General features: G+C 41.1%; 1 protein-coding gene across 2 annotated transcripts; it reads left to right on the plus strand.

The window, feature by feature from the left end:
- The first annotated feature begins 5,523 nt into the window (after positions 1-5,523).
- Positions 5,524-28,961, plus strand: PRRC1 (proline rich coiled-coil 1). 2 transcript variants are annotated; one of them, XM_063180059.1, is made up of 9 exons: positions 5,524-5,647; positions 11,651-11,774; positions 14,745-15,140; positions 16,550-16,707; positions 18,878-18,980; positions 22,007-22,170; positions 23,588-23,691; positions 25,844-25,946; positions 27,440-28,961. In XM_063180059.1, exons 2-9 carry the CDS (start codon positions 11,672-11,674, stop codon positions 27,647-27,649), a joined length of 1,341 nt encoding a protein of 446 aa, XP_063036129.1. In that variant the 5' UTR covers positions 5,524-5,647; positions 11,651-11,671; the 3' UTR covers positions 27,650-28,961. The 2 variants fall into 2 exon arrangements, with proteins under 2 accessions (XP_063036129.1, XP_063036131.1); XM_063180061.1 differs by lacking the exon at positions 5,524-5,647 and adding an exon at positions 5,744-5,867.
- Positions 28,962-71,867: the final 42,906 nt, after the last annotated feature.

Raw genomic sequence — 71,867 nt, forward strand, 5'->3', positions numbered from 1 at the left:
TGGCGCTGAACGTGATGCGGCTTTGAAAGCATCACAGCTCAGGAGGGAGCCACCTAATGGCGCTGGACCTGTCCTGTGGGCATGGGCCCTTGTGGAATTATTGGTTCCTAGCAGCACCAACAATCCTACGTGAGCACGCCTATTTATGTCCAGTGGTGCTCCCAGGGGAGCGAGGGTGCACCCCTTTCTTGCAGCAGGCAGATAAGAAGATGCCTTCCTGGACTGGGGACTGCTCCTGCTGGTTTTTTTCCCGAAGTCAGAGATTTGGTGAGTTTTCCCCTGGTGGCGCTGGGATGTACCCAGCCAGGGGGGCTCCCTTTAGGCGACTGTTGATCCCAGCGGATGGGACATGCAGCTCATTTAGGTTCTCCGTTTCCACCAGCAAGTGGGTGGAAATGTTCTGAGTTGGCAGCATGGGTAACAGGCTGTCTTCTCAGCAGAAAGAGGTGTATTTCCAAGTTGTGGGATTCCTGCAGGAGGGGGTTGGACAGTTCTGCAAGGGTTTAGTTAAAAGCTTTGACCGATCGATATTTTCTTAGTTTCCGCAATTGACCGCTAAAGAGGTCAAAGAAGAAGAGTTTCTGGAAGGCAGTGAGTTGTGAATTACCTGACAGTACCAAGAAAAGTGATCCTACTGTCAGGGAAGGGTATATGCAGCTGTTTCTTTTAATTATCGAAGTTGTAAAAAATGATGCTGTGATTCGTGAACAGGAAAGTGGAAAATGTCCTGCGGCAAGCTCCCCAGTTCTTCCCTCAACCCCTGTCCCTGCCTTCTTTCCCTGTTCCCACTTCCCCTACACCGGGTGGAGGGGGGGAAGCAACGCGTCCAGAGCAGACGCAGGGCTGCTACCATCTCCCTGACTTACCCCAGTCCCCGCATCGGGGAACCTGCTCCTAACCCTCCTTCCAATCCCTTTTTCCCAGTTGCTGAGTCCAAAAAAGTTCAAGGTCGCTTCAGTACCCAAAACCTCTTCCTGAGGAACAGGAGCGTACCACGCTGCCTGGAGTGCCAGAGCAAGCTGGGGTGACCGATCACACACTCGGAGAGACACTGGCGAACAGTGCAGGAGGGCCAGGAATATGTCCATGTAGTCGTTTTGGTTAGGATTTCCCAGCTAATGCACCCATGGTCAGCATGGGCATCACCTGGTGTGTGAGCAGCACAGGGTCCACTTGGTGTGAAGAGCTCAGAGTGTGCCTCACTTGGGCTGGCGCAGCACAGGAAAGCGCTCAGGTTGAAATGAAAGGACTAACAAGAATCCCAGCAACGCAACACTGCAAAGCATCTGAGTACTCTGTCTCAGCAGAACCAAAGACAAGCTGTGTTCAACCACACCAGGAGCGTGGCTGCAACTCTGCTGGCTTGCCCTGCCTGTGTGAACTGCACAGAGCATGGTTCCCAGGGCTGGGGGCAAAGAACAGGGCTCGGTCCTCTCAGCATGGCAGAAACCCAGAGTGGCTCTGGGGACATTTCCAGGTGCTCCAGGTTCCTGCTGCCTCCCAGCCAGATGTGCTCAGAACGTGCCTCACTTGGCTTTGGCACAGTGCAGAAAAGGCTCAGGTTGAAATGAAGGGACTAAGAAGAATCCCAGCAACGCAACACTGCAAAGCATCTGAGTACTCTGTCTGAGCAGGACCCAAGACAAGCTGTGTTCAACCACACCAGGAGCGTGCCTGCAACTCTGCTGGCTTGCCCTGCGTGAACTGCACAGAGCATGGTTCCCAGGGCTGGGGGCAAAGAACAAGGCTCGGTCCTCCCAGTGTGGCACGTAAGCAGAGAGCCCTGGGGACATTTCCAGGTGCCCCAATTCCTTGCTCCTTCCCAGCCAGATGTACTGAGCCCCTCTTCAGTTCTCACATACTCTGCTGCTTTCTAAGCAACTCAGAAAGTGCCATCAATGCTGAGGACGTTTTTTGTCACCGGAATAACATGGGGCTACTTCTGTCAGCTCTTCTACCGCTGGCACTGTGTAGGACGCCACTTCCAAAGGACATTGCTGCATGGCAGGAAGCCCTCTGGATTTGAACTGTTCCTGTGGGCATCAGCCCTTTGGATTTGGTTCTTGGCAGCACCAGCGCCCTTGTGTAAGCACGCTGTTGTCCAGTGGTCCTCTCAGCGACGGAAGGGCAACCCTTTCCTGCAGCGGGAGAGAATGACCCCTTTCTTGCAGCAAGACAGGATGCCTTCAGGACTTAGGACCCTCACTGCTGCTTTTTCTCCTGAGATCGACGGTTGGGTGAGTTTCCCTGGTGGCGTTGGGACGGACCTGACTAGGGGGGCTCTCCACAGGCAACCACGCCCCTGGGGGTGAGGGAATGCACCGCGCGCAGTGCATGGGGCTTGCCGCCATTGGCTTTCGGGACCCTTTTCCAGTTTATTTTCCTTAGTTTCCAGCAGTGAGCGGGTGGGAGTAAGTTTGGTCAGCAGCATGGATACTTGGCTGTCCACCCATCAGAGAGAGGTTTATCTCCAAGTTGTGGGGTTCCTGAGGAAGGGGGGTGAAAAATTTCCCAAAAGTTTGGCTAAGGGGTTTGTTCGTTGGATGTGTAAGTTCCCGCAAATAATGGCCAAAGAGGTTAGTGATGAGAATTTCTGGAGGACTGTAGGGTGTTTGTTAACGGAAAGCACAAAAAGGAGGAACCCTACTGTAAAGGAAGGATATATGAGGTTGTTTCTTTTGATTATTAAGATTGTGAAGACTAGTGGCACAAATTGTGAGTGGGAAAGCAAAAAATGTCTGACACCGTGGTCCCCAGTTCTCCCTCAACCCCCATCCCTGCCTTCTTTTTCTACCCGTTTCCCCTACTTCGGGTGGACAAGGAAGAGCAACCCATCCACAGCAAACGCAGGGTTGCTACCATCTCCCTGGCTCCCCCCAGTCCCCTCGGTACCTTCACCCTGACAGTGGTGGCCACACTGTCAGGGAATCTGTCCCTAAACGTTTTCCCAATCCCTTTTCCCCCATAGCTAATCCTGAGAATGTTCAAGGTTGATTTATTCCCCAAAACCCACTCTCGCACATTCCAGAGAAGTGCCACAAGATGGCCGCCACCTCGTGGCAGCCGCTGTGGCACCACAAAATGGCTGCCACCTCATGGCAGAGGCTTCTCCTCCCCAGAATCCTTTCCTTCCAGCACTACCCCCTGATCCTGCCTTTTCCCTGTCCTCTTCTCCCGCATCAAGGCTGAAGATGTTTTTTGTCACTGGAGTAACAGAGTTTTGGGAAAGTGAGAGATCACAGAAAAGCTTCAGCTTTTGTTCATCACTTACACTTCCTCTTAATTCTTTGTGAAAAATGCATGTATTTTATGATTAGCTTTTTGCAAATACTAAAATGAGTATTATACGTGTTGTGTTAGAAAATAATGCTATATTAATTTTCTGAAGTACTGTGTTAAATATAGTTTTAGGTTATAAACATTGTTAAAATATGAACTATGCTATGTAAGATGCTTTGTTTAAAAGAAAGGATTTGCAGTGAGATAGCAGCCACAGGACACCTAAATCTTCCAGAGAAAAAGAATTTATTGCCTTCTTATTGGAAGAAACTAACTTCTTCCCACCTCGAAGGCACTGTTATGATTAGAGGGAAGAAGTTGATGAAGACCAGACAGAATCCTGTGTTTGAATGAAATTTATGCATCATGTATGAAGTGTATGAATATGCAGCGGTCTATTTTTCTTCTTAAGGATTAATCCTTTGTTAACATGTGTCCTTTTTGGGGGCTCGTGATGCCCAGAAAAAGGCACCCGGACGTCCGTAACTCTTTGCTTTTATTGTCTTGTATTGTCTTAATTCAATGTGTCCAAATTGTTATTACTCTAATTGTGTTACTATTTTTTTAACCATTTTACTACTATTAAACTTTTAAAAATTTTAGAAACAAGTGATTGGCGTTTTTCATCTTCTTGTTTCTCTAATATTTTTAAATTATTGCTGCTTGTTTTCTTTTTATGTACTCCTTAACAAAGCATACCATTAAATCATTGGTCACAATTAAATAGCTCATCCTTCCTATTGACACAAAGCAACGTGCATCAACATATTTGGCAAACAGTTACAAAAAACCTGAAGGCATATATTTCTTCTGCTTCTCTAGCTGCAAATATCCCCTGCTTATCTCTATTCTCTTGGTTAACACCCTTGGTCTTGTTCTTTCCAATGGGTGCTTCCAACTAGCTTGTTTTACCACAGTCTATAGGAACAAAAGACTGCTGTTGGTTCCAGCAGACATTTCCAGGCACACACAGCATGAGAGTACACTGATTCTAGAGGCGCTTCACTCACAGCATCCCTCTAACAATGAATGCTAAATTAATAACTACATCTGGGTGCATATTGAAGAGCTGCACACTTCAACTGATAAACCATTTGGATTCGAACATAAGAATTCTGACAGTATTTTGCTGTGTATTTCTCTCTGAGAGAGTGTACAAATTTATTCTCCATCAGGATACAGCTTCAAGGGTGTATTGCAGGCTCACATACTCTGCTGTTTTACCAGCAAAATGTAAAATACCATAGCTGAGGACATTTTTTATCACTGGAACAGCACAGTTTTGGGAAAGTCAAGAGGGCACAAAAAATCTTCAGCTTTTGTTGCTCACTTAAATTTCCTCTTATTTCTCAATCCTTAAATTCTACTGGGAAATGCAGATACCACAAGAAGAAAAAACCATCTCTTGAAAAAAATATTGAAATCTGTCTAATCTGAAAGTACTTGGCTTTGCTAAATTTCTCTTAATAGCATATGCAGATTCAACGGGAAGTGTATCTGTTGAGTCTTATTTTTCAGGCCTTAACTGAGATACACTCCAAATTCCTGCATTAGCTGCAATAGGAGCCTAATGGAGCGTCAAGCCTGCAAGGCTTAATTAATCATGTAATTTTTTCTTCTTTTGTAAGCAGGGATGAAACATCAGAGGGGCTATTCAGGTCCATAGTGCTGCTAGTGCCCCGGGGGCCCAGAGGCCGATGGCCCCGGGGCTGTGCCGGCCGTGGGGCGGCAGCAGGAGCGGGGCAGGGCCCGTCCCTGCTGAGGCCGCACCTCGAGGGCTGCGGCACCTGCGGGCCCTCACACGGGCAATGGAGGGGCTGCGGCGTGGCCAGGGAAGGGAACGGAGCTGGGAAGGGAACGGAGCCCCAGGAGAGGCTGAGAGAGCTGGTCACAGGCTCCACTCCATAACCTCAGAAGCCTTTCCCATCCTAATTCGCTCTGTGAACCCAAATCACTTCAATGGAGACGTACTTCAAATCTCTACAATTAGTGATCTACCCAGGATGCCCGATTACGTCTTAAGGCTGTCCTTGTAAGGCTAAGATCTAAGGGCACTACGTAATTCAGACGCGCATTACGCCCACACCGCTCCCTCAGTCGCCAACGTGGCGCTGCCGAGATCCCGCCCGCCCCGCCGCTTTTATATGCGTGCGGAGCGAACCAAGCTGAGGGCGCAAGACGGGGGTGCGACCCCCCCGCGAGGGGCCGTTGGACCCGGCCGTGAGAGACGTGGCATGGCGCGGGGCCGGCGGCGCGCAGGATGCTGGGAGTTGAAGTCTAAGGCGGCGCCGGCTGCGGCCTCCTTCCGTGTATCTCTGGGACGGGAAAGGCCGGGAAGAGACAACACGGGACGGGGGGATCTGTCTCGGTGAGGGCGCTTTTGGCGGCGGGAGGAGGCGCCGCGTTGTGGACCCGTGGTTCCCGGCGGCGGGGAGGAGCGGCCGGAGGGCTGGGCCGGGCGGTGCCGGGGCCCGGAGCGGCTGCGGGAGGTGCGGGGTTCGCTCCTCGTGTTTTGACCCGGCGCGTCCTTGCAGGGCTGCGGCGGCTCCTGCGCTCCGAGAGCTGCCAGCGCTGAGGCTCGCTGTGAGGTGAGGGTCGGGGAGCAGCACTGCGCAGAATTCCCGGTGCCATTTATCCCGGGGATTCCTTGGGTCGCCGGTGCCATCCTGCTCCTGCGTCAGGCCGGGTTTCCTCCTGCGTGGAGAGTGTGGGTGCCGGGTTGTTCGGAGCCTCGGGGCACCGAATTCCAGCCCCGCGGAATCCCATTCCAGCGGGGAATGGGAATGCTGGTCCTGGTAAAACGCCTGCGGGTTCATCCTCACTTTTGTTAATGCCGGAGGGAAGTGGTGCTTCAGGAGCCTTACTGCTTCATTGTGGTGTGTCTGGAGGCATAATTTGCTCTTTGTATGATTTATTTCGTTTTATTATCGGAAAAAACCCCCCGCATTATTTCTTTGTGGAGAATAGCTCTGAAAGTGCTGGAGCTGTTGCATCATGCCCTGTGATATGCATACTCTGGAAAAATGATGGGAGCAAGCTGTTGGAATGGGCTGGGTCTGTCTGTTTCTTTGGTGCTGTTATTTCACGGTGCTGTGCAGTTCAAGACCTAGCTGTGCTGCAGCCATCACTGGTGTGTGAGGTTTTGAGAGGGTTTTGTGACACTGAAATATTTGACAGCAAAGGGAGGAGGCAGGGGGGTGTAGTTTGCTGCAAATCCTGAGGATTGGCAGTGGCGTGAAAATGTGAAATAATTGACATTCTAATGAGTCTGATGAGGTCAGGCAGCCTTTGGAAAAACGGAGCTTGCTGGGTTTATGTGTCTGTGGACTATGCCAGCACTAGTGACAAGGGAAGGCCAACAGCCCTTGCTGTCATGCCTGATGTTTCCAGCTGTCCTGGCGTGTGTTAGGTCTCAAGCACAGTGGTGAAAAGGCTTCTTTGGGGTTTCTTTTAAGGTGAAAAAGTTATGCGGGTGCTGCGGTTAACATAATTTATGTGGTGAATATGGAATCACAGAATGGTTTGGGTTGGAAGGGACCTTGAAGATAATTTTGTTCCATCCCCTGCCACGGGCAGGGACACTTTCCACTATCCCAGGTTACTCCGAGCCCTGTCCAGCCTGGCCTTGGACACTGCCAGGGATCCAGTGGAAGCCTCAGCTTCTCTGGGCACCCTGTGCTGGGGCCTCACCACCCTCACAGTCAAGGATTTCTTCCTAATACCTGACCTAAACCTACTCTCTTTTAGTGTGAATGTTTTTCACTCTTTACTGATAGTTCAATACATCAGATTCTGCATTAAGCTATACCACGAAACATGTAAACTGGCACATTGCAGTTATTTCATTTGTGGATTTTCTAGTTTGTGTCACATCTTTGAAGCGCCCATGTTAACTTGGAAGAAGCACAACTTGAACAGAGCCCCGAAATAATAAGTGCACAGTACTGTTTACCTGGTGCAATCAGCTTCACTGTGAATTGGGAGGAAAGTTGACTTAGCTTCAGTTTCCTCCTCTAAGGCCTTAATCGTGAAAAGATACTTGCCACCTCAGTTTCCAGTCAAGGGATCGCCTCACACCCAGGTACGTTGTTCGAGGTGTGACATCAGTAAAGAGCCCGAACTCTCACAAATCAGGTACAGGAGAGTTTTGGGGGGGTTGGTCTCTTGGGGGTTTTCCTTGCGTTGTTTATCCCCTCTCCTGATTACCTCTCTTTAAGACTTTGGACTTTGGAACTAGTCGTTCACACGAGGTGATTAAACTGATGGCCTCTTTGTGCACTGTCTTTGCACAGAGAAAAGTGATCTCCGTAGTGCTCTCCCTTTCTAAAGTGAGAAAAAAAAAAAACAAACACCCAAAAAAAAAAAAAAAAAAAAACCAACCCAAAAACCGACCACGAGGAACTTTTCAGATGAAAGTTTTAAATGAACTCAGAGTCCAGTTCTGGTTTGGTTTCATTTTTTGAAGAGTGTTGCCATTTGTTTGGTGTTTAGCTGCACCTCATTCTGCACAGTTGTCAGCGTGTGCTTAGCGACAAGCAGTGCCTGCAGCATGTGAAAACTTAATTAAAAGTTATGCCTAGTATGATTAAAGTCAAAACGTTTAGTGGCATTTCAATTTAGTGTTCCAGCTTAGTGGTTATGTTTCATTTTAGGCTCTATTTAGAGAGCAGTTTCCTCTCTTAGTGTGCCTAAATATATTGTGGTTTATTTTTGTGGGTTTTGAGGGGGTTTGTATTTTGTTTTGGTTTGGTTTTTTGTTTGGGATTTTTGCTTTTTTTTACTAGCAGGAGCACTTACCGAAACAGAAGAAGGGATCAATTAAAGATGACTGAAAATACACCTCATTATAAACTCTGAAGTATAGCTGATTCTAGATGATGTGTTTTTATCCACATGAAATTTGCTAATCTCCCATTTGTAGGTAATCTTACCATTAGCTGTGAATGTCTGTATTTTAGAGTAATAACGTGAAGAATGCTTTTGAAGCGTGGTTAAGTCGTTAAGATGATTGCAAAATATTAGCACAAATGCAATTACTTTCTATTAAAATAAAGTGAAAAGATTAATAACTTGCCATTCTAGTCTCTAAATCAAATTATTTACTTCCTGCTTTTAGCACAAGCCCTGTTAAAAATTTCAGTCAGAGTTGTAGTCTGGTTTTGTGTTCAGTATACACAGCCTAATTACCTAGTTTGAGAACTAGGTTAATGGCTGAGATTTTGTTTTAGATTAATGGATGAGGTTCAGCTGGTGAGAATCAGTAGAAATAGTTCTAGAGACGGATTTTGTGGGTGTACTGTAATTCCTTTGTGTAATATGAGGATTTAGCATCATCCTTATAGTGTCTTCATTGTACTGAAAAAGGTTTTTTTTTTTTAAAAAATAATTGGTCAAACAGAATTCATGCTTCTACTTCCTAAAGGGTTTGTTTTAAGGATGACTGATCACTGTAAATACATTTTTCCTGTATTTCTCATCACCTTATCCCCACTTTTTCATTTCCTTATAAAAACAAACCAGGATTTCCTTCTAGGAAGACGTGGCGTTATCGAATTTGCAGTTTCTGGTCACGGATCACTAGATGGCAGTACTGAAATTGTTTTCACCTAAATTCCATGTGCTTCACTTTCCCCGCCTCTGGGTTTCTCCTTTGCCTCTTCAGTTTGGTAAACCAAAATGTTCCAGTTTGCAAGAAGGCACAAAAATCAGTTCCTTGAGAAGTTGGGCTGAGTTTCCAGGTGCTCCCTGTTGCAAATTGTGTGTTTGTGGCTTGGATTATGTGGAGTTATTATTATAGATTTGGGGTTTTTTCTCAAGTCACTGAAAAGACAGTCCTTAAGGAATTGCAGGCTCGTCCTGCTGGGAAACTTTTTCCATGCATCTCCCATGAGGGAAGTTGGGAACCCCCTCTGGGATTTTCGTTGAGGACTGAACACTGCTAATGGATTTCTTGGGTCCTTTTCCCCATGGTTTTCCCCTTCCACCCATTCCTCTCACACTGCTGGGTTTGGGTATGCCAGTTATGTTCATGAATATCCTGTAGGATCATTTCAATAGTCTGTGGTGCTGGGTTATTTCAACATTGTGAGCTATTAGCTTTAAGTTACCCTTTGTGCTTTCTGCTTTCCTTTTGCCTATTCCTGTGTCTGGTCTTTGCCCTTATTTTTTTTTTTTTCTTTAAATTATTTACTTTTTTCATAATGCAGTACCTGCAGATCACAGGTGGATCCTGTTGAAAAATCACTGTACAGAAAAAAATATCACTGCCTGTTTGTGCAGGCTCCATATTAGTCAAGACATGGTTGAAGTCAGATTCATATGGGATTTTTATCGTATTTCAGCAGCTGACGTGATTTTTTGCACATTTGGAATTATTATTTCTGTCCTTAATCTTTCCTATTGTGAAGTTAATAGCAAAAAACAGCTACAGAGTTATTTATATTTCTACTAATTCCTGATTTTTCCGGACATCAGGTGGCTTTTTGGGGTGTTGCTCGCTCTCCCATCCCCCAGCACCACCACTGTAATAGATTGATGAAAATTTGAAAAACCCTTGCACAGAGTTTTTGGAAAGTTGCTCTGTGGAACTTTACCAGTAATTCTGCATGGCCACAGAATTTATTTTAAGTAGTAAGCACCTCTCACCAGCTTTTAATCATGGAATTGGGTGAAATCAAGCAGCAGATTGGAAGAGCCTCAAAAAAATGTTTCTAGGTTTTGGTCAGTGATTAATTTAATTGCACAGTGGAAAATTCTTTCATCCTTTGCAGTGTATAACTGGAAGAATAACTTAAGAAATACCTCTGTGCAGAGGAATGTAAACTGATTAAAAGACAAAAATCATAAATTGCAAGTTCCTGCCCTTAGTAAAGTTAAATGGAAGCGTGTGCATTTCTTTTTTATGGGATGATGGGATGTACTTTGCAAGGACAGTCTGTTCCCCACCAGGCAGCTACTGACCCTTTCATCCCATCTGAAGAGAAGCCTGTAAGTGAATTAGAGATGCTCAGAACCCAAAATCCATCTGTCATAAGAATTTGTTGAAGAGTGCTGCACATAAGCCACGTTGACTTGCTTTCCATGGCTGGGCTGAAGCATTTAATCCTGAATCACTTAATGCAGATCATACTAATTTGGCAGAGGGTCTGTGGCTTCTGCTGTGTGATTTTGATGCTCTCATTTCTTTTGGGAACTCTTCCTCCACTTGTCAAGACTGACATTGATGTCCTGCTCTCTGGATTTTTCAGTTTGGTAATAATAGTAATTTTTCCTTCACATTAAACTGAGAGTTGTATGTACCTTTGAAACAACGATGAGAGAATGAGGAATTTTTACTTTTGTTTTTTAAACAGAGGAAAGCCCCTGTGCCTTTGTAAGTGGAGCTCTTTTTTATATATATGTGAGAATTTTTATTCAACATACTATCTACGCCTTTGAATTCTGAAAGGGAATAAGCTGGCAGTCTTCAGTAGCCACTGATGTAATGGATGTGGTGGAAAATGTCTTGAGCCTATCTGTTTTTTATATAGATAATTACTTTATACAAGACTGTCATTTCAGTGAAAGTTCCTTAAGGACTGCTGCCTCAAGGAATGGTACAGGTAATTTACCAGGCTTGTGAAGAAGCAGGACTTTTTGTAAGCTGCTGCTGCAATGAAGCATGGAAATTCTCCTGGTGTTCATGAAAATCCTAATTTTTCCACTTTTCTAAGACCTTTTACATTAATACTCTTAAGTTAATTTTTTTAGAAGTAGTACGTCTTAAAGGTTTATTCAAATATGTCAGAAGATTCTTCTGGCCTTCTAAATAAAAACCAAAGCCTTCAATTACTTCTGCTTCTGTTTACATCAACAGAGAAGTGTGGTGTATGGATTTTACAGGAATTGGCTGTACTGGAAAACTTGGTGTCAGTGTAATTTTAATCATGCTGGAAGTAACAGGTTGTGGTTTGCATTATTACAGCTCAACAATGCTGCAGAATTGTTCCCTGTAGTTAAGTTTTTCTTGCAATGGGGTATGGGGTTTATGATGTGTAATTATTTCTGTATGATTATTCCTCCAAGTACCACCAGTATATTTTGGAAGCAGTAGCTGGACAGGCACAGTAAGAATTTTAGAAAGAGTCTGGGAGTTTGAGGTATAATCAAAGTGCTAAAAATAAAGGCAAGATACAGGAGAAGGGGGACAAACTGGATAATTTTGTACTTGAGATAAGTCAGTGTTTTTCTGTTTTTTCCCCTAGAGTTGGTATTTGAACTACCTGCTCTGTCCAGCAATGTGAATAACTGCGTTGTGGCCTTTGTGTTTGAACTGAAAATCTTTTCCCTTATTTCTGAAGACACTTTATGTGTTTTTTTTTCCCCCTCACAGCATTTTTGTAGTTGAAGGAAGATGATGGAAGAGAGTGGCATAGAGACGACTCCGCCCGGCACGCCCCCTCCGAGCGCAGCCGGGGACGCTGCTGCTGCTGCTGCCGCCGCGCCTGTCACCTTAGGTGATGATAATAAATAATAAACCTTTACTCGGGCTTTTGAAGCACTACAGAACCAGCTGCAATCAGCATAATTGCAGTTCTCTTCTCCAGGATAATTGGAAGCATTTAAATTGTTTCTTAATCGTGGAAGTGGGCTCCTTATCTGTAACGCGTCTGGTATCGCGCAGAATAATTTTAGCTTTTTTTTTTTTTATGTTCTTGAAAGTCTTGTAGGAAGTGATGTGGATGCACTTGTAGTTTTTAAGGATGCAAGGCTAGGGAAATAATACCTTTTATTATAGACCATAGTTAGATGAGCAGCATAGAAGGGAGTTAAAACAGATTTACAGGGGATAGTGGTAAACCTGAATAATCACTTGTGTTTTAATGCTGGTAGAATCCCAGAATGGTTTGGGTGGAAAAGGCCTTGAAGACCATTTTGTCCCACCTGTGCCATGGCAGGGACACCTCCCACTGTCCCAGTGTCCAGCCTGGCCTTGGGCACTGCCAGGGATGCAGGGGCAGCCCCAGCTGCTCTGGGAATTCCATCCCAGCCCCTGCCCACCCTGCCAGGGAACAATTCTTGTTAATAACTGCCCTAAATAATCCAGTTTAACGCCATTCCCCCTGTCCTGTCACTCCACCTCTTTGCACAAAGTCCCTCCAGCTCTCTTGCAGCCCCTTTAGGTACTGGAAAGGTGCTTTAAGGTCTCACTTGTGAGGGGTAATCAGAGTGATTTCTCTGATTTTTCTCAAGATTCTGAACACCACATTTGAATACCAGATACTGAATTTTTTGGCAGATGTGACATTGTTAAATCAGACTTGTGCGGTATGTTTTGTCAGATGCCAAAGGAGGAATATTCTCACAAGATCTCAGCCTATAGCACTAAATTAGTTGTATAACAAAAGCAATTTTCTAGAATTAAAACTGTGGAAATGTAACCTATGATGGTGCAGTTGCTTTAGCTAGCATGAAAATGGATTCTGGAGTAGGCTTGCAGAGATGTTAGCACACATGAAATGTATTCACTGCCTCATTCATACACAGGCAAAGAAACCAGAGCCAGAAGTGCATGAATTGTGGTACAGGATGTCATCAATAAAGTTAATTTTATAGAAATGGTCTTTAAATAGTACGTCTTTGGCAGTATTTTCTACTTACACAGGGAGAAACCATGAAAGATCTAATTTTTTTTTTTTATGGGGCAGAGGTTTGCTGGCCACCAGTGGCAAGGTCTGTTAAAAGAGTTGTTGAAATTAATGTGGACATTAACTTTTTTTAACGAAAAGTCTCAGATTTGCTGAGACTAGTTGATATTTTCAACTACTACCTGGTTGATGTTATAAAAAAAAAAATGCACTCATAACTTGTCCCATCCAGGTAAAGGTGACATTTCAACAAGGAGTGATGCAGGAAGTACTTTTATAAGAATGTCATGTTTCTGAGAAACTATTTCCAAAACTGATATTTGGAAATAACTTCCATCATTATTCATTCCTGCAGCCAAAACCAATGCAAGTGTTGCATAAAAACTGTCAGATCTGTAGACATCAACCTGCAAAGATAATTTCCTGACCTGTGTGAACATCTTCCAAACTGTTTCTGTGGGATTTGAACACACTCAAAATAAAAAATTTTTAAAAATTTATAAAATTAAAAATAAAATTAAAATACAAAAATGCAGCATGTTCATCTTGCAAGGGGAAGATGAAAGTTTGCCAGCTAAATTGCAAGGAAATGCATGGTTTATGGGTGTAAGTGGGAAATTAATAGCATGGTACAGCAAACACAGCCAACAAAGCAATTCCTCCATATGGATCTGTGTAAGGTGTTTTTTTCAGCTCTTAAACCCAAGCATCAGAATAGTCTGAATGTAGAAGCAGACCTTTAAATTCCTGCACACCATGAGGTGTTAAACCAAGCTGTAAAAATTGCTGAGGTTCTTCAGTTGCACTGCTCAACCTAGAAAGTTACTGTCGATGATTGTGTTATATAGTATGTTAAGCATTATTAAAGAACTATATTATTATATTGATAGTATATTATCAAAACAATTTCCAGTGCAAAGAGAAAATATTTTGTACTCTTGACAATTTTTTTTTTCATTTGTCTTTATCTCATAATTTTGAAATTTTTGTTGTGAATGTTTTGTAATATATATGACATACTGAACAGTGGTACATGTAAACAATATAGAAGTAGATTTTACGTGGGGGAATGGATGCTCTTTTTTTTTTCTTTTTTTACTGATGTGTGTGTGTGACCAAGTTTCGAGACCATGGCATTAGTGTGAATTGCACATCATTTGACTGTGCTGTTTAGGCTGAGGCCAGTGAGATGCTTAAGCTGATTCAGCATGTTGCTGCCATCAAAAAAGGCAATTTCTGTTTTTCTGACCTCATTTCCTGCCTTGATTGGCTGTAGACAGGAAAATTGGCTTATCCAAGGATCAGCTGAAACAGGGAAAGAGGGATCAGGGAGGTAAGTGCCAGAGAAGAGAGAGCTGCCTGAGGTTCAGTCCATTTTCCAGTGCCACACCTCTAAATCTGATATTAGGAGTGTGTGTTTTATTCCTGAGGAGGAGCACTTCCTGCATCCTCAGCTGATGCAGCAGTCCCTCGGGAATAACAGAGCTAGCTTGAAATTTCTGAGGCAGGTTTCAGCTGCTGTGAATTCAGTAGTCAAATGCTGACTTGTCTTTTTAAGCTAATGACCATTAGGGTCATGCAGGAAGAGATGTGTCCTACAAGATGCTGTCACCAGGGATTAAGTGCCATTGGTGCTGTGTGAAAACTCAGGCAGAAGTTTCAAATTCACTTCAAATGAAAAAAAAAAACCTGACTGGTTAAAAATTATTTGTGAAGTGTATATAACTGAACAAAATATATAACTGAAGTGTCTGAACAAAATATATAACTGAATCGCTGAGATTAAGGCTTCTAAATTTTTTTCTCTCTTTTTTTTTTTTCCCCTCGTATTTTTTGTAGCTTTTTCCAGCCCCCTCGCCACACCAAGCATGCCATCTTCTCCTGCCTACTCACCCCCCTTGCCAGCTGGAGTGTCCCCAGCTCCTCCGCCCATGATGACCTCGGCCTCTCTTCCACTTGTGCCTTCTGCCACCGTTTCTACAATTGCGCCTCCCCAGAGCCCTGTCCCACCCCCTGCTGCCCCTGCAGCCTTCAGCACCCCCGTGTCCCAGTTCTCTGCTGCTCCTCCTCTTCCTCCTCTGAGCTCTGCTGCTGGCCCTGGCCTTGCTGCACCTCCCACTGGTCCCCCCATTTCAGGGTTTTCCATTTCTTCCACCTATGATATCACCAGAGGTCACGCTGGCCGAGCACCTCAGAGCCCACTGATGCCTTCATTCTCTGCACCTCCAGTCACAGGTAACTGTTTACTGCTGAGGATCTCCTTGGTTGCTTATTATTCTTTTGGGTATACTTAATTAATTAGTTGTACTTAGAAGGGATAATACTCTTAATTAATTAGCTCTACTCAAAAGAAGGCATAATCGCTTTTAAAATACAGTCATGGTCCAGGACAGAGTCTGCTTTAAGTTATGGTGGCATTCAGGTTCACAGGAAAATCTTTTGTTTGAGGACTTTTATTTTTGTTACCTTGCACACCAAAGGCCAGCTTTTCTTCAGCTCAGAGAGCCACCCTCAACTTTTTTTTTATTCTTGAAGCTACTGTAGGAAGTGATGTGGATGCACTTGTATTTTTTAAGGACGCAAGGCTAGGGAAATAATACCTTCCATTATAGACCATAGTTAGATGAGCAGCATAGAAGGGAGTTAAAACAGATTTACAGGGGATAGTAGTAAACCTGAATAATCACTTGTGTTTTAATACTGGTAGAATCCCAGAATGGTTTGGGTGGAAAAGGCCTTGAAGACCATTTTGTCCCACCTGTTTCCCCAGAATGACAATAAACTCATAATTTTCAGGGTTTTGTTCTGAAAATCTGTCTCTTGACAAGCTGTCACATGACACCAGCTTCTGCATTTTTTTTTTTTTTGTTTGCAGCCACAAAATTGCATTGGGATAGCTAAAAATACATAATAATACATGCCTTCCATGCAGGCAGTTGCTGTGGTTGCTGAACTGATGTAATTTTCAGCTTGTGGAGTGGAAACTTCTCAGCTGTAGTTGGGCCAAGCTTTTATTATTACTGGTGATATCTCTTTTAAGTAGTCTGTATTAGGAGGATGTTTAAAAACAGCTATCAGTTGTGCAGCATAAAATAAAAATAACTCTCAGTTAAGGCTAGTGTTGGAAAATCCGTTAAAATAAGCTTGAGTAATGGGGCAAAGGCTCTGACTTTATTTTTCTACTGTTTTAGTTTGTTTTGTTTTCCAAATACGTAAAGCTTCCGTCCTTTTTCTACTACTATTGATTTCCAGCACGTGGTGTTAGAAAATTTACTTTTCCTATTGTATGAAAACATTCCTGTGCCTTTGTTCAGTGACTAACACTTGTCCCTCTCTTTACTGAGAGTTTATTCTGAAAATTTGAGTACAGTAAAAAGAACAGCTTTTAAATTAGTGTGATAAGAGAAAGAATAATTGTTTAACTTTGTACATAATGTGCAAGCAGTCTCAGTTTTCTTAGCAGATATGATTGCATTCATTAGATCTGCTAGCCTTTGACAAGCAGAATTGTTCTTGTGCCTCCAAGAAATGAGATGAATTTGCCTGGAATTGTTTTATTCTTCCTGCTATTTTCCTCTTAAACAATTGCATGTTGCTTCAATATAACAAATTAAACCCTTGTATTTTATATTTCTCTCTTACAGGTGTTTTGGCAGATCCCATTACTCAACAGGCAACTTTCTCTTCATCTTTGTCTCCTGGGGCTGGTTCTGCAATCACTTTTCCCGAGGAGCATGAAGATCCCAGGGTATCTACTGCCCAGAGTGCAGCACCTGCTGGAGGAATCTGGGGGTTTATAAAGGTAGGGGTTTTTCTGTTGCCTTCGTGAGGAATTACCAACTTGTACTGACTATAGGAAGACTTGTTGCACTCTTTTAAGTGCATGCTACTATAAGTAATTTCTTTTTCCAGCCTCATGTGCAAGATGGCTGTTTTTAATAGTGCTGTTTGCTGAAACTATGCTTTTACCTTTTCTCTGTATAGAAGAGAGGGGACTCACAAATGCAGGTGTTCTAGGTTAGTTTTGATTGCTGTGATACGAACTTGTGATAGAGCCTGTTCAATATGGATATGTTCTTAAATCAGACAAAATTCTAGAGCCCTTTAAGTCCTGAAGGGTGTTTTTTACTCCACAAAGACTATGCAGAATGTAGAATGTATGTAGAAAAAGAGAAGTCTGTTTTACCTTACCTGAATGCTTTGCATATCCCATCTATAACTTCCTAATTAACTGAGTTGGATTCCTGTGGGATGCAAGTCATGTTTGTTCTATAACAATCAAGTTATATTTTGTCTTTTTTCAAGGACAGACAAGCTACCTATGTTTTCAATCACAAAGAAGCATCTAAGGTATTTTGTAAGATTAGTCTGCTAGAAGGCATGGAATGCACAGTGCAGAACAGATTCTCCTTGTGTTGCCATCTAATCAGACAGAGGAAATAAGCAGTAACATCAGCTAGTGGAATTTCATTAGCCTGTAAACTCTCTGGAGCTGTAAGAGATGCTACACTTAAGTGGCATCATGAAGATTGTAGCAAGAAGCTTTGAGGGCTATACATCGACACTGTCTTCAAGAGCAGCACCACATTTTGTCCTTAGGAACAATAAAGAAAATTATTGTCCCAGTGCCCTTGAAAAATTTTGGTTTTCAATCCCTTTTAAGCTTGAAAACCTGGCAGAAGAAGTTGTGTGTGACATGGCAGACTGAACCCTCCATCTCTCCAGTGATACAGCCTTAAAGAGAAAGATTAACTCTCCATCAGTACACTGAGAGCACAGTGTCGTGCTGCCATTTTCAGGAAGAAATGTCTTCTCATGATCATAAAAAACACATTTTCCTTCTTCCTTTAAGTAACAGTGTTTTCCTTTCAGTCCTTATATTCCTCCTAATATTTGCAGTGGGTGGCAGTGTTCTAGAAGAGAACGTTTTACTTGTAACATGATTCTTTAGCCCTTCTTGGAGTCCCAGAGCTTTCCATTGCAAATTAATTGAAAAGCCAGTCTCATCCACAATTTAGTGCTGCCACTAGGATCCAGAAGGTGTTCTGTTTCTGTTTATAGAGCGGGTCTATGTTACTGACTCCAGTAAAAAGATTTTGGTTGAAGTATCAAGCATTCCATGTGCTCTGTGTGTTCAGTAACCGCTGCTTGAGAATTTCTTCAGTGAAAGAATGAGGAATCATTAGTTATACTGAAACTGTCGAGTTCATGATGTATGAAGTAAGCTCACATCAGACTATGTGCTTTTTAAAGGTGAGCCGGAATCTGGGACATGTGATAATTTTTACAGAAATGCATCCTGAATTTCCTGTTGAGGAGCTCATGCAGTAGTTGCCACACTTTTCTTTATTTCTGTTGTTGAAGTAATTTGATATACCCTTTTTCCTCTGGTGTTGTTAAGAAATCATACACCGTCCTTTCAGATTTCCTTCAAGCTCATTAATACTGCAAACTGTGTCAATCTAAAATTGACAAATTAATGGTCTGGAATCAAATGGGACTGTTTCAGTTTCTTCAAAGATGCTGAGCAGTCCCATTGCAGTTCCAAGACTAATTTCCACATAATTGTTGCGATAACCTAATGTTTGGGATTTGTATAAAAATACGGATTATTTCACCCTCTTTGTGCTAGGCAGATAAACACATAAAGGCATCCTCCACAGGGAGAAGCAGTCTCAGTGTTCAGGAACCATCTGTATAATGACTTTATGTTACTTAGGCAGGCAGGATGCTACCTGGAGAAGCACTGCCTGGCTTTGCAAGGGCTGTTTCTGCATTACTGAGGTAGTAACAGAAAAGCCATACACTGATAAGTGTTATCCTGCAGTGTTTGTGCTGAGTAATGCACAGCAGATGTTACAGAGCAGCTTAATATTTTGGTTATATTATATGTAACATTTTGAATTTCTTGAGGAGAAAAATAAAAAACCAACCCAGGAAAATAATATGGAAATATATTTGCTTAAATTTAGGGTGTAGCTGAGAATCCCATGGTGAAGTCTGTTCTTGATAAAACCAAGCATTCAGTGGAGACCATGATCACAACGCTGGATCCTGGCATGGTTCCATATATCAGTAAGTGTTTATGATAAACCATTAAGTATTGCCTGTAAATCCTGGAGAAGCTACTACAAAAGCCATTACTTGTACACTTGAAGTGTAAAAGCATTTCAGTTACAGATTGAAAATGAACAGGAAAGAAAATCTTTGCGTTACTCACATTTCTTATGTTACTGGCGGACACTGCATGTCACATGTAGGTGACCTGAAAGTAAAATAAGCAAGCAAAAGGCACCAGTTGTCCAGGCTGGTGGTTTGTTTTTGTTTTTTTTGGCATGGCTTTTTTTCTCCTAATAGTCTGATAAGCAGGCTATTAGTCCTCCCTCCTAGGTGTGCCAGTACTGACTTTGTTCTGCCTATGACAAAAGCTGGTCAGGAAACACCTAAGACTGAGAAGAAACCATTAAAATGATTTTTTTATAATTTTGTTTTCCTGAGGTTTTTTTTTTTTCAGCTGAACCTTTTAGGTGACCCAGCTAACTACTGCTGCACTTTTGTACTAGTGCAGAGGACAGGGGAAGATGACTTAATTATTGAGTAGTAGTTAATTCTCTTACATTTAAGGGAAAATCTCCCAACAGCTGTCTAGGGAGGAGGGAGTGGGAATAAAACTAGTGAGGCCAGCCAGCAATGCCTTCTAAAGGTATTTGAGAAGAGTAGCAGGATGCAGGGCAAAGCTACAGTAAAGGTTGATTTGACAAAGTGTATTTAAGGTTTCTATTGCAGTCATCACTGTTCTTTTTTAGAAACAGGATCTGTTGGTATCCTGGATAGTTTGGCCCAGTGTTTATTGACAGAACAGCTTTATCTGGAGGAGGAAGTAATATGAATAAAATGCTTGGTTTGTAGGATTTAGGTTGAGTATATTAAGTCAGTAGTTACCTCTAAACTCTCTACAGTTCTGGAAGGGGGAGTATCTGTATGTATCTTGGCCATTTATGTACTGCATTATTTTTGTAGTTTCAGGTTGTGAAAAAGGAGCAGAGGTTTGTAAACTTAGCCTGTACTTCCTTGTAGAAATGTATTCTACAAAAACAGCCCCACTTCTCTCTGCTCTCCCTCCATTACTGCAATGCCAAGGAATTTCATGTTCCTCATTGCCAAAACCTGAAATTACCAAAGCTTCTGGATGAGGTGGTTGAAATTTTCTTTTTTTTCTCCCTCATCTGAACAAACAGTATTTCTGTAATCTCTTTCTTGAAAAGAGCTGAACTGTTTTCATTGGCACATGGTGAAAGTGTTATCTGAGCTGCACTCCTGGAACAGACAATTTCTATCTAGACAGGAAATGGTCACCTCATAAGCATCAACAACAGTACTTTTACAACAAAAGACAGCAGGGAATCTTAAATTAAATAAGGAACTGTAATTTCAGTTTATAATGCACAAAGTACAATGAAATTTCACATTCAGGTGTCAGAGCTAAACTTGATACAAGAGTTCTGCCCCTGAATTTACCAGGGTGCATCTAGTTCTTACATTATTGGTTTCCATTTTACTAGATTTTGTCACAAATGGTTTCTTTTAACCCATGTAGTATCTTTTTTTCAGTTCTGTAGTATCTCTGATGAAAAAAAATAGATGGCTTTGATATTTGATGATCCATAATACAAAAGAACATATTCTGTATTCTGCAACCAGACATGAGGCACATTTGCCATTCTTAAAACTGTTAGGTAGTAATTTGCTAGATATGTTATGGATTAGTTTTTAACTTCATTAAAAGCTGTTGAACAGTATTTCTGTTCCTGAGCAGTCAGGCAAGGCTAACTTCAGTAAAAGCCTGCAGTCAATTTTAAGCACTTGTTTAATTATGTTAAATTGATTTATATCAAGAAGGAATCAATGAAAAAAGATACTCTCAATTATTTTTAGTCCAATAGTTGCACAGCATTTAAAACAATTGCTCCAAGTTCAGTGATCTGTACACCTAATTCCAATCAGCAAAGCAATTGATAAATAAAATGATAAAAAATTACCTTAAACCCCACAAATAGTAGGTTTTACTAAAAGGTTCTACCCTATCTGGTGATTATTCATAAAAATAAGATGATTCCTGTAACTGAGGTCTGCTGAGCCAAAAAGTTAATTGTTTTTTCATTAAAATTAGGCTTTGGGTTTACCCTTATCAGTGAAGGAACTTTTCTTGAATCAGGATAAATACTGCAAACTCTGTAAGCTTGTGTGGTTGATGTATTTTATTTAGGCAGCTCTCTCTGATGTCATATTCCATGTTTGAGGAACGATTTATCTGTTCTTGAGAAAGCTTCTCACAGCAGGGATGAGTTTTATTGCGTGTTTCTGCACAATAAAAGTGATCCAGCTGTGACAGACAGATGTGAGGTGTGATTGAGTCTTCTGTGGTAGTTTTAGATTTCTTTTCATTCATGAGTTCTTTTGTTTCATTCTGAAAAAGTTTAGTGAAAGCTCATGCTTCTTTATGGAAAGAAATGTTTGGAACTCTGTACAACCTACAGGAAATGTTTGGAACTCTGTACAAGCTTTTTGGTTCCATAGGTATTTAAAATCTAAAAAGAGCAATAAAATGACACTGAAGTTCACATTCCAAGGACAGCTAAAAAGTAATGGGAGCCTTTCTTTTAAATCTTGTGTAATTTGGCAGCCTCTCACTGGATTTTATGACCTGCATCAGTGTTCTTCAACCCATTCATGAGGGTTTGCAGTATTCCTTGATGCTTCACAGGACACCAAAACATCCTTGGAAAAGGATGTCTTTGAGTTATTTTCCTAAAGCTCTGTGAATTGTCATCTTGAATGAGTGGTATGTTCTTTTTTTGGGTGCTGAACCTGAAAATAGATCAGTTCCTGCTGCCTGTTTTTCCCCTTTGTATCCGTTAGTTATTCATCTGAATTTCAGTTCCTAACTTAAGTGAGTTCTGCTTCATGGAAGAATTATTGTCCAGTGCGTGACAAAGAGAAGAAGCAGCTGGAGAAGGTGTAGAACTGTGTTTGAACTATACTGCCATGGGAAGGAGAAATATTCCATTTCTTACAGATCACTTTACAAAATTATTTTGCAGGAACTGGGGGAGAGCTGGACATAGTGGTCACTTCCAATAAAGAGGTGAAAGTTGCAGCAATTCGGGATGCTTTCCAAGAAGTCTTTGGGATGGCTGTTGTGACTGGAGAGGCTGCACAGTCCAACATTGCACCACAGCCTGTGGGCTATGCTGCAGGCTTAAAGGTAAGTTGATATGTAGTAGTAGCAAAGAGAAATTCACCCAAAATTATCTCATTTTCTGAAAAGTGAAGGTCAGTTTCTGGGATAGGTAAACATTTTCTTTGGGGATTTTTTTTGGTGTTTTCGTTTTTTGTTATTGTTTGTTCATTGAGGTGGTTTTTCTTTGGTTTTTTTGTTTGTTTTGTTTGGTTTTTGCTTTGTTTTGTCCAGGCTTGATGGGTTTTTTTGTTGATTCATTGGTCTTGTTATTTTATGGGTTAAGGGGTTTGGCGTTTTTTTGTCTTTTTTTCCTCAGTTTGGATCATTAGATCTAAAGCTCTCTTTGAAATATTTTCAAGATTTCTTGCAAACATATTTGCAGCAAGTGAAGAGTACCTATGTCAGTGTATGATGCCATTTATGTCAGTTTCATTGTACTGTCACTGATTGCCATCACATCTTGCATATGTCGGGCTATTACTGTGGCTTCCAAGTATATTAGGCATTTTTTGAATATATTACCAGCATATCATGTTGGAAATGTTAGAAATTAAAAGTCTCCAAGATTGATTTTTCTCCCCACTGATTCTGTAGATCAAAGACAATTTGATTAACACTTGATCTTTCTGAACAGATCTGTGTTCTCTTTGAAAAATAAGAATTCCCTGGGCAGCCTTGCAAATTGCTGTGCTGCCCCAGAGGAGGGGTTAGCAAAGGTTGTTTCACCAGTTCAGGCCAATGAGTGAAAATCCTGAAAACAGCTGTTTCAAACTCTATTAACTAAATGTAAGCAAAAATTCATGAAAAAGGAAGGCTTTCCCCCGACTGTTGTGGCAGTGTTTGCAGACTAAAGCCTGTCCTCATAGCAGTGTATTATCTGATTCAATTTTATATTAAGATAAAGCAAAACAATGTGCGTGTTCCTTTATTTATCTCCTGCAGTGTATTGTATATTTCTGTTACAACTTCAGAGTGATAACAGTTTTCAGGGGAATAATTCCTGTGTGTTAGTTGGATATGTAACACAACAAATGGATTCTTTCCCTTGCTCTTACAAAGCTGGTCCAAAGCTCTTAAACACCCTAAACCCAAGAAGTTTTAAGTGGTAGAAATGTCAAAGTAACACAAATATACACTGATGCTTTAAGTGAGAGTTAAAACCATCAAAGGTTAGGAATTGTTGTCACAGATTAGGAATTCTTTGCATGCTACCCTGGGTATTTTTCTTGGAATGCAAAAAAACCTAAAAAAATTTAATTAGCTTTATCATAGGTTTTTGTTGCTGTTTGGGATTCCTGGCCTTTCCTTAGTTTGGGTTGTTGGGTTTTTTTCCCATAGAGTCATTTAGAAAAGTGTGTTCTGGGGTTCTTTTGGGGTTGATCTGCAAGCTCAGCACTAAGCTGTGGCTCAGTTTTGTCTAACAGCTTGTGTTGCCACTCAGGGAGCCCAGGAGAGGATAGACAGCCTGCGCCGGACAGGAGTCATCCACGAGAAGCAGCCTGCTGTGTCAGTGGAAAACTTCATCGAGGAGCTGCTTCCTGACAAGTGAGAGCCTTGCATTTGTCCCAGGAGGGTGGGGACACGTTGTGGGGACACCTTGTAAGGAGCTGGTGGCAGTTTGGGAGGGAGAGGGAGAAGGAGAAGGAGAAAGACAGAGAAGGAGAAAGAAGGAGAATAAGGAGAAAGAAGAGGAGAATTAAGGAGAATAAAGAGAATGATAAGGAGAAAGAGAATAAGGAGAAGGAGAAAGAAGGAGAAAGAGAATGAGAATAAGGAGAATGAGAAGGAGAAAGGAGGAGAAAGAGAATAAGGAGAATAAGGAGAATGAGGAAGAAGGAGAATAGGAAGGAGAAAGAGAATAAGGAGAATGAGGAAGAAGGAGGAGAAGAGAATAAGGAGAATGAGGAAGAAGGAGGAGAAGAGAATAAGGAGAATGAGGAAGAAGGAGGAGAAGAGAATAAGGAGAATGAGAAAGAGGAGAATGAGAAGAGAAAGAAGGAGAAGGAGAATGAGAAGGAGAAAGAGAATAAGGAGAAGGAGAATGAGAAGGAGAAAGAGAGTAGGGAGAAGAGAAAGAAGGAGAAGGAGAATGAGAAGGAAAAAGAGAATAAAGAGAATGAGAAGGAGAAAGAGAATAAGGAGAATGAGAAAGAAGCAGAAGATTTGTCTGAAGTATCTTGGCAGGCGTGGTTTTGGTGATGACGTTCAGCTTTTTGTCCAGGCTTCTTGAAACCTTAATATAATGAAGTCCTTGTCAGATTTTGTAGATTGACAATGTAAAAAAATTGAAGTGAGCTGAAAAAATTAAGGAGTGGTAAAATTTGGAATTTGGCTAATAGTTTGTGCATTGGGGTGTGCATCCTCCCTTCTCTCTCTGAAATTGTATCAGAAGAGATATTGGGAGATATTTGGCATTTAGAACAAAATGATTTTATCAAATAATGTATTTTCTGTTTTCTTTTCACTGAGAATGTATTATTGCATCTAATTTGCACTGCGCAGACACAAAAATTCTGTTTCAAAATGCTTTGCAACTTGATTTTGTAACATTGTTTGACTGGCAGTTCTTGAAGCAGCTTTATAAGTAAATGCCAAGACATTAGGGACAATGCTGTGTTTTTGTTAATACAAACTTACATAGTTTTCTTCCAGTGTTGACCATGCTTCTACATGTCCAAAGGAGAGGAGTTTCAAGTAACTACCCACACTAGTAATAATATATGTCATAGTTAATCCTCTTTGAAAAGACAGTAAAATGTCTAAATCAGACTAGATGGAAATAAATGCTAAACAAAAATTAAAACTTCTTCCTACTCCTATTTACTTTAGAAAATTCCTCATTTATATTTCACTAAAAATACTAAATGAAAAATATAGCAAAAGGAGAGTATCTGTCCAAAACATAAATAAAAGCCCATCACATGGATAAAAATGCAAACATTAGAAGACAAGAAAATACCAGCAACTTCATTATTAATTGGAAGCAAGTTATATTTAGCCATGAGGCTTTCTCAGCTGCCTTTAATAGTTGCCAGTCAAAGCATCCCAGTGCTCTGCTCCCTGCTAAAAAGATGATGGAACTGCTTCTTCCTGTCTGGCTCCACTAAACTCTTACCGTGAGGCTTATGTGGTCCAGACAGGCAGAAATGTTTCCCTGAATAAATAATTTTAATTATTGCTGTAGCATTAGACTTTCCAAAAAAATCTTCTGAATGTAGAACATGAATGATAAATAGACAGTTTTCTTTAAAATTGTTAGGGGAGGTTATTTTAATGAGAAATGTTCTTTGAAAGATCGAATGAAAACTCTGTCAGAATACCTGTGGCCAAGGGATTGTGTTTGCCCACACACCCACCCCTCCAGCTCTCTTTTTTTTCTTTGATTTGTAAGTTTCATGAAATTTATATTTCTGTGTATTTTATGCGTTTTACTTGCATATACATGCACTATTATGAGAGATGGATGGATGGATGGATGGATGGATGGATGGATGGATGGATGGATGGATGGATGGATGGATGGATGAAAAGTGACATATGCAAATTTCACTTGCAAAATACCATAACAGTTTGATGAGTTTCATTATTAAATTATTACTGCAGCTGTAATAGGACTTGTAAAATGTTCATAATTCAACTTTTAGCATGTTGGTTTTCACCAGTACTCAGAAAAAAAACAATTTGCACATCACTGCAGGTGGTTTGACATTGGATGTCTGATTATTGAGGATCCAATTCATGGAATTCACCTGGAAGCATTCACCCAAGCAACACCAGTGCCTTTGCAATATGTTCAGCAGGTGAGAACATATTTTCAGTTTTTCAGTTTTCTTACCAATTAACAGCTAAGACATAAGACTGAAGTTTTCATTTTAGTTTTGATGTTAGTTCTTACTAGAAGTTATTACACTTAAATGTTTTCATTTATGGAATAAGGATATTTTTGCATCATGTTTATGAATTATTTATTAATATTTTTGCAGAATATTTTTGCATCATGTTAATGAATTAATCTTTAGACATTTATAGTAAAGCTTTTCTTAGTCAAGAGTCTCATTCTGCAATATCTGTCACTTTGGATATTTGCAATATCTGTCACAAGTTTTACTCTTCTATTTAAGAAGAAATACTAACCAAGCAGGCAGCATGCTTTACTCTCTGAAAATTCATTCCTAAAAACAAAGTATTCCCATTTTCCAGGTCAATACTTGGACTTAAGTCCTCTGAACACAGAGTCCTACCTGAAAGACAAGACTGATTTCAAATGTGCAATTTTGGCAAAGACTTACAATTCTGAAATCAGAATATTTAAATATTGAAAATACCATGTTTCATTTGAGTGAAAATAATGGAATGAGCTGCAGTAGTGTGCAGTTCTGAAATACCACCAAAAGAAGTTTTTCTGGAGGTGGTTTATTTTTTTTTGGGCACAGACTGGGAATTACTCCAGTCACTGCATGTTGCCTGACAGCAGATATGAGTCATTCTTCAGTTAACTCTGGCCTGAAAATTCTTTTAAAATAAATGTTTCCATGAAGAATTTATAACCAGAACTGTTTGGGGTTTGATCCTGAGGATGTTGTTTTGGGTGAGCAAGCAGTAACTTTGGGGCTTTTTTCAGTAGCACAATTTCTGAATAGCTGAAATTTGTGTGGTGGTGTTCACAGGGGCTCCAGGACGATGGAAGAGATGAGAACTTTACTCCATGTTTCAGAAGGCTGATTTATTATTTTATAATATATATTGTGTTAAAAGAAAATGATATATTAAAACTATACTAAAAGGAGACAAGAACCTTGACTCCATGTTTCAGAAGGCTGAGTTATTATTTTATAATATATATTGTGTTAAAAGAAAATGATATATTAAAACTGTACTAAAAGAATGGAAGAAATTATTTCATCAGAAGGCAAGCAAGGAATAGAAAGGAATAGAATAATAATAAAATCTTGTGACTGACCAGAGACTCCGAGCCAGCTGACTGTGATTGGCCATTAATTAGAAACAACCACACGAGACCAATCACAGATGCACATGTTGCATTTCACAGCAGCAGATAATTACTGTTTCTCTTTTCCTCTGAGGACTCTCAGCTTCTCAGGAGAAAAATCCTAGCAAACGTATTTTTCATAAAATATGTCTGTGACAAATTTGCTTCTCACACCCTTTAATTTTCCACATAGGTCTGTTGATACAAGAATGATTCTTGCAAAATCCGCTTAAATCCAACAGCAGACGCAAATCTACCAATCCAGACTGTTTCAGTAACCAGTTGTCAAACTTTCACACGCAGGCCAAGAGCCTGACCCCTCAGGACTACAGCCTGAGGTGGTCGGGGCTGCTGGTGACGGTGGGCGAGGTGCTGGAGAAGAGCGTGCTGAACGCGAGCCGCACGGACTGGCACGCCGTGTTCACGGGCATGTCCCGCCGCCAGATGATCTACAGCGCGGCCAAGGCCCTGGCAGGCATGTACAAGCAGCAGCTGCCGCCCAGGACCGTGTGACAGCAGGGACACCCTCACGCCGGGAACGCGGGTTTGGTTCTCGTGGAAGCCCCGCGTTCCCGTGCTCAGCAACGCAAGATTTGTGATTTCGACTCTAAACCGTCTCTGCCTGTTGAGAAGTGAAGGTGATTGCCAGGAGTGGAAGTGAGCAATTGCAGTTTTTAGCTAATGTGTGATCTCCCATATGATTCATAAAACAAACGTGTATTTATGACTGCTACAGGCAGCATTGCAGTTTTTTAACTGGAATGTGCTGTGGTGTGACACCTTACCAGCCATTTGCTGAGACAGTTAGTTAGTATTCTTTCTAAAGGGGATATTTGTTTAGCTATTTCTATTATATTAGTAATATAAACATGTTCACAGCATAACATGTACGTTATATATGGATTTCAATCCTGAGAGAGTACCTTCTGTATTACATGTGGTTTTTGGGGCATGTGTTTAGGGGATACTTACCACCTCCTTGGGTTGGTGTCTGTATGTAGTTCTCAGGAGTGATGCCAAGTAGTGTCTACAGCACCTAAGAGTGAGCTGCTGAAGAAGAGCACAAATCCATGCCCTTGTTAGTTGAAGTCGTTGCTAAATAATTCTGAATTTTCATTTTCTATGCTGCTTTTTATGTAACAGTAATTGAATTCGTGGCCAGCTGAAGAACCACAGACACAATTTCAAGTTGCTTCAGTGGGTTTTAGATCAGGTACTGCTCTCCCCACATGAAATCATCTCAGCAGTTTCAATAACATGATTTACTCCAGTGCTTCCAGACATCATCTGTTATATGTAATTATGTAATTTTTTTCTATGTATTTACAGTTGTCAGTAATTTGATTATGGAAAACGGTCATGTGTGTATCACTTGCTTTGCTATTCTGAGTTTTCTAAACACTTTTAAGTCTAAAGCTTTCATGATGTCATGAGTTCACTGTTTCTCATGTAAGTTTTGAGTGGTGTCTGATTTTTTTTTTTTTTTTTGGTGGCTATAAATATCTTCCATCCACACTCACACAATCTTAAATCTTTACTTAGAAATATGGAAGTAATTGTGAAGAAATATTTTGGTAATACTTTTTTAAGAAACAAAGAATAAACAAATACTTTTTGTTTGCCTTAAAGAAGCAGTTTTTCAGCTTGTATTGCTCAGCCTTTACCTTTCTTAGATGCTTTCAAAGAACATTTTGTATACAGTATACTGTTAAGCCAGCTCATATTTGTACCCAGTGAAAGCCTGTCTATTTCCAAGTAATATATTTGGCCTTAATTGGCTTACTCTGTAAAGCAGTTGAATAAATGTTTTCCCTAGAGAATTGCATCTATTTTAAAGGCTTGGTTTTTATTACAGATGATGAACACCTTTATTGAAGTTGTATTTGCATGGTCAGTTTGCAGGTTTGTCACATACTAAAACATGATCCAGCTCTCAATCTTGAGGTCCCTCATTGAGACTTCTTCTTTCCCTGTTAAACCAAAAAGGGGATACAAAGAGGTTTTCTTGTCATTATGCAGCAAAGGCATTTTTGCATTTACTGTAATTTCAGTTTGCAGTAGATAATAAATTGAATGCTGCTGTTTTATCCACTGCTAGCAGCATCCATAATGCAGAGGAGGAGGACATGAAGTCATCAGTAGGTTTAGGCCCTGGCATGGCTTAAACTTAAAACTGAAGAGGAACAACCCTTTTCTTTATGCCTTTCCTGTCCCTGGCATTCACTTTTTAAGAGGTGAGAGGAGTAGAGGAAGACAATGTGGTCAAGTGCAATGTTTTTTCTCTGGCGTCTCATGATTTATTTCTGACAGCTCCCAGAAGAATTAAAATTATTTAGCTTTGCAGCTACCTATTAGTTCTTTCCCTTTGGAGAGCATTATTTGCTCGTGTGTTGAAAAGTCACATCCTCACATGAGCACCAAAAGCTCAGCTTCTTCCCTGAGAGGCCAAGGGAAGGAAGAATGTCTGGACTGTGATCTGGGAGGCCAAAAAGTTGGAAATTGCTTTCTGCATTTTTCTGGAGGCCTTGCTCAGGCTCTGAGTTACATGGATAAATTCTGAACCATATTATGGAGACAGTTCAGCTTTTTTACCACCCCCAGAGTTGTGTTGTGGCCAATAATAAGAGAGAAAGCTCAGCAGGGGCATTAAATTTATACACAGATCAACTTAGAAAAGCAGAGACGCTTGGGACATGTAACTTTTGTTACAACTCCCAACTGCCACATCATGGCAGGGGGTAACTTGTGGGTGCAGCTGCAGAAGCCATTTCTGCTGAGGTCGCTCCAATGTGAGTGTCAGAAGAAATCATAAAAACTACTATATGTTTTACTATTATACTACCATTTTTAAACTGTGTTCCACATAAAAAAAAAAAAACAGCCAAGCTCTTTGAGTTTGCATTACATAAAGATTTGTGAGATCCTTAAACTGAGATTCTTTAAAATTCTGGAAAAGAAATCTGCATTTGGGGCTGCTTTTGTTGAGAAGTTAATTCTCTGTTCCGGGCCTCAGTTTTTCATCACGGCATTGCTCAGAACAGCATGGCTCTGAGATGAGAAAAATGATGGGAAAATGGTGAGAAAAACCTTGGATATAAAATTGCACACACATTTCTGTTGAACAAAGTCCGATAGCTTTCACCCAGCTGCCTTTCTCAAGATTGTCCCTAAATGTTTGTGAAGGGATGGGGGCGTGTGGGGTCTGATGGAACAGCAATTACAGCTTGGTGGAACATCTTGGTCCAAAATCAGGAACAAAACAGCCTCAATAACTGCTCGTACTCTTTCCAGAGTGTTCTCCTTTAACAAAAGGCTTTCAGAAATTATAATACCACTCCCCCTTTCTAGACCCCTGCTCAATTTGGCAAGATATTGAGGAGTGGCAGAAGAGGGCAAAGGAAAGAACAGGGTCTGGAAGGATGTGAAAGCAATCAGGAGAGTGCCAGAGAAATAGGAATATCTGGTGAGGCCTGAATGCAGGAGGATTGCAGAGGGTAGTTGAGAAATCAGGAATGTGGAATAACTTGTGTCTGATTGCCAATTTTGGCCAGCTTTTTAGGAGAGCACAAGCATGCAAATATTCTAGCAGAGACACTTAGCACAGATGTGATTCCATATCTCTGTCTAATGAAGTTTATAAGTTGCTTTTGATGTTTACCCCCCTCCATGCAGCATGAGGGAAGTTTTTCAGGGGGTGTTTTTCAAGTGGGAGATTTCTGAAGGATTTCTGTAAGTATAAACCTGTGCAAATGAGAATTTTTGTAACAATTCTTAAGGATATTTGTAAAAGTATCCCCTTTTTTTCATAATAGTAAACTTTGCAGATGAAAGTAAGGAATTTCACTGAATAATGTTCACTCTGCAATACAGAGTTCTGTGTGTTTAGTTTGCAATTACATTGAATAATTTTGAGCAAATTTTTAAAAAGAAAAAAAGTTCTTTTGTTTATTTCCTACTGTTAGGAACAAGTAGTAAATGAGAACATGCTGTATCCCATGAAAAGTTGTTAACAGACTTAAAAGCAAGAGTAAAATACCTTCAAACTTGATTAATTTTCTGATGTGGATTCTAACTTCAACACTTCTATTTGTAACCTATGAACTCATATTTTGAAATCCTGAATCTTGGGAGTAATTTGCCTTTCACTTTATGGCTTTGTTCCATCCATAGTTACATAATTCAGGAAAAAAAGTGATCAAACTAATGGTGAATGGATTTCAAATTCCTAAAAGGAAAAGGGGCCAATTGGTTTGATTTATCATCTCATTGTGCAGAATTCTGTCCAAGCTTTGGATACTCCAGCCAGCTGATTCTGCTGGCCAGACTATGGCCTGTCAGCTAAATTGGGAATACAGGGAGGAATAACAGGTCCAAAAACACTCAACAGCTGCTTCTGAGCTAACACAGGGGGTTCTCACGTACTGGATTAAAAGGAGATGGATCTTTAAGGTTACAGGAAAAAATAAAATATTTAGTGTTGAGAAAGTGATTTTCAGCTGTCTTGGTATTTTACATGTGTGAGCAAACGTAGCTGTGTGAAAAATAGGGAAGTACCTCATAGAAGTAAAGGAGAAAGGTAAGTTGTTTTTCCAAGATTATGTTGGCTGTTTTAGTACAAAGTCATATGGAATTCTGTGTTATGCCTGGGCTTTTTTGGTGTTGACCACAAAAACATGCTTCCTGTTAAAGGATGCTCCATGACATGAGTGAATGTTTTTGTTTGTTTTGGTTTTTTGTTTTTGGGGGTTTTTTTTAATAAAAAATCTGGTATTGGAAATCACACACCAAAACTTTCAAACTTGTTTTAATCTTTGTTGTCAGATGAGTGCAACCATCCTGTGTTTGGTAAGGATCAAATTAAAAATTAGCTACTGCCGTAGTTTTGTGGTGAATAACGCATTGAATCACTCGGTCAAGTACCTTTGTCAGCTTGGTTTTGTATTCCCTCAAGAGTTCTCTGAGTTTTGAAAATTTTCACTTGCCTTAACTTGAATATTTGTTATTTGTAATTATTCATGCCTTGCAGTTGAGTTCACTGCTGTGAGAGGGACCTTAATTTCTTTTTTCCTCAAGTATCACCTGCTTTCTCTGCTTTTACCATAACTCATTGAATGCAAAGTACCCATGGCTCATTTTCATAATGTAACCCTTACACTTGCAGGAGCAGCCATTGCAGAGCAAGTGCTGAATGCTCTACATGTTCTTGGAGAAGTGCAATTTGTGTGACTGTTTTGACCAGTAGTGGGATTCTGAATAGCTGTGCCCATCCAACAAGAGGTGAAAAACAGTTTCAGGCACAGCAGCAGGCTCAGAAAGGATTCCCAGGCAGACCAGTTATATAATAACACTAATAATATATTATATATATTATAGGGTGTGTGTGTATATATATATATATATAATATATGTAGTATATGATATAATTGTTACTATCATTATTATTATTAATTATACTATTAATAGTGGTGGACCCGAGATGCTGCTCTTGGATGATAATTCTCTTTTAATAATCTGGTGTGAATAAAACAGAAATTAATGACATTACAGTACATATATGTTTTCAAGTTCATATAGTAGGAAGAAAACATTTCTTGGTAAAAAGAATTACACATGCAAGGCAGAAATTACTAAATACAAAATTACTGAAATTACAAAAATAACTACTGAAATTAGTTATTTTGATAAAATGCGTTAAAACTAAAAATCAGCAAACCTGTGTCTGAAAAGGAAAGGGCAGGAGAATATTTTTAACATAATCGGAGTTGCTGTAATAAGTCATTGCACTGTTATCTGTTTCTTTTTTTTCTGTGGTTCTCAGGGTTTTTATATCAGAATATATATCAGTATATATATCAGAAGTGAACATCCCAATATTTAGAAAGTTGTAATTGTGATAAAATAAGCATTGTAAGATTTGTCCCATTATCTGATGCACATGAAAAGCAGTATTGGCAAAGTCCATACATTAATTGCACTTTTAGAAAAAGGAAGCAGAAAGAGTGCTGCCTCTTCTTACACTCATTTCTAGTAGTGAAATTTCTGCTGCTATGAACGAGAAAGTTTCATCATTTTGCCCACGGAAGACCTCTGTTGCATTTTTTAATTACCTCTTTAATTTACTTTGCTAATCTTAGTTTCCTCTCACTGCAGGCTGTTTATATTCCCAATACACAATTTTCTCTCTGTTTTCTTCATAAGGAAGTCCACATCTCACATTTTTGTTGACCGAAACATGACTGGTTTCAGTCAAAGTCCCAGTCCTTTGCTAGTTTAAATCAGTGTTTAAACAGCAATTCATGTGGGTGATAAGGTAGCTCCATGTTTTCATTATTTTATTTCATTTAAAGACAGCAGAGGTCATGAGTGGTTTTTTTCCAAGATCTGCAGAGCTGTCTAACACCAAAGCATTGCTCCCATACATTTAATTTAACAGGGGAAAAAAAATGTTTTCTTCACAGTTTGTTTTGACTTCTGAGTCATGGCAAAACAAACAAACTGGGTTTGAATCCACATCTTCAAAATAAGTTTAATAAAGCCCACTAAGTTCTCTTAGTTTTGAGAACTGAGAGTTCAGATTTCCCCAGAAATTAATCTTTCTGCTCATTGGCTGTGACGAAACCCACCCTTCTTCTTGGTGCTGGATGAACTCATCTGGAAGTGAAAGAATAGTGAATAAACACTATTCTATGAGAGCAGATCCTTCCAGTCAGTGTTGACACACGTTTTCAGGATGAACTTGAGCAGAATGTCCTGCCTCTGCTGCATCCTTCCGACTGTGGAGTTGCCCAATAATGTTTAAATTTAATTTTTTAATGAAAGGCATGTTGTTGCTGAGAGTTTTTTAAAACCATTCAAAGGACCTACTCAGAAAATTCTGGCAAATTTTAATAATCTGGTGGGAATAAAACAGATAAAATAATGCCATTTCAGAGCATATCTTTTTCTGAAGTTTGTATAGTAGGAGGGAAATGTTTCTTGGCAGAGGATGTAACTGTGTCTTCTACACATCTTCCTTCTGTGCTTGCAGTCAGCACAATTCATAATCAGCTTTAGTGCTGCAATTCTGTATTAATTTTATGGGTTGCATATGCCACGTGCTGGGCCAAAAACATTTTGGCATTTTACATTCTGGATGTGTAACCCTTGAGTGTGCATTTTCTTCTGTGTGCTTCTGTGAAAGGGAGATGATCTACCCTGAAAACCATCCTGTAATTACCCACTTGAGGGATACTGAGGCCAAAAAACAAGAAAGGGAAATCACAAGAGGTGCCAGACTCCTGTGTGAGGGGTTGCAGATAGAGCGGCTGCCTGTGTCTGGTGTCTCTGCTGAGCACAAACACCTGCATAAATCTGCTGTGTCCTCCTTTAGCCCAAGCCAAGGGCATTTATTTCGCCATTGTACAGGCAGAACTGTTGAAAATCTAAAAATAAAAAAAAGCCCACAAGGCATGTGATACATGTAAATAACAAGTGAACATGGTGACTTAAAACTTCCTTGCACTGGGGGTGGTGGATCCAAGACTTCCTCAGGAAGCCTGTTCCAATGCCTGACAACCTTTTGGGCAAAGAAATTTCCCCTAAATTCCAGTCCAAACCTGCCCTGTCCCAGCCTGAGGCCGTTCCAAACTCTGCTGCTGTCCCTGTTCCCTGGAGCACAGCCCGACCCCCCCTTTGTGCTGTTGTGAGGGCCCCAGGACGAGGTGAGGGATGAGAATTGACTCCACGTTCTCAGAAGGCTGATTTATTATATAATGATGTTATATTATGTTAAAAGAAAATTATATACTAAAACTATACTAAAGAAAGAGAGACATCAGAAAGCTAGAAAAGAATGAATAATAAAAACCTGTGACAGATTCACTGTCCAACACAGTTGGACTAGGATTGGCCATTAATTAAAAACAATTCACATGCTGAGTAAACACCTCTCCAAATCACATTCCAGAAAAACAAAACATGGAGAAGCTGAAGCTTCCCAGCTTCTCAGGAGAAAAGATCCCGGTGAGGGGATTTTTCAGAGAACATCACGGTGACACCCCCCGGCTGTGCCCTCCTGGCAGGAGCTGTGCAGAGCCACAAGGGCCCCCTGAGCCTCCTTTGCTCCAGGCCGAGCCCCTTCCCGGCTCCCTCAGCCTCTCCTGGGGCTCCATTCCCTTCCCAGCTCCGTTCCCCGCCCCGGCCACGCCGCAGCCCCTCCATTGCCCGTGTGAGGGCCCGCAGGTGCCGCAGCCCTCGAGGTGCGGCCTCAGCAGGGCCGGCCCAGGGACGGGCCCTGCCCCGCTCCCGCTGCCGCCCCAGGCCGGCACAGCCCCGGGGCCATCGGCCTCTGGGCCCCCGGGCACCCTGGGCTGTGTCCGGCTGCTGGCACAGCATCCCCGGGGCCTTTTCCTGTGGGAATCCACAAAACCAGAGGGTTTGGGAAAGCTGCAAAGGCAGGCCTCAGAGACAGCGGGACTGTGAATAGCCAAGCAGCAGCCATGAGATAGCTCAGTAGAAAAATTATGTAAGAAGAAAAGTAAGACAAAGAAATGAAAGGACAAATAGAAGAATGGTGTGTGTATTAACACTTGTCTAGAATTACTCCCTAAACTGCAGAAAAGTTTATCTAGCAAGATATTAGGAAGTTTGAAGATTAATAATGGAGGACTGTGCATTGTGTTTTAAGGCTTACAAGCAGGTGTAGTATTTGAAATAAGCAAGCATTGTTTAACCAAAGGTACCTGTGCTTACAGTGGTTGGATAGAACTACTGTCAATGTGCTTTTGCTTTGTGTGATTGGTCAAAAATCTTATGAAGTGAGTTGTGACATTGAGTTCTGTGTCTGCTGCCTGGGATGTGAGCTGGGGGCATCTTCCCATTGTCATACCCATGTAATGAGAGTGATGCTGGAAAATCAAACAGCTCAAGGCACGTTCCACAGCAGTCCCATCCCGTTTGTGATTTGTATAGAGACCCTTGTCAGTGATATTTTCCAGCCCCTTTTCCCCAGCCTGGAGCTCCATGGGGTTGTTGTGAGCCGAGGGCAGGACCCAGCATTTCACGCTGCTGTCCCTCACCCCACTGGCCTGTAGGTGCTTCCCCAGACCCTCCATCTGGGCCTCTGGGAGGTCGGTAACACATTTCCTGTGAAAAACGCCAATCACTTGCTTTTAAAGTTGTAAAAGTTTAATAGTAATAACATGGTTATAAAATAGTAATGCAATTAGAGTAATAATAATTTGGACAATTTGGATTGGGACAATATGAGACAATAGAAACAAAGAGTTACGGATGTCCAGGTACCATTTTCTGGGCAGCACGAGCCTGAAAAAGGACCCACGTTAACAGAGGATTAACCCTTAAAAACAATAACCTGTTGCATATTCATACACCTCATACATGATTCATAAATTCCATTCAAACACAGGATTCTGTCTCGTCAGTGTCACCTTCTTCCTCCTAATCTTGACAATGTCTTCATGCTTGAGCGAGGCAGGAAGAAGTTCATTTCTCCTGATATTGGGGACATAAATTGTCTTTCTCTGAAAGATTCAGCTGTCCTGTGGCTGCTATCTCGGTGAGAGTCCTTTCTTTAAAAAATTATCTTGCATAGAATAGTTTCTATTTTAACATTATGTTATAACCTAAAACTATATTTAACACACTGCTTAAGCAAATTAATACAGCATCACTTTCTAACACAACACATATAATATTCATTTTAATATTTTTGAAAAACCAGTCATAAAATATGCATTTTTCACAATGTAACAGCCAAGAAGAGGGATAAAAGCCTGGAAAAACCAATAATAAAAATTCGCATTTTTCACATTTGCCAACTTCCAGTCATCTGGGACCTTCCTGGGTTGCCAGGACTGCTGTTAAAAGGATGAAAGTGGCTCAGTGAGGCCTTCCTCCATCTCCTTCAGGATCCTCAGTTGGATCCCACCCAGCCCCACAGCTCTGTGGTTGTCACAAGTGAAACACAAGTCACACAGCACATTACTGACCCATTCTCCTTGGATTGTTTCATCCTTTATTCCATTTCATGAAGGTGGGTATTGTACCTCAGCCCTTTCCTGCTCCTGTGTCACTTCTTTCCCCTGCATCCAATCAAGATTCTCCTTGGCTCTCCTTTGGATGATGAGGTATTTTCAAAAATGTTTTTGTTCTCTGTTACAGCAGAAGCCAGATTAATTTCTGGTTTCTAGGTTGGCCCCTGTGAATCAGGAGACAGAGCATAGGATGGCATAAACCAGTGACACCTCTGAGTATTCTGTGCTTGAGCCTCTTCAGTTCTGCTTGTGAGTGCTGCCCAGAGGCTGCTTTACTGATGCTTCTTTAACAAAGAATCCTCCTGGTTTATTCACCATGGACACAATCCTGAGGACCTGGCAATTACTGGCCCTGTTTAAACTGGCCTGCCAAATGAAGAGGCTATAAAAGCTTAGGCAAAACAGGGCAGAAATTGTACTCTCACTAAGAAGTCTGGCTGTTTTTTTACTTTGGTCATACACATGCATTTATATGAACTTATATATGCATGATTATTAAAATTTTTAATGTATTTTCTATAGTATATTTAAAAGTGTATGTATAAATGCAAATCAGCATCCTCATTTGAATGTTTTGCCTTTTTTTTCCCCTCTAAAGTATAAGAGCTGTGTAGAAGGGACTGTATTGCAAGAACAGTTCTAAGCTGTAACAGACAACCATTCGTGGCGCCATGGGCTTCAAGAGGAAAAGTTTCTGCTAAAGGGAAAGAAAGCTGGCTTTGCTGTGATTTTCTTTGTTTTAATCCAGATTAGTGAAAAGTTTTGTGGCACAGCAAGTCCTTGAAAGTGTCACAGTGGTTTGACTAGGACTTTGCTGTATGGGGTGATAACCTGTTTTTTTTCCGACCTGAGAGATGCTGTCAGTGCTTCCATGTCTGAGGCAAAGTAAGACAAATATAGAATTCCTGCTTCCCTGCTTGTTTCTGTGCACAACATTTTTCACTGTGGTTTGTAGGCATTTGGGGGAAAGCTTCAGAATTTAATTTCAGATTTCATTTCTCCCGACATACAGACCTGATCCCAATTCATTGCATGTTTAATTAAAAGTGCTCCTGCCAAAGTCACACAGCAAATTGTGGTTACTTCCTGGGCTCTTAAGGCTTGGTGAAACATGACCCACTTGTTTCCTTTGGTTTGTATCTCCACACTGGATGTTTGGGCTGTGGCAGTGGGACAGACCACAGGGTGTCATTTTGGATAAAGTTAATGGGCTGTTTTGCTATCCTCAGTAATGGATTCTGATAAGCATCGTGGACCTGCTTGTTTGAAGGTCATTTTGACCTCCCTGGAAAACTTGCTGTGCCAAAGCTAAATGTGTTTGTTCTGTGGCAGGAAACACACGAGGCAAAAGGAGTCAGTGCATTGCAGCACCCGACATTTGCTAATGTGACAGCCACCTGTCACATGTGTTTTCTGTGCAGCTTCTGACAATTTGGAAGCGAGCACAAACTGTTTTACTCTTTTATTTCTGCGTCTTCACATCGATTTGCCTTCAGGCCACCATTGAGTCTGAAACCTACCAGGGTGGAGCTCCTGTCTCAGGGAGGTCAAAACATATCGTGACCACAAGGAGACCATCCTCTCCCCCATAATCTGTCTCCAGGTTAAATATTTTATGGGGGGTTTTTGTGCATTTGTGGATATGAAAGTGTATGTGTGTCTGTGTGGGCATATAGTTATGTAAGAATGGAAGATAAAACTGGTTTCTTTTTTCTTCTCAAGGAAGGAATCTGTCACTTTGTCCTTGAGGAAAGACAGTGAAACTTTTAGCACCCAAAAATAAACTCCAGTGAATGATGCGTTCATACCATTTTAGAAGATTAGAGCTCTCTTTTAGAAAAGGTTTCTTTTATTTTAATACAGGGAGAAGTCATGGCAGCTAGCAGTACACATCTGAGGCATTAAGGAGGTTCTTAACAGCCAAGGAAATTTTAACTGCCAAACTCCTTATTGATGTGATTTTTTTTCCCCCAAAAAAATAGTTTCATTATTGCAAATACCAGATTTTAAGTGAATGTAATTGTTTGTCCTTAGAAAAAAGCTCCTCTCAGGCATCCAGAGAGTAACAAATTGTCTCCACATGGTGGCACTGGATGTCAGGGAGAGTGGAGTGGACTAGAGTCCAGCCCTGTGGGGAAAAAATGACTTTAATTAGCCAGCAGCAGGGAGATAATCTGCCTGCCATGTGACACAGAAGTATTAGGCATGGCTTGAAAACCTGAGCTCTCCTGCTCAGTCATGAATCCGAATGGGAGAGCTCAGTAATTTTAATTTTAAAAAAGCACATTTAGCTGCTTTCAGCGTTAGCAGTGCAGTAAGTTCTGCCTCAAAGGTTTTGGTGTGTTCCAAAAATTGTTTCTCACTGGAGGCGTTCCCCTTAAGACAATACCTTAGAGATAAATCAGGTGTCTGCTTCCTGTAGCTTGGTCAACTCCTTGTAAAACGTACTCTTGCAGTTTGGTGGGACTGCTGTAAAATGCTATTGAATTTGTTGATAGGAAATGTTCCTCTTAAGTTGATAGGAAATGTTCAAAAAGTAAGTTTTGGACCAAGGAGACATGAAAATACTGAAAGTATTTGGACACATAATTTTAATCTGGCTGTGGAGGAATCATAAGTAAAATTAGCTTAGTCCATTTTGCTTTATAAATAAACAAACCAAAAAATGTCTAATAAAAAAATCAAAATAATCATTACCCTGAGATGATGCACCTTCTTATCTGCAGGAAATCTCTCAACCTCTTATCCTTCCTGCTGTTTCTGAAGATATTTCTTTAATTGAAACATTGATTTCTTTTCAAGGCCTCGGAAATATCTTGCTGCTTTTTTTTTTCTTCTTGGATTTTTTAGCATGTAGTGGCAAAGAAAGGAAAATTCACTGGATCAATAGTGGTAGACAGGTATTTTTAAGAAATACTGAAGAAATTAAATAAAATTTAAAATTAAAACTGTTTTCAACGGTCCTCTGTGTTTCACATGTAACCTACCACTTGGGAGATCCTTGGATAGTTTAAATGCATATGAAAATTTGGGAGGCATAATTTATTCCAGCAGCGTTCAGCCAATTGTTTTAGGCTTCTGGAGGAAATGCTGGAAATAATGCTTGCTAAATAAAAGGTCTTCAATAGAAGCTGTGGCAGATAAAATTCATGACCATAACTTCCACTTGCCATATTTACAAGTATCGTCCCTCTCTGTTCCCACTGTGACTCCAAACTATATCAATGTCAGCCTTGCTGCATTGGTAGTACTTCTTCTTCTGTAAGTTCAATAATTTGCAGAAATCTTCTTCCTCTTATACAGCAGAGACCTCCCATTCTTGGATTTTCAGCTAAATGGAAAATACCATTTTCCAGCATTTAAAAAAAAAATAAATATACATGAGAAAACACAAGCCTGTTAAGTATCTCAGTGCTGTGGATCTTTGCAAAGACATTTATATTATAGTGTGCATTTGACCTGAATGTTTCACTTGATTAGATGTAGGTGGTGATGTTTTTCAGAGCTCAGCCATCAGCCCTGGCTGTTTTCTCTGCTAATGAAAAAGCAAATGTCAGGTTTACTTTCTGTCCTTATTAACCCCCATTCATATTCCTGCTCAGGAATGCATGCCTGGATACAAAACCTCCAGAGCGGGCAGGAACTCTTGGAAAACAAGACCAAAAAAAAACCCTCAAAAAACAAGAACAACAAAACAAACAAACAGAACCAAACCAAACAAGCAAACAAGAAAACAAAACAAACCCAAAAAGAAGAAAAAACAAACAAACAAAAAAAAACCAAATAAAACACCCAAAAGCAAAACAAAAAAAGGAAAAAAAAATAAAAAACCCCAACCCAACCGAACAAAAAAAACAAAAAAACAAAAAACAAAACCAAACAAAACAGAACAAAACAAAATAAAAAACAAAAAAAAAAGGGGGGGGGGGAAGGAAAGAAAAAGAAAAAGGGGAAAAAAGGGGGAAAAAAAGAAAGGGGGTAAAAAGGAAAAAAAAAAAAAAAAAGAAAAAGAAAGGAGAGAAAAGGATATTTCAGAGTCTCTCTGTGCCATTCACTCCCATCCTGTTAGTGCTGTGGAAATACAAGTTGTGGCTCACAAACCACAAAGTGCAGCCCCTGAAACAAGAGGAGCACCTGGGTCCCAGCACAGCCAGCAAGGAAACGTGAGCCTCATGTGCACTCCACGAATGCTGAGAGGCTGCCTGACCTCAGGGTGAGGGAACCCTGCTCCCACCACCATCCTTGCAGCAAAAATGCCACTCATCACCCCCCTGGGAACAAATTTCACCCGTGCCCACCAATCCAGCGTGTTCACAGTGCCAAATTCCCAGCTCTCCCGCCCTGACTGCTGTAAGGAGGGATGAAGTGAGAATGATGCACTATCCTGCACCTTAAATTTTATGTTGTCTTACTTGCTACATATTGCTATAAAACAATATGAATTTCAACCAGTTCTGTAGGTAAAAACTGGGAAAATCAGACAGATTTAAGCAGAGGCACCTAGGATAGGCTGTGGGAACCAGAGAGGATGGTTCTCTTCTAATGTTAAAGTTGTGCTTGCGCTTCTTTATTAAATTAGAGCCATGTAGAGCCGTGTTTACACTCAGTCATCTTGTGTTTTCCCAGGGCTGCCTGGACATTCTGCCAAAGTGGCAAATAATGAAAAATCAGTGCGGCATCTGACAAGATTTAGTAGTGCACAAATTTTTCTGGTCGCTTGTTTAAAGTCTTTTTCCCCACAGAAATTAGTAAGGATTTAATTGGTTAATGCTATTGTTCACATAAATATCTGAACTATGTTTTGCTGCTGGGCCCACCCATGACCAACAAGGGCTTATGAACTCAGAGTTTCCTCTGTGGTCTCTAGAGATGGAGAGCCATATGAAGGCACATCAAATTAGTCTAATTTAAGTGCTCCAAGTCATTATCTGGAGTACTTGTACTCATCTTGTGGTCAGATGCATACTTTCAGGTCTTTCCCTGAACTTTTTAGTCAATTCTCAGCTTGAAACAGAATTTTTCCATTTGACCCTGTGTGCATAGCAGAGGTCTCTATTTTAAAATTAAATCAGTTTTCAGTTTTCTGTGTCCTCAAGTTTACTCCCTTCTCATTTGACAAGGTGTTCTCTTTTCACAAATATCTTTGTGCTTTACCTCTCCTATTTTATTTTGTAAGTGTATTCAAACTTTTGTGTCTTCACTCTTTCTCTTCTCTGTACAGACTGGAGAAAAAAGCATCAGCATGCTCAAGTTATTCCTAGGGCTAATGTCCAGATTTATTCTTTACCAAACACTATGACAGCAAAAGGCCATTGTACTTGCTCTTGTCTTTACTAAGGGCATAAACTGAAAACGGAAAATCACTTAATATTTTTTCCTGGGTTCTTTTTCCAGATCTTTCAGCTGAGTTTAGGGAGTCACATAGTTCATCCATTGAGAAGGTAAACCATACCCACCAGCCACATGTCATTCTGTAGTGCTTCTTTTGGGTCTTTTTCCTGCAGGGAGAAAATTTCCTTGCCTTGGAGATAATCTTCTTTGTCAGTCCACTACAACACACTTAGGCTTGGCACATTCTGGTGTAGCAGTAGGGCTTTAAAGTCCTCTTTGTTAAAAGAGCTCAGTTTCATCATTTTCTCCATCACACCTTCAAGCCCATGTATTGTTTGCTGCTGAATCCAGTTGTATTTGTGGTCACACCTGAGCCTCTGATAGTATTTTAGCTTATTCAATATGCTTATGTGGACCTGATAAAATCAGTTAAAATCTCTTTGTCTTGTGCTTCCCCATTCTTACCAGGGCTTTTTTTTGCCCTGATTCCCAAGAACTTAGAGCATTTTTTTAAGGATTATATATTTTCAAAATCATAGTTGTCTTCAATTATAATTTGTTACTTTTGTTCATAAGGTCGCTGGGAGAACAGATAACTTATCCACAAATAAGGCGGGGAAAACACAGCCTTTTTCATCACAGCATTACAACTTGCACCTTCAAGTTAGTCAGCCAGTCTCAGATTCAGTGATTTGTGGGCAGTTGTGCACAGTTCTTGTTTAAACATTTCTGTGAAGTTTTTATTTGTACTGTGAGGGGCATTTGATGTGGAGTTCAAAGCATTTCCAAACAAACCTGTGCCAGGAGAAGGGATGTAAGAAAGCCCCACAACATGGTGCCTGTTTTTATTGGTAGCTAAGGACAGAAATGACAGTGATTTATGACACTTGTGAAAACCAGTTGAGCCCCAGGACTGCCAAATTAGAATAATGTGCACAGAGAAGCACTCAAAACAATGTCGTGTGTTTTCCCTCTGTGTGAGTCAGAGCTCCACTTGAGAGCCTCCAGCTACTCAAAAACTCGCCTGCTTTTCTCTCTCAGCAAGTTCAGGGGGTAATGCCAGCTCCAAAAATTCAATTATGGCCATTTGATGCTTTACTTAAAACCCAGTTCCCACTGGCTTGTGACCATGTGAGAACCTCAGCTTCCATTTAGAGAAAAATGAAGATTCTGGCCTTCAAAAGGCAGGATTTAAGGGCAAGTGGGACCTAAGCACACACCGCCATCTCACAAAATGAAGGAGGAGGAGAAGGAGAAACATTATTTGTTGGATGTCAGACAAACATCTACCAGAGTAATTCTGCTGTAATTGGTTTTGCCCTGGGAAAAACTCATGTTGGCTCCAAATAGTGCACTGAAAAAACATTGATTTCGAGTTTTTGTTTGTAATGACAAGAATAGGCTGTGAATGGGACAATGAGATTTTCATCACTATTTTTATGCTTTAAAGAAGACGTCACTTTGGTATTTTTAGTCATTTAACATGAAACTTCTCGGAGAATTTTCAGAGAAATGTCTTTCATTGGAAAATGCAGTATCTGCAGGATCAAAATCCTCTGCAGGGGACCACATTTTTCTGAAACTAAAGCAAACTCAGAGAATTTTTTGCACAATTAGGAGTTTATTATAAGTATCTATCAAAAGAGAGTGTCTTTTCTTTCTCGGTGAAGAAGCCCTCTATGCTTAACATTCTAATAAGAGGTTGTGCAGAAAAATGAAATCATTCAAGTCTACCAGCACAGCAGGTTCTTCTGAACTGGAAAAAAATCAAAGAGAGTGTGATATTTTGCCCCCTCAATTGTGATGAAGAACCAGGTGGATGCTGATGACTGTAAATTTAAGCCAAAATATTCATGTGACCATTTAGAATTCTCTGAAATGAAATGTACTTAGACAAGCAGTGTATGAAGGGGAGAAATAGCTGATTTTGCAGCTGTTCCTAATGTCATTGCAGCAGTGACAGAGCAAGGCTGTGCCCTGTGGTGTGAGGGCACTGCCTTGCTGAAAATCCAACGTTCCAGGCCCCCTCAGTGCCCTGCAGGTGTGGATGCAGTGCTGGCCAGCAGAGACTGATCAGCTGTGTAAGGATGGGCTGGCTGCTCTCTGTGGAGCCAGGGTGACTTGCAGAAGTGACTCAAGTGCAGCTCTTGGCACAGGTCCTTGGTAGATGCCCAGATGAGAGGGTGCCGAGGTTTTGATGCCGGCTGGGGTCTGTGTACAAATCCCAAACGGGACGGGGCTGCTGTGGAACTGCCTCGAGCTGTTTGATTTTCCAGCATCACTCTCAGTCCATGGCTATGGCAATGGGAAGATGCCACCAGCTCACATCCCAGGCAGCAGACACAGAACTCAATGTCACAACTCACTTTATGAGTTTTGTGACCAATCACACAAAGCAAAAGCACATGGACAGTAGTTCTATCCAGCCACTGTAAGCACAGGTACCTTTGGTTAAACAGTGCTGGCTTATTTCAAATACAATACCTGCTTGTGAGCCTTCAAACACAATGCACAGAGCTCCGTTATTATGCTTCAAACTTCCTAATATTTTGATAGATAAACTTTTCTGTAGCTTAGAGAGTTATTCTAGACAAGTGTTAATACACAGATCATTGTTCTATTTGTTTTTTCATTTCTACAGTTTAAATAATTTTTCTGCTGACCAATCTCATGGCTGCTGCTTAGCTCCAATCACAGTCCCGCTGTCTCTGGGGCCTTTGCAGCTTTCCCAAAACTCTCTGGTTCTGTGGGTTCCCACAAGGTGTCTCTGCTGACTGCAGAGGGTGGCAGCTCCCGATGGGACCTGTGGCAGGCAGGAGAGGTGGGACAGCAGGGTGGCACAGGGAGGGCTGTGCATCCACATTGCCAGAATGGCTGGGCGTGGAGAGTAAGTAGAGAGCAAGGTGAATATGTGTGTTGTTTTGAGTGAGAAATTGCCTGATGCTGGGAGGGCTGATCACAGGGCAGGTCGACTGAGGAGGGGGAAGCTCTGCCCCACAGGAGAAGAGGCTGTGGCACATCACCAGGCACTGCTGGGCCCTCAGTTCTTATTGCTCCCCGCTTCAAAAGGAAATATTTCAAATAATGTCTTTCAGAATGAAAAAGGTAAACCAGATTTGTTAAATAAACTCTCTGACCAGTGGTAACAGCAGTATTGGCTTGCTGTGTATTTCTTTGCAGTATGTACCCCAATTATTTTTTTTTTTTTTAATTAAAAAGCCTGAGGCCTCTATTTGAAGTCAAGTGAGGATTTTGAACAATATATCTTTTGTCTTACAGTTCACTGGCAATAAGGGAGTGAATTAATGAATCAATATTAGCACCCACCAAACCAGATCAAAGTTACCTAGGCAGGCAACAGGGAAAAGATCTGTCACACCACTGAAAAGCCTGAGAAACAAAAATTAAGTCTCTATTTCTGATTAGCCATCTTCTCTCTTAAATTTCACAAGTGTTTCAGTATTATTTTATATCTTACTTTTTGCATGCATTTCATGTGAAATGTGGTTTCATAATGTGGAAAGCCTTAAGAGCTACTAAGATGTAACACCATCAGGACGGTTTATTGATAAATAACCTTGTGCTGGCAAAAGCAATGACACCTTCATTTGGTAACATGTTCAGTGTTCATTGCTGCAGCCTTTAGTTAGAAATCACCCCAGTACCTTTCCTGAACATGGCTGAATCACCCCAGTACCTCCAACACGGCTGAATGTCAAGATACTGCAAGGAGGTTTGAAAACCAGTGTTTGAGATTAATCAGAACCATTCAGGAGTAATGAAAACATTTTTTCATCTTTATGGTGTTTAACAAGATCTCCCAGATCAATGCTTATTGCTCCTCTCTTTAAATTTTGACAGATCAGATATATCAAATGAGAATCACAGGATAGACCAGGTTGAGAGGTCCCTTTTGTGGGAAAGCAGCATCAAGGGGATCATCCAGCACCTTGTCCAATCCCATCTTGAAAACCTCCAGAGATGGAGACCCCACCATATTTAGAGGGAGCTTCTTCCAGTGTCTGATAGTTCTGTCTGTGAAAAAATGTCTTATTTCAAGATTAAATGGTTGCTGTTTCTTATTAAAATAATTTAAGAATGATAGATAACATAAGAAAGATGTTTAAATAGTCCTTTTATTTTCCTAAAGTGCTTAAACCATTAAAGTGGTTAACCGTTTAAAACTTTAGCTTTATCACATTACATTTAAAAATACTAAAATCACACTTTTCAACCTGCAAGTAAGGGATAGATAAAACCCCCCCCAGAATTCGGGCCCTGGAGTTTTGCCTTTGTTTTGTCTCATGGTCTCACAACAAGAACATAAGGAAGGTGACTGCTGGTGGTGTCAGGGTGTGCCCAATGAGTGTAAAGAAATGTGGGTATGTATGGCTGAGACTTGCAGTTTGCCATTAATAATCTGCTCCTTTACCAGATGTGCCTTTGGTTTATGGCATGATTACAACCTTAGCACCTTAACATGTGTCTCCAAGTAAGCACACACCCTCTGAGCCAGTGTTTTCTTGTGCTTTCTTCCCAGGTGTTTTGATATGCAGGAAACTTCTGCCCCTTCCTTTCAGCCATTCCACTTTTCTCCTACTCTCATGTGCACTTCAATGAAACCATGATTTTGCCATTCTCTGTCCCCTGAGTCTTCTCTGCCTGGGGAGGATGAAAGTTTGACAAGAAAGTCTCACAGATATGTGTGCTTGGCAGAAAGATTTTTAAATGTAGAGTCTGATGAAGGAATAGAGATGGAAGCAAGTTTTGATATAGAAGAATTGCTGAGCCAGTCTCTTAGGTCCTTTTTTCTACTTGAGCTTTGCTAACTTGTTTGCCAGTGCTCTCTTTGTACTTGGTAAAAACACCTTCTTATTTGGGGTGGGTTTATCCTTTGCTCTGAGCCATAAAACCCTTCTAACTAACACACCCTTTGCCTCCTTAGTTATGCAGTAAGACTGGCTCAGCAATTCTTCTATATCAAAACTTGCTTCCATTTCTATTCCTTCATCAGACTCTACATGAAAAAAACCTTTCTGCCAAGCACACATATCTGTGAGACTTTCTTGTCAAACTTTCATCCTCCCAACAATTTTCCTCCCCATCTCTGCACCAAGGCTTAGGATGCACTTTCAACCTGCAGCCTGAAGCCAATTTAATCATCAGCTGCTCTGGTGCTGCTCTGTTTTCAGCTTCCCCCCTCTCTCTGCCCATCTCTTGCGATGCTAACTGGTCTGATGACAATGTCTTTGTTTTCCTTCATGTTTAATTCCTCAGGAGAATTCTGCACACCTGATTTGTGCTGCAGTTGCACAACAGCCGTGTCTGATGCAGAGGCAGTGGTGGCAGGCAGCCTGTGGGGCTGGAAGTTGGGGTGAGGCTGAGTTTGCCTGTTCTGTCACACACAGTGACTTTGTTGGGCTGTGAAAAGCCTCTCCCAAAGCAAGAGGCAGGGAGGTGAAAGGCTGGCTGCAGAAAGGTGAAAGTGAAAGGCTTTCCAGCAGAAAAGGTCCCCAGTTCCTTGGTGATAGGGATCACCAAGGTATGGACAGCCTGGAGGAGGTTGGAGGAGGGAGTAGAAATGGAGTGGAATTTCTCACTGCTGCCTGTTCCAAAAGCATTCCACAGTAGCTTAGGTTCTCCTTGTTGGTTTGGTGGTTTTTCATTAATGCTTCAAAGCAAAGGAAAAAGGCAGAATAATAGTGTTATTTGAGACCATTACTGATTTTTGAAATATCAGGCTAAAGAAAGTGAGGGCTGTATTAACCAATTGCTTTTCAGAATAGGAATGTAGATGAACTTTATTGAACTATAATATTTTTAATAATATTATTAATAATAATAACTTAAATAGTTTTAAATTTTTTTGTGTAGTTCTATTAGTAAATAAAAGATTTTTTGGCACAGAAAAATGTAGTTATACACAGCTTTTGAAATATCTTTTTCAAAGTATGTAAAAGTAGGTACCATACTTTTCCCTTGTTTGTCACAGTTCAAGAGTATGCTCCGTTTAGTACAGAAATCTTCAGATTAATCTTAATGTGTTGTGGGCCTTCCAAATAAAACCCATTAAATTTGTTATTACCTTTTAAAACAGAATTAAGTCATTAGCCCCAGTCATGGAAAATGTGAGCTGATCTTGAATGTAAATTAACTGCAGTAGTAAATAGCTCTGTCTGTGTGTGTTTCCTTATGTGGACTCATATGCTTTTATCTTTAATTAAGGACACTAAATTTACTTTTGGAGAATTATAAATTCCATGAGTCAGAACATTAAGTGGTTAGCATTAATATATGCTAGTTATTATTCTATTTGGAAAAAAAGAATTGCATAACTGATCTTTTGTCACATGAAATCTTCATGCTCCCAGCTGAAATGTTTGAAGCCTTTGTTCAGGTAGTATTTTTTACACTGAATAACTGCTTTTATGACCATTTTCCTAAATGACTGTACATTATACTCAGTTATTTCCTGCTCCAAATGCAGCGTATGGCATTAGATCAGTGACAACAGCAAGCTGTGGGGGGAGAAGTCCCAGTTTGGCTGTGTCAGTGTGAGCTGTTGCACTGCTGGGCGTGTTAAACGTTCAACATGGAATTTCCATTGGTTTCACTGAGAACGTACTGCCCCCTCTGTCATCTCTGGGTCAGCCAGAAGGATGACTTTAATTTCTTTAAAGACCAAATTTCACCAAAACAGTGAGTAACAATCACCTGGGCGTTACCAGCTTCCTCATCTGGGACTCTGCAGCACATTGTGTAGAAACTTCAGCTGTATGGCCTTACTTGAGGGAGCTACCTCTTCCTTTCATGACACACTCTCCAAGGATGACTTCATTGTGAGAAGAGGCACTTTTTTGCAAAGGAAACAGGATTCTTGAAAGGGAAGAACATACTCACCATTCAAAATTGCTCCGAAGGTCAGCAATTGTGTCGCTGCAACAGCCCAACCTTGGTGCTGAGACAATCCTGCCTCCCTTCTCAGCAGCAGCTCTCAGCTCTGCAAAGTTACTGAAAGCCAGGGCAAAATCAAACTGCAGAAAAGCCAGCTCATTAGGCTTTCACATGTCTCTTCATCCTCATTATTCCAAAGGGCTTTCTGTTATTTCGAGATGACTTTTAAGGCAAGCTAACTAATGTGGGTTAGGTAGTGGTTATAATTCCTTACTAAAATCTGTTCAGTGATGTTATTCTGGGGTTATTTTAATGAGAGTTGGACATAAAATGTGTCTTGGCTGGCATTACTGAGCTGCATCACACCAAATCACAATTCCTACACAATGCCTTTTGGAAGGCATCCTTCTTTAATCTTTAGAATTATAGCAATAAAATTGCACATTACTTGCTTAATTACCACTAAACCTATGGATTAAACATAGATCTATCTGCCCACTCTTATTCTGCTCTATCCATGCAAAGTGTAAGTTTAAATCAGTGTTTTTTCTCGAGCTGCCAGCCACTAGATATCTAGCAATCTCTTACATGCACACACCACCCAAATTTTACCAGCTGCCTGCATAAACCAGCTGAAGGAAGGGAAGCAGATTTTTTATACAAATATTTATATTTTTGGCAGCAGAATTGCTGTCATGTTATGCTAGGTTTCACATCTAGGCTGTATTGAGGCAAAAATGGGAAGTACAGGAAAATACAGAGAAAGGAAATTAACTCTGAAATCTTGGCTTTTTTGGTAAGTTATGTAAATGATGTTAGGGATGTTTTCAGCATTGTCACCAGTGCACAGTAAAGAATACAAATGAAGGAAAAATAAATAAAATAATTTGCAAACTCTACTTCTGCATCCCATGCCAGCTCTGGGTTAAGATGATTTAAAGCTGCCTGTATCATGCTGATGGTTTGAAAAGATGCTGTCTCCCCAAAACTTTTCCTTATTTCTTTTTCTCCCTTCCTTCTGCAGACAGAGAAAACAGCCTTCTCTGCCTCAGAATTTGCTGTTTTTACCTTGTTCTCAGGCAGATTTTAGGAGTCTCCTTAGGCTGAGATTGTATAAACACACATCAGTGTTGACCACCAGATTATGAATTATATTTACAGTGAGTGCAAAACAAAATCTCCTACATCTTCCTCTGGCCAAGCCAGGATTTCAGGCTCTCTGCTTTGTGCACAGGCTGAGGCAAAGTTACAGCAGTGGATGCAAAAGGGAGATAATCACTTATGTTAGGGCAGGAGAGAAGGGAAGCTACAATGTCCAAAGTAAACCATATTTATGGTGTGAATGTTCCTTCAGATTTCTGAACATTTTTAACCTCCCCAGTACTTTATCCTTCTCACTTTGCCCTGGCAGAGCTACATATTTCCTGTCCAGGCTGAGCCATTCTTTTAAAACGCTCAGTTTTTAAAACAAGTTTTCAGTTTTACACTGTCCCACAAAAAAAAAAAAAAAAAAAAAAAAAAAAAAAAAAAAAAAATCTGGGAAACTGAGCATAAGTGGGAGAGCACAGGTGGAAAATGCTGGCTGATATCTGGATCCCGGATCACAGGATGAAATTCCAGTGTAGAAGTGTGCTGGATAGACAAGGTAGAGAAAGAGGTTGCACCATTTCAAGGTTTTCTTCTGAGGTTAGCACAGGGGAGCCAGATGTATTTCAGACAGTGCTACAAATGAGAAGTCAGGAGTCCTACTCCTTGCTTACTACCCTCAGATAACGTCTAGATTACATTTTTAATGGTTTCTCTTAAGGGAGATATTTCTTGCACCTTCACACAGCTGCCAAAGGAAACATTCCCAGAACAGGGAATGCATCAGTCAGAGGAACCTCTGCAGGAAAAATCAGGTTTTGGTGGTCCTCTCCCCTGTGAGTGGGGTGGCAGAGGACCTGCAAGAGGCACACCTGGTACAGGGTGTGTGGCACACTGCTGCATGTTCCTCTTGTGGGAGGAGCAATTCGGGGCCCCCACCTCCCTCCAGCACCCAAATGTGAGTAACAGATTCTGTGGGCAGACTAGAATAGAAGCACTCTCACAAGCTGGTAAGAGCATCTCTGGAGTTGCAGGGACTGTCTCAGTATTGCAGTTATGGCTTTTAATCAAAAATAGTTGTTGTTTTTGGTTGGGGTTTTTTTTGGTGGTGTTTTTTTGGGTTTTTTTTTTTTGTTTGTTTGTTTGTTTTGTTTTGTTTTTTTTTTTTTTTTTTTGAAAGGCTGCCTTTACTTACACTATTTGAAATGAATGTAGCATTTGGAACTGAAGCACATGTAAATATTAAACATAATTATCCTCAAGCCTCCGTTTTCAAAAAGGGTAAGATACAGCTTCATAGCAAAGCAAGTCAAGGCTGTGGAAAATATTTTAATGACATTGGCTCAGAAAAAAGTTTTCTTTGAAGGGCAGTAAAGGAACTTTTCCGTTAAATACCTGGAGATGCAAATTCACCCCATTACCAGTGCTGTAGGAAATTACTTGAAATACCAATGTTTTATGGTATTTATTGAAGAATTTTACATTATTTTCATTCAGAGGCATCTGTGAACCATAATATTTTCAAATCAAATAAGAGTCTTGGAGTTTGCCATGTCTGGGGGTGGAAGCCAGGATATGATGCACTCATTGCAAGCACTACTAGAGCTGACCCTATAGCATCTGTGAAACCCAAAAGTCACATCCAAGAACTTTAGGCGCCCAAAGCAACATTAAGGCTACTATATGAACATAACTCTGAAATCCCAAACCCTCCCTGGCTAATGACTGCTGGAAGTCACAGGACTTATTTCCCTGACTCCCAGCTTGGACAGAGGCACCTCAGGGTTTTTCCTTCTTATTTCTTGGCTCCTGCTTTGACCTCACTGGGACCAGCTCGTGGCAGAAACACTGCCTCCTCTGAACTCACAGTGTGGCAGCAGCATCCAGCTTTTACACACTCTTAAAATGTCTCCTAGAATTATTTCTGGTTCATTTCTTTTTGAAAAATCCAATAGTTACTTGATATAAAATGCATATAAATTTATAGAAGTAAACCTTCCCTTCCTCAGGAGTTTGTTAATTTATAGGATTTATGGATTTATAGATTCTCACAGTTACATGATAGTTTTTCCTCTAAGAGATTAAACATTCCTTTTGTTTTTGCAGATGTGCTGGGTTTCTTAGAGCTGAGTGGATAACAATTTTTTTTCACAGTGAGGATTGTTTAAAGGAAAGTGTGTGATGACGAGTTTCTTCCTGACAGAAAGGTACTCCCAGGAAGAACACCAGCTTGCCTGGATCACAGAGCCTGCAGAAATTTGTCACTGAGTCTGTAACACCTTGTGTGATCTGAGGGTACTTAAAGGCAAAACATAAAGCTTCTGTCCAATATTATGAAACCTCTATGTCAGAGATCTTCAGGGAATGCGGTTCAGCATCTTTTGTCAAGTCTCATCATGAACCTCCCAGACAAGGAGAGGTTTCTAATCCTTGTGAATTAGCCTTGCAGAAGTTGCTTCGTGTAGCAACAGAGCCCTGGGACACCCTTTGTGAAGCTCATCCAGAGAAACAGATCCTGAGGAAGGGGAACAAGGAGCTGAAAAATCCTTCTGAAACATTTTCCTATAGGGGTACACCCTGATGTCAGATTAATAGATTCACAGAGCAGACAGTCTTGTGATTTTACTGAGGTGTGTTCTCTGTAAATACTCTGCAAAGAGATGTGCAGGCAGCTGAAATGATGGTGACATTCCCTCAGAGTGTGCCAGGCCTATGTCCCTGGATAGCTCTGGTTACCTGCAAAGGACAAGGTTCTGATGGAGGCATGGATGGAGTTTTTTATGTGACAGCAGCAGGAGATGCTTTCCTCCTTGTTTATGTTTGTTGTATGATGCCTTGGAGTGGCTGGCTAGAACAGAGGCAAGACAGAGCTAAGAGAGTAAAGTGGGTATTTAGTAAAGGCCTTCAATAGCTACACTTCATGCAGTGCAAAAGCCTTGCAGAAGCTCCACCCAAGATGGTCATGAGTTTTTCACACAATTGTAAGTTTGCTCTATTTGCATATCTGGGTTAATTCTCCAGTCACAGCTTCAGGTAATGAAATCACATTTGGAGGAGTTTGGTCCTCTCCAATTCACTTTTGTTTATAATTTTTGGGGCCTGAAGCAGAGGGTGGCCTTGGTTCTCAGGCCTGGAAGGATTGTTGTGTGTGACCATGTCCACAGGGGTCCCAGGATGGGGGAAGAGACGAGGATCTGACTCCATGCTTCAGAAGGCTGATTTATTATTTTATGATATATATTATATTAAAACTATACTAAAAGTATAAAAGAAAGGATTTCATCAGAAGGCTGGCTAAGAATAGAATAGGAAAGAATGATAACAAAGATTTGTGGCTCAGCTCTCTGTCCGAGCCAGCTGACTGTGATTGGCCATTAATTAGAAACAACCACATAAGCCCAATCACAGATGCACCTGTTGCATTCCACAGCAGCAGATAACCATTGTTTGCATTTTGTTCCTGAGGCCTCTCAGCTTCTCAGGAGGAAAAACCCTAAGGAAAGGATTTTCCATAAAAGATGTCTGCAACAGTTGTGTCTGACCAAAATGTGAAGAGAGCCTGCTAACACTCTTACATGGAGCTCAGAGCCGTACACTAATGCAGCAGAGGACCTGAAAAATATAAAAACACTGAAATCTCAGGGCAGCATGTAAAGCATCAGAAGTGCACTGGGCTGGGCTGGGTGGCAGCTCTGCCTCATCTCTGCGGGCACTCGCCGTGCTGCTGTCCTGCTGCGTGCACCGACCGCGGTCCCACGCCCCGCCGGGCTGACCCCGACACAGCCGATGGTTAAAAATAAGAGATGCCTCCCCGGGAAAAATCCTCATGGGTCACAGAAAGGAAGATAGTTCTGGTGAGCTTCACATCTATTGTCCGTAGGAGGAGAAATATGAAAGAGGAATAATATCCCGTATTCTTTCTCTGGTCTGTGAAAATTTGGAATATCTGAAAACTGAACTTCCCTGTAAGAGGACAAAGCAAATGATCAAGCTAAAATGGTTTGGGGTCTCTGTGTGAGAATATACCTATTTGTTCGCTTTCAAGTAGAAACTCTCAGTTAAAAGAAAAAAAAAAAAAAAACTCACATTTTTTAACCACTCTATCTGACTGACATTCTAAAACTGACCTAATTTTTCTCATGGGAAAGGGAAACAGGGACATTTTCACTTTAGTCATGTATTTTCCCCTCAAAATAAAAAGCAGCTAGATCAAGGGCAGCTTTAGGACACGGAAATGAGCAAAGCTCTCAGGCAAAAACACCTAGAGAGAAGTTCAGGAGTTAAGTAGCAATTGTTACTGACTATACCTCTCCCATTGCATGGTCAGATAATTTTCTAAATAAAGTTACACCACTGGCATCCTATCGTCCATTATATAGCAGGGCAAAATACTGATATCAGGCTTAAAAATAGCCATAATTAAATTAATGTGTACTGGCTGTGTATTCCCTGTTTCTCTTGTGGAAAGTATATTACAGTTCATCTTTCACTGATAGCAAAAAGCGTAGTGCAAAACCCATTTATTGAAATTTTCAGCTGCAAATATTGTTTTGGTGTGGATCTATGGCTGGTAAGATAACAAGTTTTCAGCTTGCTGATTCGTCTGGATGTCAGCCATACTGGTGCCTCTAAAAGATTTAGCAATTTTGCTTATGTTATTACTAGTACACATTTGAGGTATTTGCTGTGGAGAAGGGGTGGTGTCTGTTGTACCTGCAAGCGCAGTAAGTAATTCAAGCTTTTAGGATAACTTTGACTCTTTTTATGTATAAATCATCCCAACACACCTTACGCAGATGAGTGAAAAATATTTTGTGTGCACATTTTGCACATTAAAGGGGAGTTTGCATTTTAAATATTCCACAGTGCATTAAGTAAAACTGTATTGGGGAGGTTCTACAGAAAAAAAAAGAACAGATCCATTTCTAACACTGTTTTATTGTTGAAATTAAACCCATCAACTTCCTTTAGCAATGGCAGCAGCTGAATAGTGCACCAAGAGGCTCTTTTTGCACAGAGATCTGTCTTTAAAAGCTGTTCAAAGAAGGGGGAAATGTGCTTGCAGGAGGAGGCCTGCAAAGAGAAAAGGACAAAGCACAGGTGAAAAGGGCAGTGCTGGTGTATCCATTTAGACTACACAGCAAACTACAGTACAGGATACGTTATGGAGGCATGTAATTTAATTTAATTTGTTAGCCTGGTGTTTTCTGTAATCAAGTTTTGTTTGGTTAAGGTAGGTTTAAAATGTCACAGCAACGGAGATGTGAGTGAATGGAAACATCTTTGCCCAAATAGTTTGTGTACAGATGTTTGAGCCTGAAGAAACTTGCCATGTGTTTTTGTAGCTAAGGAAGTGAGTAATCAGTGAAACTAGTATGGGTGGTATAGGAAAAATCATGCACATGGTCTTGGCACAGCTGTGTGCTTGCTACATTCCATGAGGTATTTCATAATGGAAAACCAATTGCTCCACTAATATAGGATACCTGCATATCAGGCTTGTGTTGTGGAACACGCAGGGATGTCATGGGACTGGGCAGATCCCTCCAGTCCACCTCAGGTGGAAGAGAAGAGCAAAGAAGTCCCCAGGCCTTAACTTAAAAGAGAGGGAAGAAGATCTTTTTGGATGTGTTTATTGCTTAACTGCAATTTTTATCCACCAAATTTTGAAAGGCCAGAAAGTGTAAGTGGTTGCTAAGTCAGCAGAGCTATACAAACACCTGCAGTGGTAGAATATTTGAGTTTGCTTAGCAAAACTGCAGGCCCCAGTCCCTCAAATGGTTTTCTGCTGACCACATTCCTCCTTTGAACTTCCTTGTTTCAGAGGCTTATCTGTTTCTTGCATGTAATTTACACAGAGCATTGTGAAATGAAGGCCCTATCAAGAAATAGCAGTATGTAGGTGCTGCCAGTCCACTGTTAACATTTCTAGTTAAAATATTTGCTTTGAATTCATGCACACATACATTGTGTGCGTCACATTTCAACCTGGAAGCCTTCAACAGTTTCTGGAGTTACCAGTATCTCACTATTGCTAATCTATGTGTACCTCTGATTATACTGGGGCAATTTATGGCAGCTGAAGGTCAGCCCCAGAGCTTCTGTGTCTCAGAGAAACGTGTGGCGTATTGCAGCAACATGGCTGGAGCGATACACAAGCATTTATAGCATTATCCCCCTCAGGTGTTTAGCCTGGTCCCAAAAGAAAAATAATGGACTGCATGTGCTTATCACTGAGTCATTAACTGCTTTTATCTTTTTAAAATCAGGTTTCTTCAAAACTGGAAAGATATTGTGTACAGAACTTTGTCTATTCTAAGTTTTGCCATTTAAAACCAGTGTATCAAAAGCTGATCTTTCCTGGCACTCACAGATTTTCCATGTGCTGCACTTTTCTCCCATGGTTGTTAACTGCATTCAGATAATGCCTAGAAAAAAATGCCAGGAAAACCTTTTCTGAAACAGCTTGGTCTGTGAAAGCAAGGACAGTTACTGTGTTGGGTGACTGCAGCCTCAAGAAAGGCTTCTAACTGTGTAGGATATGTGTATAATGCTTAAATAACATTAAGGGCTGGGACATAATGTGTGTGCTGAAAAGCTTCCTGTGGCCAGAATACCAGAGTTCTTTTAGAATTGGGCACCACTACCTTTGGCCATAGTGGTACACTGTCTCAGTTTATATATTTCTGCTTTTTTAATCACGGTGTTATTTATCACCACAATTCTGTATTCCCTTCACCTGGTGACCAACTCCTCAGGGGAAAAAAAACCACCAAAACCAAAACAAAACTAAACAAAACAATCCCCTTCATTAAACTGGTTATTCCTAAAGTTTTATCTCCTTCTATTAGTCAGTCCTCTGCAATTTTATAAGTGGTGGCTGAGACATCGTTGTTACTGAGGTTTGTAAAATCTTTACTGCCCCCAGTCCAGTGAAAGAGTGGTTGTAATCCTGTGAACGTTTCACGTGTCCATGTTTCATTTTATGTTTTGTGTTCTATTTCTTTTCCTCCCTCCCACCCATAAGAAGACAATGCTCAGCTGCCTTAGCCCTGTTCTTCGACCACTTTTGAGTCATTTCTTTTCCTGGGAATACTTTGCAGGTCATTTCAGAGGTGCCAGTGACCAGGCCTAGGCTGCCTCTGGCATCCAGCAGTGCTTCTCTCCTGCTGGAGGGAAGATCCAATGCACAAAGGAGGAGAAATTAAAGGTGGGCAGACGCCCAGACAGACATTTCAGGGAGCAGACATGCCAGGCAGGCAGTAGCACAGCATATGCTCTGCTCTCTAGAAACAGCCAAGCTGAATCCCAGATCCTGGCAATTCTCTTGATGTGGCAGATCTGGTGATATAAAAAATATTTTCTTGCTAACTGTGTCTGTAAGCCTGACTCTGGTTTTAAGTAAGAAGAGGAAACATTTGACCTTGAACTAAACTGCTACTTGACTTACTTCAGGCTTCCTTCCAGAATCTTTTCTCATTTCAAACACACAGAAGTGATTTATTTATGCCTCTGGCTAAATGCTGCAGTGCTGCAGGCACCGAGTGGCTGCTGCCTTCCATCCTGGGGGGCACATGAATTTTGTCAGCCTGCAGCAGATCCTGGTCCGGCCCACATCCACACATTTTGGGTCATTGTGTATGAAACCACGGCTGCATTTGCTTTTTTAGTCTCTCCCCCCCAGCTTAGAGGAGGTTCATCCATCCTGTAGCAACGCTCCTGCTTAAGACAAGAATTTTGGAGCTTTATTTAGCACCCTGATAAAGAAATATCCCAGGATGTCTCGTTGTTTTGTTTCTGTTTCACGTTTTTCCAAATATTGCAGGAGTTGCAATGTTTGGAATGCACACAAAATTATTTTAATTAAATGCAAAACCAAATAAGGTTCTTGAAAGTAGATTAATGAATATTCTCACTGTGAAAAACATAAAAGTTTGTGTTAGCAGAACACTCCAGAATCCATTGGAATATGTACTGTATGTGATCTCTTACAAAAAGCTGAGACACTAGAGTACATAATCTCTTGCACAGCCTTTTTGCACTAACAACAGTCTGTAAAGAAAGGTATAATTTAGCTTTTCAAGCCCCACAAGGCTCTTGTTACTCTATATCCAAATACAAGAGAGGAAGTGTCCCATTCCATAAGATTGAAAGGTCAAGAAGACTTCCAGAAAAAATTCTCTGTTTTCCCATGTATTCAATAAAATGCTCTTTCTTAGCATTAAGAAGTGATTGATATTAGCAAATCACTGTAATCTTTGGTGCAAGTAAGACATGTAATTATTTTGGCCTATCTTTGTCTTTTTCTGCCCAAACTGTTTTCTACTAAAATAGATTTTTTGCTTTGTTCTTGCAAAAACATATGTAAATGAATTTCAGTCTTGCATGTGTTTCAAACCCTGTGTTTCCACCAGTCTGTTTATTTGGTGAACTCAGTCTGTTTATATGACTGAAACATTGGTGCTAAGAATCCACAAATAGCCACCACCCACCTTTATTTATAAATGTCTTTGAAAGCATTTCTACAAGGAAGATCCATTCCTGGAAGTCAACATAAACAAAAACCTGTCTGCAGGAAAAGTCAGGGAAAGAAAGGTTTGAGAGATTGCTTAAAATTTAGTGGATCTACTTGTAGTCCAAGTGGGTATTTGCAAGCATTGTTGAGCACATTGGAACACTATAGCAGTAACAGCATCTCTTGTCCTGGCAGGAGGGAGAAAACCACAAGAGTGGCACACAGATGGGTCTTGAAGAAGTTCCCAGTGATGCCAGGCTTCTCAAACATCATGAAGAGGGGAGGGAAGGCACATGCTGCCTGTTTTCAGGCAAAGTTTTGGATGCAGCTGTTTTGCTCATCCTCTAATAACGCCAGGCAGATGGGAGGTTTTCCTTTGTGCTTTGGCTGGCAGTCTGCAAGGGGAGAATCAAAGCCAGCCCTGTAGCTGGTGCAGCTGGGGCTGTGCTGACTCATCCCAGCCGAGGCTCTGGCTCTAGCTGTGCCACTTGGAGTTATTTATTTTCCCTTTGCTGCATGTCCTGTCCATCGCGTAAAGGTTGCTGCTATTTGTAGCAGAGGCAGGGAAAGGAGGGGTGGCTCTCAAGGATGGCTGTCACAGTTCACAGCAGGGCAGCCAGACCCCAAACGCAGCTCCCTGATGAGCTGACATGAAGGAGCTGGGCTGTGACATGTCACTGCTGAAATCCGAGCACAGCTCGCTGCGGGGGTGATGGCCTTTGGCAGGAGGTACCCCGGGCAGGAGGGGACAGGAACACAGCCACCTTCTCCAGAAGCCAGGACATACTGGCACCAGCCGCACCTCTGTTGGTGCCAGGGTGCCCAGATCTTAGCAAAGCAAAGCTTTCAGATGATTTCCCAAAGGCAGTGACAGTGTGGTGTGCAAGAAATGTTCCTGTTGGCACACTAAACCCCGCCTAAAGCCATGTGTTGACAATATTTATGAAGGAGCAGTAACAGCGTTTCTCCCACTCGCCTGGGATTTCTCTCCTGTGTCAGGTTCTGTTTATTTGAGGGCTCCATAAGCGTTGTTTTCTTTTAAAAGAGAAAGACATTTCCTTATACTGGCACCCCAAAGGGGGAGGTGATGATTCTGATCGAGGAGATGTGGAACAAGCAGAACAAACGGCCAAGTGAAGCAATTTGATTCTTACGTGGAGTATGGAAGTTGCTAACTGAGGACTGTTTTGGAGAACTTGGCTGGCCAGCATCTCTGGTATGTTTGGAAGCATCCTAAGGAGATATTTTTGTAAACCACTGGGATAAGGCAGTCTATTAAGGGTAATTTAATACTGCTGGGCAGTCACTTCAAGCCAGCATATCTGTGGATATTGCTAAATTGACTGTAGCAAAGATAGGAAATTCACACCAGTTCCCCCACTGCAGCAGGGAAATTTTCCATCACACTCCCAAAGTCTAGCAGAAGCTTTCTGAAAACATGAGGGTGATTCAGTCCTGTGACACTTCACTTTCTTTTTCCTCCTCTTGAGAAACAAGACCAGACTTTGAATGGAAAGATTATTATTCCAGCCCTCAGACGAGTCTCTGGCAAATCACTACATCTTACAAGGATATGTATTTGCTCTGGAAAGACTGAAATATTAATAAGATTGGAAAGGGAGGGCTTTAGTGCTAATGCAGCTGTGCTCAGGCAGCTCTGCATCACTCTGCTAGGGGCTTTTGTTTATTCTATCCATTTCTGCAGAAAATCCTGTGCAACCTTTAAAAATTTCTTTTGGAACTAAAATTCCTTGATGTAATTAAAGCAAACATGGTGCAGAATTGGAAGGAATGTGTGTTATATTTTTATTTATTTGTTTTATAAATACCACATTTATGTTATTCTCCTCTGTATCAGTACAAGGAGTTCAAGTGAAAGGGTTACTCTCACCCTGGAGAGATAAGGCCAAATAAGGACAGGCTAAAACTCTTTATTGGAAGACACCAGGGAGCAAAGCTCTTTTCCTCCAGCGAGGATTTCAAGAGTTTGATATCTCAGCCGTGACCTTTAAATGAAAGTGCTGGGCTGACAGCAGGGAGCTGAGAGGAGATTCTGTTCTCAGTGACGTCTGGGGGGTGTGTGTGGGAACAGCCCTGATGCTGCTTCTGTGCTGCAGTCAATGGTGTCCCAAAAATGGGCTGTACCCAGAGTGCAGGAAGGTAAGTAGATAGATAGATAGATAGATAGATAGATAGATAGATAGATAGATAGATAGATAGATAGATAGATAGATAGATAGATAGATAATACACAGATGAAGAAGAAATATTTGTTTGCTCCCTGCACAGAGATGGCTGCTGGGGTAAATCCACAGAGCAGCCCCCTCTCTGCATGCCAGCTCCCCACTTTTACACCCTTCAAATAGCGACTGATCAACATCTCCCCTGCAGAGAACAATATTAAATTCATCGGCTAAATTCATATTTCCTCGCCTTCATTTAAACAGCACTGATTTTCGCCCTCATGCTCTGTGTGGAAGGGGATTATGTGACTAAGGAGCATCTGCAGCCAAGGGGTGTGAGCTTGGCTGTGCCAATGGCTACAGGTTAGCGCCAAAGTTCAACCCCAAATCCCGTTTGTTCTTATCAGCTGCTTCTTCCAGCTTTATCTCCTTTCTTGGTGGATTTATGGTGACATCCTCCTCTGCTTCTCACTTTTTTCATAGATTTATGGCATTGTCTGGTTCTCAGGTGTCCTCACAAGGACCTTGACCGGTGGTTCCGTATTTCTGTCCTACAGAGAGAGCAATTTGATGCTTCTCTGTCTCGCACACAGTGAGAGGTCTGGGTGCAACGTGTGTGGGCACGAGCTGACTCCAGAGCAGCTCACGTGTCAGGAATGGCACACAGAAATCCACATCTCCCTGCCAGAACCACGCAGGGATTACTGATGGGTATGTGTTGGACCTTCAGGGAAGGGCACCCACCCTTGGCCACACAACTGGCAGGATCTGAGCTCTCTGATAAAGGAAGGATCCATCATTAACAGCTGATGGGAGAGAAAAATAACTCATCCGTCGACTGATGCAGCTGTCAGCAAGGCAAACTTCTTCTCCAGAAACCAGAGATGGGGTTTGTGAGGTTGAATGGACTTAAATAATGCTTCCAAAAAGAGGATTTTGTCTGAATTAAAGGACATAATAATTAAAAACTTGTCTTGTTTGTATTTGTTTTTGGTGAACTTATTTGTCTTATGTGGGGCTTTTTTCGTGAATTTTTCTGCTGTGAACTTTGAGACAATGTGTAATGCCTAATTTTGACACAGTGTCCCACGAAGCATAAATTAATGATCTTTTAGCACATACAGCCCCCGAAGGAGGCCTGGAGGTGTCTGAAGTGTGGCTGCCTGGCCTGTGAACCCATTGGGATGGGCACACAAGGATTGTGCAGATTTAGAGCCCCACACAGAGGTATTAGACCTACCCACACGAGTTGTGATCTAATGGGGTGATTTCAAGGAGTCTAGCTAAGGAATTGTAACTTCTTCTCTGATCTGGAGACTGTTTGGTAGGACTTTATATTAAATTTGGCTCAAAAATCAACCAACTTGCTCATGTCAATGACCACAGAGAAGCAGCCCACAGACCCCCGCAATCTGCATGGAAGGAGACAAAAACTTTTGATCTACAGCAAAACAGGCAGTGACCTGAATTTTCTTCAACACAGAATCTAATTTTTTTCCTAGCCTTGTTTATTTAAATATGCTTAGTCATATGTGTGTGCTTATGGGAAATGTTCTATTCACACTGATGTAGTCTGTGTTAAAATAAAACTATTGGTTTCCTACCTTGCACATCCTGTTTTCAGTGCTTCTGGAGTTCTGCTGCAGAGTTTTGGATTCTTTTAATAGACAGATTTGGTGAAATTTCTGCAGCATTGACATGTGAAGCTGCCTGGGCTCCTCTTCTTTTCTGGCATTGCTCTAAAAGCAGCTGACACCAAAGCAATTTCTCTATTTTCCCCTCTTGGCACACGAGTGAACAATCCCCATCATGCCCTTAAACATCTGCATCATCATCTTCATGGTCTAGAAGGAGCAGCAAGGAGTGAAAGGTCTTCCTCAAGGCAGCAGAGACAAAGAAGGCTACAATCAGTTCGGAAGCAGAATATGTGAAATATTTTCCACGTTGAAGTGCTCAATACATGTACAGTCAATTTTTATTTTTATTTCTTTTTTTTTTTTTAGGAGCAACATCACTGGTTGTTAAGATCTAACAGTTCCTATAAATGCCAGAGAGTTGCCATGGTGACAGTATGCTTTCACAAGCTTTCAGATATAGCAGAACATATCTTTATTCATGATGTTTGGCTGCTACTTTAGTCTCATAAAGCAGGCATTAAATTTACCATTGATAGCACCACTTCTGTATTCTATCACTATTTTTGATTAGGCTTTGCAACCAAATAAGATGGCTGGGGGTTTTGCTTTGCTTCTTTTTATTTATTCTAGCTTTGGACACATTCTTTTACAACTTGAAAATTATCCTTTTTTCTACAGAATCTCAATTTGGGGTTTTCAGAATGTATTTATTAATGCCTTCTAATAGATTTGAATAGATTTTTTAAAAAATCTCACTCGTGCAAAGTTTAACCACCTCTTAAAAAATCTTGCTAGTATTTTCTGTGTTTTGTCTTTTACAGTGAACAGCAAAGTTGCCTAACCACAGAAAGGAGTGACCACAAAGCATTACTGTGCATGGGGCAGTTGTATAAAAATGAGATTCCTCCTCTGTTTGCCATCTGGATTTCCTGGTGCCAGAAATCCAATGTATCTGTGCACTGGACATTGCTGCTTTTCTTTCTTAAACATGATTGGCATACGGAAATTTTTTTCCTCCTCCTACCTCGGAGTGTTATGCCTTAGGTAGAGTTTTATGCCTTAGCACTTTTTTTCCCTCATGTTTCTAGTTTGTTTGCTTTTTTTTTCTTCTGTTTAGGGTTCCAAGTTCTGTCTGCCAGTTGCCAAAGCTTTTCCTCTCCCAGGAAGGGTCATTGTCAGATGTTATCAAGCAAGAAGGTATACTGTGGTGGCTCAGGTAACAAAATATATTCCTTTAATGTGAAATCACATCCATTAGTCCACCCTGAGTGGGTTTTACACAAAAATGCAGCTTATTTTCCTGAGGTACTCTGGTGTGTTGGCTCTACATATATCACTGGCAATTATTTTAATGCAGTGTAAATTTACCATATGATGCAATGCTCTCTGCTTTTCTGAGCTTCTCTCTGGACCATATAGAAAATGGGTGTTGTTAAAGTAGCATAATGCTTGTGTACAGATTAATGAAAATGAAAGGTTTGAGTTGGGCACAATAAAAAGTTCTGGGGAATTTCAGTGATCAGTGTGTGTGTTGCTGGTTACACGGCAGCAGGCACACAAATAATAAACAGAACCACAATTTGCTAAATATATCCTCAAGTTCAACACAGATGGAGAAATTTCTTGCCTGAAAGAAGAGGATAAAGCAGAAATGCCATCTACAGCAGTATATCAAGACCACGAAGTGTCCAATATGTTTAGGAAATAATTATTTACAACTAAAATGTGGAGTAACAAGAATCCTAGTAGCCCATGTTTTGTCTCAGCACATGATTTAGCAGTCCTTGCTAGGCTCCTTGTCAGGCACTTGGGACTGACATCCATGATATAGAGCTCACACTTAAATGGTATAAACTGCACAAAAACCCTCACGTAGCAATCGCCATGGCCCATGTAACTCTCAGAGTAAAAAGTCCTTGTTCCTGCTTCTCTTAGGAGGTGTCTGGGAAGTGTGGTTATGCTAACATTAAAAGGGTGCATCAACATTAAAGGTGAATACAAGATTTTTTTTTTCCTGTCTGCACATTAGGATCAGCATTAGCAGAGGTTGTTGATAAACACATCAAGTCACTCAGCTCACAAGATCTGCTCTCCCTGAGAATTCTCCCTGGACCTTCAGGAGAGCCCAGGATGTGCTTGGCTGCCTTCGCCACAAGGGCACACTGCTGGCTTTATGTTCAGGTTTTTTTCTTCACAGCAACCCTGTCCAGTCATGTTAAATGCATTTTCTTGCAATCACACCGGAAGCAGATCAGCAGCCTGAAGCCTGCTCTCACAGAGGTTTAATTTCTGGGGGGTTTCTTTCACATGGGCCGATTTAAATAGTAGGGGGATTTTCTCTTTGAAATTTTCATCCGCACATTTTCAAATTACAAAACTGTTATACACCTCGCTGCACAAAACCAGAGAGCTGATTGCAGGTAACCTAATTTTCTTTTCCTTTCTTTTTGTGGAGAAGTATGGGAAGAATATTTTCATGATTGAGTAATGGAAGATAGGAAAATAGGAAAATTATATATTTCCTCTTATTTAAAGCCCCCTTCAGATCCTCCTTTTAGTTATTACCTGTTCCAAACTCCCTCATGACAAAAAAAAAAAATAAATGAAAAAAAATCAGGGAGAAATACAGGACCAGAATAAAAAGCCTTTTTCTGCAACCAATCTCAATGACTCCTTGTGCATGCAAGAATAGTTATTTTCTTAATACTGGAAGGATACTGATGTACAGTTCACTTCCCCTTTATAAAGCTATTTGGTAAATTCTTTCAAATTACCCGAATACCTAACTATATTCCTCATACAAATATAGTTCATTGCTTCTCCCTACCCTCTGCCTGATGTGTTTAGACCATTTTGTCTCCAACAACATTAAAGCTATGAAATGCCAAGGTATTATGTAGCAACCCATGGCAGAACTGACCTTTTCCACAGCACAACAGGACAGTCTCCCATGTCCTGCTTTGATGAGTGTTGCCTACACACCTTTTCATTTCAGGAGCCAGCTTTTTGAGAGCAAGGATTAGTGACAAATCATTGTGGCTGCTGAAATGCAAACCCACCCAGAAGTAATAATGAAATTTTTTTCCTTACTCTGTCTGATATCTGTTTCAAATACTGAGTATACTAGAGATTTTTGGACAGGTTTCCTGGTTTTATTTTTCAAGATATAGGGTTTCAACTCATCCACTCTGCTTAGATTGTATTGGTTTAGGTTAGGTCCACATACCTCAATTTTGAGAGAACTCATTTTTTTCTTTTCCCTATACAGATCCCCAGTATTCTTTTCCTCTTTTTTTTTTTTTTCTTTTTTTGCAGAGAAAACAAGAACATACAGAAATATTTTTTTAAAAGCTGTAATTTTCTGTTATTTTTCTTTCAGCAATTTGGAATAGGATGGGAAGAGAAAGAGGTGCCTATTTCTCAAATCCTTCCCAAATTCAAGAACAGGGTCAATGAAAGTTGTCTCAGTTAGGACTCACCTTCTGCCTCATTACTTGTGAAAAGTAATTATTTCTCTGGGAAAGTTATTTTGCAATCTATAAGCCCTCCACAGAAAAGAAAATCTCATCTCAGTAGGATGATTATACAGAAAGATGAATAGCCAAACAGATACAGTGCAAAGCAGAAGTTGCTAAGAGAGTGTTGTTTGTTCATGACCTGTGAGCTGTTGATGTATGTAATTCAATTAAGTTTATTTTGTTTTTATTGATCCAGAACAATTTCATAGCTTTCAAGTTGCAAAATCAAGACAAGCATGTAGGATCTGTACTTTGACTTTGCTTCTTCCAGGCCCACATCTGGATTTTCACTGGTACGTTATGGGTAGAGTAAGTTCACCTAAGGTCAGTCCTGTGCAGCTGAGTCTGAGTGTCCTCGGCTTCAGGCTCTGCCACACTGAATGCAAAATATGTTTTTAGAGATTGCAATCCCGTCAGGGAGAGGGGTGTGGACATAAGAGAACATAAGGGAATTTTCACAGAGTGGTTAGCAGACAAAATGTACCTCCTGCCAGCTGAAACCCTGTCTCTGTAGATTCAGAGCTGGACATGCTGGGCATTACAAACCCAAAAGTCACAGCGTGTACAAAGGCTAAGAGGAAACCTATGAAAGCCCCACTTTTCTTTCAAATAGGATTGCCTGCCTTCTCAAAAATGGTCAAGAGTTGCTCTTAGTAGTGCCAAAATGTTTATCATGGAGGGCTTTTGCATGGTGAGTTTTCTGTTGGGGTTATCGTAGAGGTGTGATCACTGACACTCTGTTCTTTTTGTCCACACATCTGTTCCTTTGAACTGTGCACAAAAAACCAAAATTTGACTCTGTGCCCAATGAAGAATCCAAGGACAGTACAAACTGATGGCTTGCAACAATGGATGCTTGATAATTAAAACTAGGGTTTTGTGTAACTTGGAAGAAGTTGAGTGCTATTGTCAGGACAAAAACCCCTTTCTTCCAACTTTCAACACCAGATAAAGCAAGCTGTTTTGCACCTTGATAAATGTAAAGAAACAATTACTTCATTGTTTTTTTTTTACTAGCTGTATATAAATAAACTGCAGACAGGTTCATAGATCTACCAGAGAGTGACACACAGTACAAACTGCCAGCTTAAGTCAGAATGTATCAGAAGCAGCATGAATCAAAAAGAAAAATACTTTGGGAAAGAAACCAAAAACCTCATCTGGCATGTGCATGGAGGAACGATAAAAACAGAGGCAGAGGCAAATACTGACTCTGTGTTCTGCACACAGTGGACATCACAGAGGGGTGAAGTGGCAGGGAGCAACTGCAGACGTTCAACGGGAGACCCTAACCCAGAAAAAGTGAACCAGTTTGCTCTTAGCTGACCTAAGCCGGCAGGAACATAGAGCTGCCTTTGATGCTTCATTGCAATGCTCAATGTAATGTAATATGAAAAAAACCCCCAAAATTTTAAAAGCAGCTATTTCTATTTTGTCTTTATTTAGTGGACTTATTCCAGATGCAGCAGAGACCATTTCAGGCTATTCATCTGCATCTTTCAGTAAGCCAGTTAAAATCATACAGGGGAAAAAAGCTCATCATTTGTGGAAATTGTTCTTGTCTAACATACCAAGAGCTATTCAGTTCAGAGTACAGCTTGTTTTTCCCCTGACCCTCTTCTGAAGCATCACCCTTATTTATCATATCTCGTTCAGCCGTGCTGAAGCACAGTATAAAATTAACTCCAAGCTGAACAATTTCTACTGTAATAATTTTGCCTGGAAGGTGTGTGGGGCGGATGAAAAGCATTCTGTGGGATCAGCCATAATGAGACATTTGAGGTGGCTCAGATGGGATGGTCATGGCTTGAACGTGAAGTGTTCATTAATCCCTGGGGTTTCTGCTGATGGACTGACCCGGCAGCAGGAGAGTGTCAGCTCCCTCACCATTAGATGACTTTGTTTGATTATACAGTTTTCAGAAGACTTTATAGAAGATCTGTCATAAAAATAAAGCCAAACTGGTCAAAGCCAGTTTGGGAGAGAAGAATGCTCTGGAAGGAGGATGGAAAAAAGGGACTTTTTCTCACACTGTATTGATAACCTATTGATGTTCCAAAACCAGGTAGCTCCACAATGTAAGCAGGAGAATAACTGTGACCTTTTGTGAGTACTTGTATGAACATTGATTTGATTTCTGCATGTGAGGTTTTAAAAACTGTAATAAAGTGTTTAGTAAGTGAAGTGTTTTTTCTCCTCCCCTCCCACTAAAAATAGAATTAAATCTGTGTATTACAAGTAATGGGCAGAAATACTGCAGTACTTGAAGTGTTTACTATGATTTCCCTATAAGTATTAAACTTTTGATAACCTCATTATTAGTAATATTCAGGTAGCTACTTTGAGTTATTTTGTATACCCGAGAATTTGATTTTTTCCTACTTTTAAAAAGTTATAAATAAAACAGATCTTTTGACATTCATGGTAACTTGGAAAACAAGATGAAAAAGTTTCTAGTGTATGTGATCCATTTATCTACTTCATCTCATACTGTCATTTAATTCATGTGTTTCTTCTTCTCATTATATTCACATCTGCAAGATATGAGGGGTGCTAGATATACCCATAATAATCAGACAATGTAAAATTGAAGCTGAAATTAACAAATATGCTCAGTGGGGGGGGGTTGTGTTATTAATGTCTATAATTAGAATATTGTATAAGGATTGAAATATATAAACACTAGCATATAAATTTGGTAAGTTGCCCAACTTTAAGTCATCACAATGCTGGATGTGAAAAACTGGGTGTTGTTTACAAATGATTCTGACTTTGGGGCTATATTTGGGATTGAGGCAGGCTTTGATAAAACTAAATACACAGTGCTAACATATGTGAGGCTGCTTCAACTATTTCCCAGCTGATTCCTGAGGAAGTGCTCACCTCACTTGGTGTAAATGTGAAAGGCTGTTCTGTGACCTTGTTATGACATGGCTGACTCCCATTCTTCCTTACCAGGATATATAAACAACTCAAGATTTATCCTCTAGAGCCAGAAGTACTTTAAGACATATATTTGGATCACTGCTGGCTGGCTTCCCTTTTCTTTTCTACCGCAACATCTGGCTAAGGAGTTTCTGAGCCTGCTCTTTAGTGCTTACCACAGTTTGAACTGAATCTGAGGTGGGTAACATTGCATATTTAAGACTTGTTTTGCATCTTCCTAATAGTGTGACCCACTGGTGTCATCTTTGGTGGGCAGAAATGCGGCTAGACTGTCGCGATTTCTCCATAGCTCTTTAGAGCCCCGAGGAGTAGTTTTATCTGTCAGTAGCTGACACATCCTATGCAATACTGCATCAGGTGTGCCAGGCACACACCTTCCTCTCGAGGCTATGAGGAAAACGCTTGCTTAATCCTCCTGAGCCCAGGAAGCGCCATGAATCAAATATGTCAGACCTGGATCAGGCCCAGGAGGCTCACAGTTGTTATCAGAGTCATGCTCCACAGTGCCCATTGCTAGTGAAAGGATGAGCTTGAAAGCACAGCCCAGAGTGTGGGAGGGAAGGCCTGCAGGGACAGGTCAGGATTACTGAGGTGGGGACTGAGCAAAGGCAACCCAAGTGCAGTTCAACAAGGGGAAGTTTGGGATGGTGCCCCTGGGATGGTGCAAGCCTGGATGCATGGACAGACTGGGGAATGAGGGGCTGGGAAGCAGTGCCAGGGAAAGGGACAGGGCTCCTGGTCAGTGGCAGTGCCCTGGAGCCAGCAGGGACATCCCTGTCCTGGGGACACCAGGCCCAGCATGGCCGGCCGGGCCAGGCAGGGATTGTCCTGCTCTGCTCTGGGCCAGGCCGGCCTCGCCTGGAATATTGGTGCAGTTCTGGGCACCACGGGGTTAAAGAGGCATTAAACTGTCAGACAGTGTGCAGAGGAGCCATGGGGATGGTGCAGGGCCTTGAGGGGAAGCTCCATGAGGAGCAGCTGAGGGCACTGGGTCTGTTGAGATGGAGGAGAGTGAGGGGAGGCCTCAGTGCAGCTCTGCAGCTTCCTCATGAGGGGAACAGGAGGGGCAGGCACTGATCTGTGCTCTGTGGTGACCAGGGAATGGCCTGAAGTTGTGTCAGGAAAGGTTTAGGTTGGGTTTCAAGAGAAGGTTCTTCCCCCAGAGGGTGGTTGGACACTGGAACAAGCCTGTTCCAGTGCCCCAGGGAAGTAGTCCCAGCACCAGTCTGAAAGAGTTCAAGAAGCATTTGGACCATGCTTTTGGGCACATGGGGATTCTTGGGGATGCAGGGTCAGGAGCTGGACTCAAGGATCCTTGTGGGTCTCCTCCAACCCAGCATATTCTGTGGTTCTGTAATTCTGTGACAGGACACCAGAGCAGCCAGGAGGACAAAGCAGGCACTTCACTCCTGCCACTGAAGGGAGCAGAGCTGTGCCGTGGAAAATACTTTTGGTTCAGCACTTTCTCTGAACATTCATTTCCTGTAATCTGAGTTCACGCTGGGCGGCTTTCTATTGTCTTTTTAAGCTTTATTGAGGATGAGACAAAAAAAAAATCTTGAAGGGAAACCTTGGTGTCAGGGACAAAGGCAGCTGCTGCCACAGGTGCATACATTGTCCAGGATGGTAGGATCATATATGTGCTATTAGTGGGAGATGTCTCCTCATGATCTCCTTGGTTTTCAGCCTCTCCTTTCAGTGTAAAACAAATCATGGCACATCTGGACTGAAAGTATGGCTATTTAATGCTCCCATTCAGATAGAATTTCTTTGCCAGCTTTTGACATTTACAAGACTAACTAAACTTCAGTCTTTCCTGAGCAGAAAATTCCATATTCAAGCCCAAACTATTACATCAGAAGTGCAGCGATTTCAGTAAATGCAGTAAATCTGGCTTTATTTACCATTCAGTTCAAGGTTTCAATAATGAATTAGACCAAAAAAAAAGATAAACTGGTGTAAACTGGTGCAGTTGCTTACTAGAGTAACTATGGCCTAAATTACTCTTGGCAGGAGACTGAACATGGAAGGGATGTAGGAAAAAGTCTTTGGCTCATGCAGATTGGTTTGATCACCCTTCCTGGCAGTCCTACTTATGTAGTGATGATAAAGGTGGCTTAGTTCATCATTAATGAATGAATTAAAATATGATGATAATCATGTCACTTACACTTCAGAAACATGTATTTCTGCTAAAGAGTGAAAAGCTGACCACTTAGGCTATGGAACAGTTGCATGGCAGTGTGCAAAGCAAATTTGTGTGTGGTGGCAGCAGGCTGCTTGATTTGAAACCATGCATTTTACTGGGTGCAAAATTTAAGGAGCAGTACATGATTGCCACAGGTCTCTCCCTGACTGGGTGCTGTGTGCTGGATCTCCCTGAAGAGGCCCTCTGCTCAAAGATGCTTTTAGGAAAAGTGTTAATTCTCTGTCATGAGAAAAAAAAATTCAACAGAAAGACAGGGAAACATAGCCAGAATGAAAGAAAAGAGAAACTATCAATTTCACACATACTAACAGAAATATGCCACAGTACCAAACCTGACATGCCCACACACAAATACCAGAGTGTGAAGTAACAGAGCAA

Source organism: Melospiza melodia, chromosome Z (assembly GCF_035770615.1).
Source record: "Melospiza melodia melodia isolate bMelMel2 chromosome Z, bMelMel2.pri, whole genome shotgun sequence".
NCBI lineage: Eukaryota > Metazoa > Chordata > Aves > Passeriformes > Passerellidae > Melospiza > Melospiza melodia.

Coding starts and splice junctions, on each gene's coding strand:
- PRRC1 (XM_063180059.1), top strand. CDS start 11,672: ATGATGGAAGAGAGTGGCATAGAGACGACTCCGCCCGGCACGCCCCCT. Junction 11,775..14,744: donor CGCCGCGCCTGTCACCTTAG/GTGATGATAATA, acceptor TATTTTTTGTAG/CTTTTTCCAGCCCCCTCGCC. Junction 16,708..18,877: donor GAATCTGGGGGTTTATAAAG/GTAGGGGTTTTT, acceptor GCTTAAATTTAG/GGTGTAGCTGAGAATCCCAT.